Below are 68,886 nucleotides of genomic sequence, written 5' to 3'. Positions count from 1 at the left end.
ATGTGGTGGCTCACGCCTGTAATCTCAGCACTTTGGGAGGCTGGGGCAGGAGGATCACTTGAGCCCAGGAGTTCAAGACCAGCCTGCGCAACATAAAGACCCCTATCCCTACTGAAAATAATTTTAAAAAATTAGCTGGCTGTGGTGGCACACACTTGTCGTCCCAGCTACTGGGGAGGCTGAGGTAGGAGGATCCCTTGAACCCGGGAGGTTGAGGCTGTAGTGAGCTATGGCCTCCCCACTGCACTCCAGCCTGGGTCACAGAGCAAGACCTTGTTTCAAAAAACAAAAAAGTATGCCAGGCATGGTGGCTCACGTCTGTAATCCCAGCACTCTGGGAAGCCGAGGTGGGCAGCTCACCTGAAGTCAGGAGTTTGAGACCAGCCTAGCCAACATGGTGAAACCCTGTCTCTAGGAAAAGTACAAAAAGTAGCCGGGCATGGTGGTGCACACCTGTAATCCCAACTACTTGGGAGGCTGAGGCAGGAAGATCTCTCGAACCCGGGAGGTGGAAGTTGCAGTGAGCTGAGATGGTGCCATTGCACTCTAGCCTGGGTGACAGAGGGAGACTCCATCTCAAAAAATAAAAATAAAAATAAAAATAAAATAAAAAGTGCTGGAGAGAGGCCCTAGCTAGAGATGCCCGCTTGCCTCTCAGGTCTTCACAGCCTCCCCAAGTACCCGCTCCTGGGAGGCAGGGGGACCTGGAAGAAAGACAAGGGCAGCCCTGGGGCAAAGGCACACAGTTTTGCTCATTGCATCCTTTCTCTGGGCCTCAGTCTTCCCATCTGTACAATGGGGGTGGAGATGGGGTCCTTCCAGCTCTGGCAGCTTGGGGAGGCTTTCCCAGCCTAGACTCCCGCTCTCCCTGGGGACCTAGTAGGGCTCACCTTTCCAGCAGCTAAATCCGTATTCATGGGTCCATCCAGCTCTGTCTGCAGATGCCTGGGGGGTCTCTGCTCCAAGCTGGAGGCCCACCCACCGCCAGCGTTACCTGGGGCTGGGCAAGCTCACAGCCCTCTGTGGCTCTGTCACCACTCCCAAAAGATGCTGAAGCGGACACAGGCAGCTCCCAGCCCACCTCCAGGTGCTGATTGGTGGACAGGTTGGAGAGACAGGGCTGAGGGCCAGTGACACTGGGGCAGGCAGGAGCAGGGGAGGGAAGACCGTTATCTGGGTGTTTTGTGGTTTTCCAGCCCTCAGTGAGCAAAGGTCGAAGTCTGGGGTACCTCCACTCTGCCGTGACCTCTGCCCTACTTACGAAGACTTTTTCTTTTTTTCTTTCTTTTTTGAGACAGAGTCTTGCTCTGTGGCCCAAGCTGGAGTGCAGTGGCGCCATCTCATTTCGGCTCACTGCAACCTCTGCCTCTCCGGTTCAAGTGATTCTCCTGCCTCAGCCTCCTGAGTAGCTGGGACTACAGGTCCCCGTCACCATGCCCGGCTAACTTTTGTATTTTTAGTAGAGACGAGGTTTCACCATGTTGTCCAGGCTGGTCTCGAACTCCTGACCCGTGATTGGCCCACCTCAGTCTCCCAAAGTGCAGGGATTAGAGGCGTGAGCCACCGCACCCGGCCAGTTACGGGACCTTTTCTCTTCAGAATTCCCAGATGGGTTCTGGGATAGCCCAGGGCCCTTACATGGGTCCTGTCCACTCCCTGGACAGAAACAAACCAAGAGGACCAGACCAGATCTTCACTGAAGCCAGTTTTCCTGCCAGCAGATAGTGGCTCCCATCCTTCACCCCACCTGCCAACCTCCGGCCCCCAGCCCCCTCCGAAACCAGCTTGGACTCCGCCTCCAAGTCCCCATGGCTGATTCTGTGCAATCAATTCTCTCTAGAATCTTCTATCGTTCATTGAGTCAACAAATATTTATGGAGCCAAACTGGTTCCTGCTTAGAGCCTTTGCACCTGCTCACCTGCTGGCCCCTCTGCCTGGAACTCTCCTCTTGTACCGTCGCTCTTCCCCTCTGGCTCTAGGTCACTGTATTGACATTTTAGTGAATGTTCGATATTTGTGAATCAGCCCAGGTGGCTGAGAGGCTGTCTCTGACCTCCCCTCCACCCCCTACCAAGAGAGAGGAACCCTGTTTTTTTTTTCTTTGGTGGTGATAGTGGGGGACAGGGTCTCACTCTATTGCCCAGGCTGGAGTGCAGTGGCAGGATCATAGCTCACTGCAGCCTCCAACTCCTGGGTTCAAGTGATCCTCCCACCTCAGCCTCCCAAGTAGCTAGGACTGCAGGCGTGCACCACCACACCTGGCTAATTTTGTGTTTCTTTATAGAGATGGGGTCTTAATGTGTTGGCCAGTATGATCTCAAACTCCTGGGCTCAAATGATCCACCTGCCTCAGCCTCCCAAAGTGCTGGGTTTATAGGCATGAGCCACCGTGCCCAGGCAAAGTCCCCCTTTAGCAGATGACATGTTAGACCAAGCGTGGTGGCTCACATCTGTAATGCCAGCACTTTGGGAGGCCGAGGTGGGTGGATCACCTGAGGTCAAGAGTTCGAGACCAACCTGGCCAACATGGTGAAACCCCATCTCTACTAAAAATACAAAAATTAGATGGGCGTGGTAGCATATGCCTGCAATACCGTACTCGGGAGGCCGAAGCAGGAGAATCACTTGAACCCAGGAGATGGAGGTTGCAGTGAGCTGAGATCACACCACTGCACTCCAACCTGGGCGACAGTGAGACTCTGTCTCAAAAAAAAAAAAAAAAAATGACATGTTCAGTGCAGTCCTGAAGGATGAGATGGAACTGGCCCTGGGAAGGTCTGGGGAAAGGTGCCCCAGGCAGAGGCACAGTTTGTGCAAAGGCCCTGAAGCAGGTCCATGCCTAGCGCATTGGAGGAACAGCAATGAGACCCCTGTGGCTGGAGCAGAGTGAGGAGAGGAAGACAGGGAGGAGGGGGAGGCAGGGAGGGACGGGGCAGGTCGTGCAAAGCCCTGTGGGTTATGGCAAGGAATCTGGTTTGTGCTAAACAGCAGGGCACTGCTGGAAGTTTAGCAAATAGGAGACTAAATCAAGCTTTCTGTTTGTTGGACACTGTGCCATGTGCTAGGTTGAGAGGGGTAATTTATGTGCCCTCCTTGCTCTAAAAAAATTCACATCCTGGTTCCCTTTCCCTTCCTTCCTTCCTTCCTTCCCTCTCTCCCTCCCTCCTTCCTTCCTTCTTTCCTCTCTCTCTCTTTCTCTTTCTCTTTCTATCTTTCTCAAGACAGAGTCTCGCTCTGTCGCCCAGGCTGGAGTGCAGTAGCACAATCTTATCTCACTGCAACCTCCACTTCCCAGGTTCAGGCGATTCTCCTGCCTCAACCTCCCGAGTAGCTGGGATTACAGGCTCCCACCACCACACCCAGCTAATTTTTGTATTTTTGGTGGAGATAGGGTTTCGCCATGTTGGCCAGGCTGGTCTCAAACTCCTGACTTCAAGTGATCCACCCTCCTTGGTCTCCCAAAGTGCTGGGATTACAGGCGTGAGCCACCATGCCCGGCCTGGTTTATATTTTTCAATGGATTACTCATATGTATTCATGAAATCAAAATTCAATAAGGGGCTACCATATCCCACACCCGATATGGTTCTTTTATCCAACACTAACTCACATTACTGCACTTGCCTTCCACTAGGGCAGGCTGGAGTGCAGTGGTGTGATCAAAACTCATTGCACCAGGCCGGGCACGGTGGCTCACGCCTGTAATCCCAGCACTTTGGGAGGCCGAGGTGGGTGGATCACGAGGTCAGGAGATCGAGACCACCCTGGCTAACACGGTGAAACCCTGTCTCAATTAAAGATACCAAAAAAAAATTAGCTGGGCGTGGCGGCGGGCGCCTGTAGTCCCAGCTACTCGGGAGGCTGAGGCAGGAGAATGGCGTGAACCTGGGAGGCGGAGCTTGCAGTGAGCAGAGATTGTGCCACTGCACTCCAACCTGGGTGACAGAGCGAGACTCCGTCTCAAAAAAAAAAAAAAAAACTCACTGCCGCCTCAACCTCTCGGCCTGAAGCTCAGGACACTCACTTTGCGATGTCTGGGACATTTGTGGTTGTCACAAGTGCGAGGTGCTCCTGGCATAGAGTGGGTGAAGGCCAGAGATGCCCTTCAGCACCCTACGGTGCCCAGGACGGCCCCACCCCAGAGGGCAATCCCGCCCCACAGCCACGGGGTCCGGGGGAGAAAGACTGCATTAATTATTTGGGAAAAAACTGAGTGGGCTCCCTGCTCACACCAGACACCAGAATAAACTCCCGATGGGGCAGACAGTATAAACCAGGGGGACCCCAGTTCCTGGGATTCACCTCCTCCCTCCCTCCCCACTCAGGGCATGGATTTCAACGTGTGCAGCCTCCTGGGACCTCAGCAGGGCAGAGCATCACGGGATACAGTCTCTTGGGGGTCCATGGAATCCCCTAACCCAGGGGAGCTCACCCAGGGTGATTTTACAGCCCCCGAGGACACTGGGTGATGTCTGAGGATATCTGTGGTTGTTACAACAAAGGGGGGTGGCCCTGGCGTGGGGTGGGTGGAGGCCAGGGACACTGCTCAGCAACCTGCAGTGCCCAAGATGGTCCCACCCCATAGAAGGATCCGGGTCCCCAAGCTCCACGGGGCCCAAGGAGAGACCCCGATAACGGTACCTGTCCCTGTCTGGGTGCTGCTAGAATTCTCTCGCCCTTGACCTCTGCATTTTTCTGATCTCCTTTTAACCGCTCTGTGTTGGATTTTAGAGGGGTTATTTGCCTTGGCTTGGCTTTAGTGATCCCAGTCATAATATTTATTCAGCATTTGCCGTGGAGCCTTTTTTCCAGGGCCGTCACAGTGGGTGGATCAAGTAGGTGAAGTTTGACTTCTGGACTCCTCTCTGCTTCTCCTCACCCCATTTATGACTCTTGGGAGCCCTACTGCCCTCGAGAGAGAGCACTCCCCCTTCTCTTATCAAAACCTGCTGGAGCTGGGCACGGTGGCGCATGCCTGTAATCCAAGCCCTTTGGGAGGCTGAGGCGGGAAGATTGCTCAAGCCCTGGAGTTCCCGATCAGCCTGGGCAACAGAGCAAGACCCCATATCTACAAAAAAGTTTAAAAATTTAGCCAGGCAGCCTGGCCAACATAGTGAAATCGCATCTCTACTAAAAATACAAAAATTAGCCAGATGTGGTGGTGGGCACGTGTAATCCCAGCTACTCAGGAGGCTGAGGCAGGAGGATCACTTGAACCCAGGAGGTGGAGACTGCAGTGAGCCGAGATCATGCCACTGCACCCCAGCCTGGGTGACAGAGCAAGACCCTGTATCAAAAAAAAAAAAAGGGCCGGGCACGGTGGCTCACACCTGTAATCCCAGCACTTTGAGAGGCCAATGCGGGCGGATTGCGAGGTCAGGAGATCGAGACCATCCTGGCTAACACAGTGAAACCCTGTCTCTACTAAAAATACAAAAAATTAGCTGGGCATGGCGGTGGGCACCTGTAGTCCCAGCTACTCGGGAGGCTGAGGCAGGAGAATGGCATGAACCCAGGAGGCAGAGCTTGCAGTGAGCTGAGATTGCGCCACTGCACTCCAGCCTAGGCAACAAAGCAAGACTCCGTCTCAAAAAAAAAAAAATTAGCCAAGCATGGTGGTGCACACCTGTAGTCCCAGCTACACCGGAGCCTGAGGCAGGGGGATCGCTTGAGCCTGGGAGTTTGAGGCTACCATGAGCTGTGATTGCACCACTGCACTCCAGCCTGGGCCACAGGGTGAGACTTTTTCTCAAAAATAACAATACCTATTATTATGAACTTTAGAAGCCTTTTGTACACCTCAATGAAGGGATTTCAGGTATCTGTGAACAGGGAGGATAAGAATAAGCACTTGGCTCGCATGGTAGCTCACGCCTGTCATCCCAGCATTCTGGGAGGCTGAGGTGGGTGGATCGCCTGAGGTCAGGAGTTTGAGACCAGCCTGCCCAACATGGCGAAACCCCGTCACTACTAAAAAATACAAAAATTAGCTGGGCGTGGTGGCGCTCGCCTGTAATGCCAGCTACTCAGGAGGCTGAGGCTGGAGAATCACTTAAACCTGGGAGGCAGAGGTTCCAGTGAGCCAAGATCACGCCACTAAATTCCAGCCTGGGCCACAGATAAAGATTCTGTCAAAAAAAAAAAAAAAAAAAAAAAGAAGAAGAAGAAGCTCTTGTGGGGACAGAAGGACTTTTCACTGCCATTGACCTCATAGCATTTTATCCACTGAACACGACTACATATCTCAAAGTGACAATAACTCGGAATCTAAAGTAAAATTCCTGCAGTCATTTTCAGCAATGTGTTTAAGTACGTGTTCTCTCTGTAGACTATCTGTCACTTTATTGCTAACACATCATTGTTTGTTTGTTTGTTTGTTTTTTGTTTTTTGTTTTTTGTTTTTTGGCGTAAGAATATCACTGTATTTATTTTCCCTCAGGTAACTTTTCTATGTCTTCACCATTTTCTCTTCAAAATTAGAAGAAAAATATCCCAAAGTTTAGAACTGGATCACTTGGCCCTTTCTCTTCTTATCTCCTCCCAGTTCAAAATGCTTGCATCTCTTAATGGCCAGCATCCTCTTGGATCTGCAGTTAGGCTCAACACATTCCAGCCTTAGCACAATCTTCTTTGTGGTCTTAGCCTTCTTCCGGAAAATTGGCTTTGTCTGCCCACCATAGCCACTCTGCTTCCGATCATAGCGCCTCCTTCCCTGGGCATACAAAGAATCCTTGCCCTTCTTATACTGTGTCACTTTGTGAGGCTGATGCTTGCCACACTTCTTACAGAAGGTTCTTCGGGTTTTAGGTACATTGACCATCTTTGCAGCAGGGCTGTTTTGTCTATATGACGAAAACGAGAAACAGCGTCCAACACCCTCGCCTTTCGCAGCTCTCGCCAAACCTGTTTGTTTGTTTTGATACAAGGTTTCACTCTGTCACTCAGGCTGGAGTGCAGTGGCGCCATCTTGGCTCACTACAACTTTTGCCTCCCAGGCTCAAGTGATCCTCCCACCTCAACCTCCCAAGTAGTTGAGGCTACAGGTGCGTGCCACCACGCTTGGCTAATTTTTGTATTTTTTTGTGATGAGGTTTCTTCATGTTGCCCAGGTTGGTCTCAAACTCCTAGGCTCAAGTGATCCTCCCACCTCAGCCTCCCAAAGTGCTGGGATTACAGGCATGAGCCACCACGCCAAACCCTCTTTTTTTTTTTTTTTGAGACTGAGTTTCGCTCTTGTTGACCAGGCTGGAGTACAATGGCCACTATCTCGGCTGACTGCAACCTCTGCCTCCCAGGTTCAAGCAATTCTCCTGCCTCAGCCTCCTGAGTAGCTGGGATTACAGGCGCCCACCACCACACCCGGCTAATTTTGTGTTTTTAGTAGAGACGGGGTTTCACCATGTTGATCAGGTTGGTCTTGAACTCCCAACCTGAGGTGATCTGCCTGCCTCGGCCTCCCAAAGTGATGGGATTACAGGCATGAGCCACCACACCTGGTCCCTCCCATGTTTTGAGCCAAGTGGTAAAGTCAATAAAAGCTTGACAATGGAACACGTCCCTGTATAAAGCCCTGCATTGCCCAATGTGTTTGCACACTGTTGTCAATTCTCATAAACCCACCCAGCAGAACACACAACAGCGTGCTGGCCCGGGAACCACAGGAGTTTCCCATTGCGCAAAAAATACAATGTCATCAAATGAGCAAGAGTTTATCATTATTTAATTTTTTTTTTTAATTTTTTTTTTTGAGACGGAGTCTTGCTCTGTCGCCCAGGCTGGAGTGCAATGGCACGAACTCGGCTCACTACAACCTCTGCCTCCCGGGTTCAAGCAATTCTCCTGTCTCAGCCTCCCGAATAGCTGGGATTACAGGCACGTGCTACCATGCCCGGCTAATTTTTTTGTATTTTTAGTAGAGACGGGGTTTCACCATGTTAGCCAGGAAGGTCTCGATCTCCTGACCTCATGATCCTCCTGCCTCGGCCGCCCAAAATGCTGGCATTACAGGCGTGAGCCACCGCGCCCGGCCACAGATATATTTTTTAAGTGAAATTTAATTTTGCCTTGAACTTTTAAAATATAGCTGCTGGAAAATTTAAGAGGATACCTCAGGAACGTGGAGATAAACAATAAATAAGTGAATAAATAAAAGTCTACGTGGGCCGGGCATGGTGGCTCACGCTTGTAATCTCAGCACTTTGGGAGGCTGAGACGATCCACCTGAGGTGAGGAGATCGAGACCAGCTTGACCAACATGGTGAAAACCCATCTCTACTAAAAATACAAAAATTAGCTGGGCACAGGGGCTCATGCCTGTAATCCCAGCACTTTGGGAGGCAGAGGCAGACGGATGACCTGAGGTCAGGAGTTCGAGACCAGCCTGGCCAACATGGTGAAACCCCGTCTCTACTAAAAATACAAAAATTAGCCAGGCGTGGTGGCAGGTGCCTGTAATCCCAGTAACTCAGGAGGCTAAAGCAGGAGAATCACTTGAACCCTGGAGGTGGAGGTTGCAGTGAGCCAAGATTGCACCACCGCACTCCAGCCTGGGTGACAGAGTGAGACTCCATCTCAAAAAAGAAAAAAAAGTCTACGTGGTCTATTGGACAGAATCCTGGCTCTGCCACTTGCCCCCCTGTGACTGTGGGCAAACGACTGCTTCCCCCTGCCTCAGTTTCCTCATGTGTAAAGCCAGGGACAAAGGACCAACCACACATGAGAGCATTCCCACGGAAAATGCTAAAAAGGGACTTCCAGCTGGGTGAGGTGGCTCATGCCTGTAATCCCAGCACTTTGGGAGGTCAAGGCGGGCGGATCACCTGAGGTCAGGAGTTTCAGACCAGCCTGGCCAACATGGTGAAACCCTGTCTCTAGTAAAAATACAAAATTAGCAGGGCGTGGTGGTATGCGCCTGTAATCCCAGCTACTCAGGAGGCTTGAGCCCGGGAGGTGGAGGTTGCAGTGAGCTGAGATTTTGCCATTGCACTCCAGCCTGGCGACAGAGCAAGACTCCATCTCAAAAAAAAAAAAAAAAATCGATCTGACTGCAGTCTCGTGACGCCCAGCGGATGCCCAGCTGTCCCTTCCCGGTTGCCTTAGCCCTTTGGCCCCTGCACAGCTCTGATCGTAAGGACAGTCCCCATTCTGCACAGGAGGACAGAGGAGCTGATAAGGGGATGTGACTGACTTGGCCATCGCATGAGTCAGGCAGAAGAACTGGCAACACCCAGGTCCCCTGCTACAGATGTGGGGTTGGGGGGACTTGCCCTGGGGTCCTTGAGCACCTCCCTTGTGGGCCTGTTCCCGGTGGAAAAAGTGAGTGGGTCCAAGGGGGCAGCAGCTCCCACTCCTCCTCTCCCTCCTCCCTCTCCACTCTGTTCCTCTTGCCTTCCTCCTCCTCCCTGCTCCCTCCTCCTTGGCCTTTTCCCTCCTCCTCCCTCTCCTCTTCCCCCTCTCTTTCCTCCCTGCTCCCTTCCCTCTTCTCCTTCCCCTCCCCGTCCTCTCTCTCATCCTCCCCTCCTTCCCCACTCCTCTCCCTCCTTCTTTTTCTCTCCCTCCTCTCCCTCCTCCTCAGCCTCCTCTCTTCTCCCTCCTCCTCTCTCTCACCCTCCTCCTCCTTCCCCACCTCCCCCTCCTCCCCCTCTTCCCCCTCCTCCCCACCTCTCCCTTCTCCCCCTTCTCCTCTCCCTCCTCCCTTCCTTCTCCTTCTCCTCTTCCTCCTCCTCCTCCTCTGTGCTTCCTTCCTTCTTCTTCCACTCGCCCCTTTTCCTCCCCTCCTCCCCTTCTTTCCCCATTCCTCTCCCTCCTCCTTTCCCTCCTCCCCCTCCTCCTGTCTTCTCCCTCCTCCTCCTCCTCCCCTCCCCCCCTCCCTCCTTCCTTCCTCCTCCTCCCTGTTGCCCTCCTCCCCTTCCTCTCTCTTCTCCCCCTTCTCCCCTTCCCTCCCTCCTCCCCCTCCTCCTTCTCCTCTCCCTCCTCCCCTTCCCTCCCTCCTCCCCCTCCTCCTTCTCCTCTCCCTCCTCCCCTTCCCTCCCTTGTAATACAGCCAGGCAGTGAGTAAAACCCTTGTGATGTGGGTGTGCCAGGGGCCAGCCAGAGGCTGGGAGGCCACAGGGTGACTCTGGCTGGCCTCATGGGTGATGACACTGATTAGGACCTGACCCTCCAGGCATCCAACTCTCCTCTGATGTCCTGGGTGGATCCCGGGAGTTCCAACCTCTGCTCTCAGAGAGGTGGGTGAAGACAGGACACTGGAGCCAGGGCCTCCAAATCCTGTGAGTTTGGGGGACTCGCTCTGCCCTTCCTAAAGAATGGAGGACACCGTGCTTGAGAATTCATTCATTCATTCATTCATTCCTGTGACTGTTATTTATTGAGCACCTGCTGTGTGCCGGGTGCTGGGATCCAACAGGGAACAAGACTGAGGAGACGTTCCCCACTCCCCACCCACGAGAGGAAGATGCCGAATGAAACCATTCCTGTATAAGAAGTAAATAGGCTGGGTGCGGTAGCTCACACCTGTAATCCCAGCATTTTGGGAGGCCGAGGCAGGCAGATCACCTGAGGTCAGGAGTTCGAGACCAGCCTGGCCAACATAGTGAAACCCCATCTCTACTAAAAATACAAAAAATTAGCTGGGCGTGGTGGTGCACACCTACTACTTGGGAGGCTGAGGCAGGAGAATCGCTTGAACTGGGAGGCAGGGGTTGCAGTGAGCTGAGATCATGCCATTGCACTCCAGCCTGGGCAACAGAGAGAGACTGTCTCAAAAAGAAAAAGAAAAAAAAAAAGAAAGTCAGTCCCCCAGTTTCAGGGGAACAGGTTGTCTGCAGGGCGGTACTGAGAGCCAGCACCTACCCCGTCTCATCTCCTGATCCACACTTCTCAGTCCAGTCCGCACCTCCCAGTCTCGCCACCACCTCCTTCCGGTGATTGCTTTATGGCTGGTGGGTCCAAGGGTCACAGCGGACCCTCTCACCTGGAAAAGGAGGCACAGGAGGCCCCCACTGGCATCCTTCCTGTTGGTGGAGGAGGAAACAGGGCAGGGGCAGGGGGTGTCTCCTCTGCTCCATCCTACTGGGGTTGGCCTGGGGTTGAGGAGGACAGCATTTCCAGGCCCCAGGAACTGAATTATCCCTGGGCTTCCCTATCTAGTCTGTAAGATCAAGGTGTGGGCAGGATTCATTCCTTCTCTTTTTTTATGAGACGGAGTTTCGCTCTTGTTGCCCAGGCTGGAGTGCAGTGGTGCCATCTAAACTCACTGCAACTTCCGCCTCCCGGGTTCAAGCAATTCTCCTGCCTCAGCCTTCCAAGTAGCTGGGATTACAGGCGTTCACCACCACACCCAGCCAAGGGTTCATTCCTTCTGAGGTCTTTCTGCTTGGCCTATACATGCTTCCTTCTCCCTGAGTCTCACTTCACATTATCTACCTTTCTGAGCGTATCTGATTCTGTACCTAAATTTCCCAACATGTAACCCCACTATTTTTTTTTTTTTTTTGAGACAGGGTCTCACTTTGTTGCCTGGGCTGGAGTGCAGTGGCACGATTTTGGCTCACTGCAACCTCTGCCTCCTGGGTTCAAGCGATTTTCCTGCTTCGGCCTCCTGAGTAGCTGGGACTACAGGCATAAGCCACCATGCCTGGATAATTTTTGTATATTTAGAAGAGACGGGGTTTCACCACGTTGGCCAGGCTGGTCTTGAACTCCTGACCTCAGGTGACCCGCCCACCTCGGCCTCCCAAAGTGCTGGGAATACAGACGTGAGCCACCGCGCAAGGCTATTTATTTATTTATTTATTCAGCCAGGGTCTCCCTCTGTCACCCAGGCCTCCCTGTAGCCTCAAACTCCCGGGCTCAAGTGATCCTCCCATCTCAGCCTCCCGAGTAACTGGGACCACAGGCATATGCCACCTAGCTCAGCTAATTAAAAAATCTGGGGTGGGGTGCAGGCATGGTGGCTGATGCCTATAATGCCAGCACTTTGGGGGGCTGAGGTGGGTGGATCACTTGAGCCAAGGAATTCAATACCAGCCTGGGCAACACAGCAAGACCCCGTCTTTACAAAAAATACAAAAATTAGCCAGGTGTGGTGGTGCATGCCTGTGGTCCCAGCTACTCAGGAGGCCAAGGCAGGAGGATCGCTTGAGCCCAGGAGGTTGAGGCTGCAGTGGTATATAATGGCACCATTGCAGTCCAGCCTGGGTGACAGAGCAAGACCCTGTCTCAAAAGAGAGAGAAAGAGAGTCCTACCCCTAGCTCAGCAGCAAACTTGTGATGTCAGAGAGTTGCTTCTCCTCTCCCAGACTGTTTGTTGGTCTATGAAATGTGGGGATAGATGTGAAGGTAATATAAAGTCCCTGCCAGCTCAAACATTGACATCAATGTTTAATCCCTGGTAGACTGGGTGCGGTGGCTCACACCTGTAATCCCAGCATTTTGGGAGGCCGAGGCAGGTGGATCTCCTGAGGTTAGGAGTTCAAGACCAGCCTGGCCTAAATTGCAAAACCCCGTCTCTACTAAAAATACAAAAATTAGCCAGGCATGGTGGTGCATGCCTGTAATCCCATCTACTCAGGAGACTGAGACAGGAGAATTGCTCCAACCTGGGAGGTGGAGGTTGCAGTGAGCTGAGACCACACCACTGCACTCCAGCCTGGGCGACAGAGCCAGACTGTCTCAAAAAAATAAAATAAATAAAAAATAATAATAATCTTAAGAACAATAAACATTGCATTTATTTATTTGTTTGTTTGTTATTGTTATGTTTTTTTTTTTGAGACGGAATCTCACTCTGTAGCCCAGGCTGGAGGGCAGTGGCGCGATCTCGGCTCACTGCAACCTCCACCTCCCAGGTTCAAGTGATTCTCCTGCCTCAGCCTCCCGAGTAGCTGGGACTACAGGCACCTGCCACCATGCCCAGCTAATTTTTCTTATTTTTAGTAGAGATGGGGTTTCACCATGTTGGCCAGGCTGCTCTTGAACTCCTGACCTGTGGTGATCCACCTGCCTCAGCCTCCCAAAGTGCTGGGATTACAGGTGGGAGCCACTGCGCCAGCCAGGCCATTGCATGTATTTTTACAGTTCCCTTCTATTTTGGGTATCCATTATTGGTTTCAATTTATTATCCTGTTACAAAGTTTTCTTTTTAAAATAAATTTATTGAAAAAAATGAAGTTTGGCCGGGCGCGGTGGCAGAGGCGGGTGGATCACGAAGTAAGGAGATCAAGACCATCCCGGCTAACACGGTGAAACCCTGTCTTTACTAAAAAAAAAAAAAAATCAGCCGGGCATGGTGGCAGGTGCCTGTAGTCCCAGCTACTCGGGAGACTGAGGTATGAGAACGGTGCGAACCCGGGAGGTGGAGCTTGCAGTGAGCCAAGATCCTGCCACTGCACTCCTGCCTGGGCAACAGAGCAAGACTTCTTCTCAACAACTTTTGTAAAAGGGAACATTATAATGCTAGAGTAAGTTAAAAAGAAATGTAGTATCTGGTGCCTGAAACAGAAGCAAAAATAAATAAATAAATAAATAAATAAACAACATTGTTAAATTCCAGGCAGGTACTGTTGCCTGTAGGAGGTTCTAGATTAGGCAACTTTTATTTATATGTTCATTTATTTTTTAATTTTGAGATGGAGTCTTGATGAGGCAGAAGAATCGCTTGAAATCGGGAGGCCGAGGTTGCAGTGAGCCGAGATTGCACCATTGCACTCCAGCCTGGGCAACAGAGGGAGACTCCGTCTCAAAACAAAAAAAAAAAAAAGAAAAAGAAAAAAAAAAGAATTATTTCATGGTAGCGGTAGCATTCACAGAAAATTATGTGACATTCTCATTTCAGCCTCTAAAAATAAAATTGTATTAGGACACAGCCATGCCCAGTTGCTTACAGGTTATCTAAGGCCTCTTGCAAACTGCCAGAGCAGATTTCAGGAGTTACAACAGAGACAGTTGAAGCTGGGTGGTTTTTTGTGTGTGTGCGTGTGTGTGTGTTTTTTTGTTTTGTTTTGTTTTGTTTTGTTTTGAGACAGAGTCTCGCTCTGTCGCACAGGCTGGAGTGCAGTGGCACGATCTCAGCTCGCTGCAACCTCCACCTCCTGGGTTCAAGCGATTCTCCTGCCTCAGCCTCGTAAGTAGCTGAGACTACAGGTGCACGCGCCACCATGCCTGGCTAATTTTTGTAGTTTTAGCACAGACTGGGTTTCACCACGTTGTCCAGGCTAGTCTCGAACTCCTGATCTCAAGTGATCCGCTCGCCTCGGCCTCCCAAAGTGCTGGGATTACAGGCATGAGCCACCGCACCCCGCCTAAACTGTGTATATATTTATTTAGTGTGTGTGTGTATTTATTATATGGCTCTTTAGGAAAAAGTTTGCCAGCCCCTGTGCTAATTTGGCATCCCCTCTCCTCCAAGCCCCCAACTCTGGAAGGGTAGACAGGACCTTCAAGTTGCAAAGACAAAGACCACCCCTGCTGACCCCACCACCTTTCCCACCCAGGCCCATCCTGCTGGGGGATGGGGGATACGAGGAGGACTCCGGATACGAGGCTGGACCTGCGTCTTAGCTCCCGGCTCCCTCTAGAGGATCTTATGAGAAACTCACATTCTCTACTGCAGCTGGAACTACCTAACCTCCCCCAGTCTTTCTTCTGCCATGGGGAAAGTTTCTTTTTCTTTTTTTTGAGATGGAGTCTCGATCTGTTGCCCAGGCTGGAGTTCAGTGGTGCCATCTTAGCTCACTGCCACCTCCGCCTCCCAGGTTCAAGCAATTCTCCCACCTCAGCCTCCCGAGTAGCTGGGATTACGGGCGTCCGCCACCACGCCCACCTATTTTTTTTTCTATTTTTAGTAGAGAAGGGGTTTCACCATGTTGGCTAGGCTGGTCTCGAACTCTTGACCTCAGGTGATCTGCCCACCTCAGCCTCCCGAAGTGCTGGGATTACAGGTGTGAGCCATCGCGCCTAGTCTGTCGTTCCCATTTTACCAAACAGAAGCACCATCCTTCCAGAGGGGTCAGGTGCAAATTTCTTATTATCCCTGAGTTTTTGTCTCATACCTGCAAAACTCTACACCAGGAAAGTCTTGTCTGCTCCATGTTCAAAATGCATCCTTCCTCTACCTGGCTCAGCCTCACCTTAGCCGGCCTGGACCAGCCCACTCTCCTCCACCCTGGTTTCTCAGCTCCCACTCTCGCCCTGCAAACTTGGTCTTCCCCGCAGCAGACACCAGAGTGCATCCGTGAGCACCAGAGTCAGAGCCTGTCCCTCTTCTGCCCGAAATCTATGGCTCCCACCTCCTCAGAGGTCAACGCCCAAGTCCTCCCTATGGTCCACAATGTGCTGCATGCCGTGCCCTGTCCTCTACCCCTACCCCCTCCCCATCTTCCCCTCCTCCTTCTCTCCCCCTTGCTCACTCTGCTATAGCTACACAGGCCTCCTTCCTGCTCCTCCAACACCAAGCGTGGTCCTGCCTCAGGGCCTTTGCATGGGCTGTGCCCTCTGCCTCAAAACCCTTCCCTGGTATCTGTGGGGTACACTCCCACCTCTGCCCAAATGTCACCTTTTCAATGAGACTCACCCCAACAGCCTTCTTAAAACTGCAACCTTGGCCAGGCACAGTGGCTCACGCCTCCCATCCCAGCACTTTAGGAAGCTGAGGTGGGCAGACCGCTTGAGCTCATGAGTTCGAGACCAGCCTTGGCAACATGGTGAAACCCTGTCTCTACTAAAAATACAAAAATTAGCTGGGCATGGTGGTGCACACCTGTAGTCCCAGCTACTTGGGAGGCTGAGGCAGGAGAATCACTTGAGCCCAGGAGGTGGAGGTTGCAGTGAGCCGAGATTGAGCCACTGCACTCCAGCCTAGGTGACCGAGTAAGATTGTCTCAAAAAAACAAAACGAAAACAAAAACTCCAACCTTTCCTCAACTCTCTGCTTCCACAGTTATATCCCCTTCCTTCCCTTTTCTTTTTTTTTTTTCTTGAGACAGAGTTTCACTCTTGTCGCCCAGGTAGGAAGGAGTCCAGTGGCGTGATCTCGGCTCACTGCAGCCTCCACCTCCTGGGTTCAAGCAATTTTCCTGCGTCAGCCTCCCGAGTAGCTGAGATTACACGCACCCACCACCACGCCTGGCTAATTTTTGTAACTTTTAGTAGAGACTAGGTTTTGCCATGTTGGGCAGGCTGGTCTCCAACTCCTGACTCAGGTGATCCGCCTGCCTTGGCCTCCCAAAGTGCTGGGATTACAGGCATGAGCCATCACACTCGGCCTTTATTTTTAATTTTTAGACAAGGTTTCCCTATGTTGCCTTGGCTAGTCTGGAACTCCTGGACTCAAGTGATCCTGCCACCTCAGCCTCCCAAAGTGCTGGGATTACAGGCATGAACCACTGCACCCAAGTTCCTTCCCCACTTTATTCATCTATTTGGCTCTTCCTGGCATCTTATCTGTGGCCTATTTCTCCCCCAGACTGTAAACTCTGTGAGGGCAGGGGTTTTGTCTCATCCAATGCATGGCACTCAGTAGGGTTTCAATAAAAATGTGTCAAATCAATGAACCTTAAGAAAAGTGACTCACAGTAGTTTGATAATAAAGAACATGGCTGGCCAGGTGCGGTGGTTCTCGCCTGTAATTCCAGCACTTTGGGAGGCCGAAGTGGGGGGTGGATCACGAGGTCAGGAGATCGAGACCATCCTGGCTAACACGGTGAAACCCCGTCTCTACTAAAAATACAAAAAAAAATTAGCCAGGCGTGGTGGCAGGTGCCTGTAGTCCCAGCTACCTGGGAGGCTGAGGCAGGAGAATGGCGTGAACCCGGGAGGCGGAGCTTGCAGTGAGCCGAGATGGCATCACTGCACTCCAGCCTGGGTGACAGAGCGAGACTCTGTCTCAAAAAACAAAACAAAACAAAACAAAACAAAACAAGAACATGGCCAAAAGCAAAACAAAACAAAACAAAACAAACAAACATGGCCATGTTTCGTGTCTCAAATGCCTCCCAATGTAATCACACCCTGTATTGCGGTGGGCAAATTAGAGACCATAGCTCACTGCCTATTGTTGTACAGCCTGAGTTAAAAACTGATTTTATGGCCGGGGCATGGTGGCTCCCGCCTGTAATCCCAGCATTTTGAGGAGCTGAGGTGAGAGGATTGCTTGAGCACAGGAGTTCAAGATTAGCCTAGGCAACATAGCGAGTCCCTGTCTCTACAAAAAATTTAAAAATTAGCCAGGCATGGTGGAAAGTGCCCATAGTCCAGGCTACTCAGGGGCTTGAGGTCGGAGGATCACCAGAGCCAAGGAGTTTGAAGCTGCGGTGAGCTATGACTGCGCCACTGCACTCCAGCCTGGGTGCCAGGTGAGATCCCGTCTCTAAAATATTTGTTTTAAATTATTTTATTGCCAGCATAATAGGTCACGCCTATAACCTCAGCACTTTAGGAGGCCAAGGTGGAAAGATAGCTTGAGCCCAGGAGTTTGAGATCAGCCTGGGAAACAAAGTGAAACCTGTCTCTACAAAAAATTTAAAAATTAGCAGGGCACGGTGGCACGTGCCTGTGTCTCAGTTACTTGGGAGGCTAAGGTGAGAGGATCGCTTAAGCCCAGGAATTAGAGGCTGTGGTGAGCTATGATCGTGCCACTGCACTCCAATTTGGGTGACAGACAGACACCCTGTCTTTCTAAAAAAAGAAAAGTGGAGGCCGGGCATGGTGGCTCATGCCTATAATCCCAGCACTTTGGGAGGCCGAGGTGGGCGGATCATGAGGTCAGGAGATCGAGACCATCCTGGTTAACACGGTGAAACCTCGTCTCTACTAAAAATACAAAAAATTAGCCGGGCATGGTGGCGGGCGCCTGTAGCCCCAGCTACTCAGGAGGCTGAGGCAGGAGAATGGTGTGAACCCGGGAGGTGGGGCTTGCAGTGAGCCGAGATGGCACCATTGCACTCCAGCCTGGGTGACAGACAGAGTGAGACTCCGTCTCAAAAAAAAAAAAAAAGAAAAGAAGAAAAGAAAAGTGGAAACTGAGGCCCAGAGGGTTGAAATGAGTTTCTCAAGACCCCATGTTTCTGAGACTCCCTGTTTACCAAATTCTCCAAACAGGACCTCAAATTCCTCACAGGAAGTGCAGAGATCACATTGACAAATCAATAATTCCATACATTGCATGTCAGAGAGAGCGCCGCACACACCCATTTGATCTTGCTAAGCCTGGGAAATTTTTAATTGTCCCTGTTTAAAAAAAAAAAAGTCATTGCACTTTCTAGAACCTTGGGTTTGGAACTTTGATCAGAGCGATTTCAACATGTTGTGAAAACCTCATTTTAACTTTATCTTTCTTCCAGGCATTTCACTTCAATCAGAACTTGGTAAGGCCGGGCGCGGTGGCTCGTGCCTGTAATCCTAGCAATTTGGGAGGTGGAGGTGGGTGGATCACCTGAGGTCAGGAGTTCGAGACCAGCCTGGCCAACATGGCGAAACCCCATCTCTACTAAAAATACAAAGATTAGCCGGGTTCGGTGACACATGCCTGTAATCTCAGCTACTCGGGAGGCTGAGGCAGGAGAATCACTTGAACCCAGGAGGCAGAGGTTGCAATGAGCCGAGATCATGCCATTGCACTCCAGCCTGGGCAACAGAGTGAGACTCTATCTCAAAATATAATAATAATAAAAATAAATAAATAAATCATGGGAAAGCGAAAAAATACACTTTATGTGTTCTTATTCCCTCCCGCAATTAAACCCCTTTCATTTTCCCATGTTCTCTCCCATTCATCTACACAAATCCTTGATGGCAGAGCGATAAAATAAATGTCATCATGAGCATCCATCGGCCAGGACGTGGCACAGAGTCATAAAACAACTCTAGGCCGGGCACGGTGGCTCACTCCTGTAATCCCAGCACTTTGGGAGGCCAAGTCAGATGGATCACAAGGTCAAGAGATCAAGACCATCTTGGCCAACACGGTGAAACCCTGTCTCTACTAAAAATACAAAAAATTAGCCAGGCGTGGTGGCACGTGCCTGTAATCCCAGCTACTTGGGAGGCTGAGGCAGGAGAATCACTTGAACCCGGGAGGCGGAGGTTGCAGTGAGCCGAGATTGCACCATCGCACTCCAGCCTGGCGACAGAGTGAGACTCCATCTCAAAAAAAAAAAAAAGAAAGAAACTCTAGAAACCAGCTGGGTGTGGTGGTTCATGCCTGTCATCCCAGCACTTTGGGAGGCCAAGTTGGGCAGATCACCTGAGGTCAGGAGTTCGAGACAAGCCTGGCCAACATGGTGAAACCCCGTCTCTACTAAAAAAACTACAAAAATTAACCGGTTGTGGTGGCAGGTGCCTGTAATCCCAGCTACTTGGGAGGCTGAGGCAGGGAGAATCACTCGAACCTGGGAGGCAGAAGTTGCAGTGAGCCGAGATGGCACCACTGCGCTCCAGCCTGAGCGACAGAGTGAGACTCCATCTCAAATAAATTAAAAAAAAAAAAAAAGAACTTCACTTGGTCATCAAAAATGTGGATGACTTCTGTGATGAATCACATAATCATTTCAGAATACTGGAAAATATTTCCTTATTCTTTTTTTTTTTTTAAGACAGAGTTTCACTCTTGTTGCCCAGGCTGGAGTGCAATGGCGTGATCTCCGCTTACTGTAACCTCCGCCTCCCGGGTTCAAACCATTCTCCCGTCTCAGCCTCCCGAGTAGCTGGGATTGCAGGTGCCCAACACCACTCCCAGCTAATTTTTCTATTTTTAGTAGGGACAAGGTTTCACCATGTTGACCAGGCTGGTCTCAAACTCCTAACCTCAAATGATCCTCCCGCGTCGGCCTCCCAAATTGCTGGGATTACAGGGGCGAGTCACCGCTCCTGGCCTAATTTTTGCTTGTTTGTTTGTTTGAGACAGAGTCTCGGTCTGTCCCAGGCTGGAGTACAATGGTGCAATCTCAGCTCACTGCAACCTCCGCCTCTCGGGTTCAAGGAACTCTCCTGCCTCAGCCTTCCCAGTAGCTGGGATTACAGGCACCTGCCACCACGCCTAGCTAAGTTTTGTATTTTTAGTAGAGACGGGATTTCACCATGTTGCCCAGGCTGGTCTCGAGCTCCTGACCTTGTGATCTGCCTACCTCAGCCTCCCAAAGCGCCGGGATTACAGGCGTGAGCCACTGTGCCTGGCCTAATTTTAAATCATAGCTATTAACCACCAGTTCCCAAATTTCCCAAAACTTGAACAAATTGGCTCTTGCCCACCAGAAGGAGCTGGCTTTGGCACAGCACTGCTAAGCTTCTCTCAGAGCATCCTGTTTTCCTCCTTGAACACTGCACCCCAGGATGTTAAGTTAATCAGCTGCAGCTCTGGAAGAAAGCTCAGATTGGTTTCTTCCAAAGTTTCAGATTAGAACTACCCTGGGAGCTCGGCCATAGGCTGAGAGCAAGAGAGGTTCCATCAGGAACTCACTGGAATAGGATAAGAACATCCAGTGATCCAAGGCACCAACCAGGCTTTGAGCCAGGTATGTTTGCCCCAAACCCCTGCAGGTTGCACACTGCCACCATGCCACAAGGTCCCCAAAGCAGCCACGTTCACTTGCTCACATCTGTGCTCACCAAACACCTCCCGTGTGTCAGGCTTGGTGCTGGCAGCTAGGGACGCCAAGATGGATGAGTTCCCGGCATTCCAGGAACTCACAGACTTCACGCAATTCAGTTAATCATGTGTTCATATCCCTAAACATTATAAGGTGCACTTTTCCTTTTCTTTAATTTATGTATAATCTTTCTTTTCTTTTTTCTTTCTTTTTTTTTTTTTTTTTTTTTTTTTTTTAGACGGAATCTCTCTCTATTGCCCAGGCTGGAGTACCAGTGGCGCAATCTTGGCTGACTGCAACCTCCGCCTCCTGAGTTCAAGCGATTCTCCTGCCTCAGCCTCTCAAGTGTCTGGAACTACAGGCATGAGCCACCATGCCTGGCTGGTTTTTGTATTTTTAGTAGGGATGGGGTTTCACCATATTGGCCAGGCTGGTCTTGAACTCCTGACCTCGTGATTCCCCCATCTCGGCCTCCCAAAGTGCTGGGATTACAGGCGTGAGCCATGGCGCCCAGCCCTAATCTTTTTAAAATTGTGGTAAATACATGTATATCAAAAAATTTACCATCTTAATCTTTTCGTTCCTTTTTTTTTTTTTCTTTTTGAGATAGGGTTTTGCTCTCCTGCTCAGGCTAGAGTACAGTGGTGTCATTATAGCTCTCTGCAGCCTTGACCTCACAGGCTTAAGTGATCCTCCTGCCTCAGCCTCCCGAGTAGCTGAGACAACAGGCGTGCACCACCACACCCAGATAATTGTTTTTTCTAGAGACGGGTTTTTGTTGTTATCGTTGCTGTTTTTTGAGACGGAGTCTCACTCTGTCTCCCAGGCTGGAGTGCAGTGGCGTGATCTCGGCTCACTGCAACCTCCACCTCCTAGGTTCATGCCATTCTCCTGCCTCAGCCTCCCAAGTAGCTGGGACTACAGGCGCCCGCCACCAAGCCTGGCTAATTTTTTGTATTTTTAGTAGGACGGGGTTTCACTGTGTTAGCCAGAATGGTCTTGATTTCCTGACCTCGTGATCCGCCCGCTTTGGCCTCCCGAAGTGCTAGGACTACAGGCGTGAACTACCACACCCAGCTGAGACGGGGTTTTGCCATATTGCCCAGGCTGATCTCCAACTCCTGAGCTCAAGTGATCTGCCCACTTGTGCTCCCAAAATGTTGGGATTACAGGTGTGAGCCACTGTGCCCAGCCAAATTTTGTTTTTGTTTTTGAGATGGAGTTTTGTTCTTGTTGCCCAGGATGGGGTGCAGTGGCACAATCTCAGCTCACTGCAACTTCTGCCTACTGGGTTCGAGAGATTTTCCTGTCTCAGCCTCCCTCCCAAGTAGCTCTGATTACAGGCGTTTGCCACCACACCCGGCTGATTTTTGTATTTTTTGGTAGAGAGGGGTTTCACCATGTTGGCCAGGCTGGTCTCGAACTCCTGACCTCAGATGATCCGCCACCTCGGCCTCCCAAAGTGCTGGGATTACAGGCGTGAGCCACCACGCCCAGCCTCTTTTGCCTTTTGAGACAGAGTCTTGCTCTGTCACCCAGGCTGGAGTGCAGTGGCACTATCATAGCTCATTGCAGCCTTGAATTCCTGGGCCTGAGTGATCCTCCCACCTCAGCCTTCCAAGTAGCTGGGACTACAGGTGTGCACCCAGCTAAGGTTTTTTATTTTTTTTTTTGGTAGAGACAAGGATCTCACTATGTTGCCAAGGCTGCTCTGGAACTCCTGGCCTCAAGCCATCCTCCCCCCTCAGCCTCCCATAGTGTTGGGATTATAGGCAAGAGCTACTATGCCTGGTCAGTATTTTTATTTTAGCCATTCTACTAGGTGTATGGAAGTATCTCATTGTGGTTTTAATTTGCATTTCTCTAATGGCTAATAACACTGAGCCATTTTCATTTTATAAAAACGGTGTCATAAGGCCAGGCGCGGTGGCTCACACCTGTAATCCCAGCCCTTTTGGAGGCCAAGGCGGGCAGATCACTTGAGGCCAGGAGTTCAAGACCAGTCTGGCCAACATGGTGAAACCCCATCTCTACTAAAAATACAAAAACATTAGCTGGGTGTGGTGGCACATGCCTGTAATCCCAGCTACTCAGGAGGCTGAGGCAGGAGAATCACTTGAACCCAGGAGGCGGAGGTTGCAGTGAGCCGAGATTGCACCACTGCACTCCAGCCTGGACAAAAGAGCAAGACTCCATCTCAAAAAAAAAACAAAAAAGTTGTCATAAGGCCAGGTGAGGTGGCTCATGCCTGTAATCCCAGCACTCTGGAAGGTCCAGGTGGGAGGATGGCTTGAGGCCAGGAGTTCAAGCCTATACTGGCCAACACAGCAAGACTCTGTCTCTTTAAAAAATTAATTAAAAAATAAAAATGGCGCTATAGTCTTTTATAACCTTTCTTTTTCTTTTTTTTTTAATTGAGTCTCACTCTGTCTCCCAGGCTGGAGTGGTGCTATCTTGGCTCACTGCAACCTCCGCCTCCCCAGTTTAAGCAATTATCCTGCCTCAGCCTTCTGAGTAGCTGGAACTACAAACGTGCACCACCACACCTGGCTAATTTTTGTATTTTTAGTAGAGACAGGGTTTTACCATGTTGCCCAGGCTGGTCACGAATTCTTGACCTTAGGCGATCTGCCTGCCTCGCTCTCCCAAAGTGCTAGAATTAGAGGCGTGAGCCACTACATCCAGCCTTTTTCTTTCTTTTCTTTTTTCTTTTTTTTTTTTTGAGATGGAGTCTCGCTCTGTCGCCCAGGCTGGAGTGCAGTGGCGTGATCTCGGCTCACTGCAAGCTCCGCCTCCCGGGTTCACGCCATTCTCCTGCCTCAGCCTCCTGAGTAGCTGGGACTACAGGCGCCCGCCACCCCACGCGACTAATTTTTTTTTTTTTTTTTTTTTTTTTTAGTAGAGACGGGGTTTCACTATGTTAGCCAGAATGGTCTCAATCTCCTGACCTCGTGATCCGCCCATCTCAGCCTCCCAAAGTCTTGGGATTACAGGCGTGAGCCACCGCACCCAGCCCGCCTTTTTCTTTTGTTTTCTTTAGAGAAAGGGGGTCTCACTATGTTGCCCAGGTCTTCCTGGAACCCCTGGACTCAAATAATCCTCAAGCCTCAGCCTTCCAAGTAGCTGAGACTAACTAAGTTTCTTTTATGCTGTTGTCACTTAGGAATTTTCTGCTGTATCATATTTCTCTGTGGGACTGCACTAGGACGTATTTTTCCATTCTCCCATCAATGGACTCTGTGTACTTTCCAAATTTTTGCCATTGAGAACATTATTGTGTGAGTCTCCTGTTTGCACACAGGCAAGAGTTTCTCTAAGTCATATGCCCACGATCCGAACTGCTGAGTCACAGCGTGCTCACGATAGGGTTAAATTGCTTTCCAAAGGGGTCGGTTCGCTGTTCTGTCAGTTAATCCATTGCACAGGTGAGAGAGATAAAGTTCACAGGACATTGCTAGTTGGAAACAATGTACACATGTGATATGAACACCAGCAAGTGCCTCTACAAGATAAATGTCACCTTGGATTGAATCTATCAAGAAAGCTATTAGAAATTTATTTCCTGGGAGGAGCAATTTAGGAGACACCCACGTCTCTGGGACCAAGAGACAGATGTACTCAGAAAAAGTGTTATTGGAAGCAATGATAAGTAGAAAATATATCACAGAGAGAGGTCACAGGGCAAACTATGCTTGGTAGTAAAGATACAGAATGGGTGGAGGGGGTGTGGCTGCACTGTAACCTCAGCAATTAAAGCTCCTGTTTTATCATAAGTGCTGTGAATGGTTGCCTTATAATAAGGCAACCTGTCTCCTTGAGAACAAGAACACCCAGGTCATTCCCTCAAGTAGCACATATGTATCCAGCATCCATTATGTCCGCGGAGGTAAAGTGAGAGAGAAGGAGATACATCCAACATCTTCTTTCGCCTCAAAAATTTCATAACAGACCCGGCACAGTGGCTCACGCCTGTAATCCTAGCACTTTGGGAGGCTGAGGCAGGCAGATCACGAGGTCAGGGGTTCGAGATCAGCCTGACCAAAATAGTGAAACCCCGTCTCTACAAAAAATACAAAAATTAGCCGGGGGTGGTGGCGGACATCTGTAATCCCAGCTACTCAAGAGACTGAGGCAGGAGAATCGCTTGAACCCAGGGAAGCAGAGGTTGCAGTGAGCCGAGATCGCACCACTGCACTCCAGCCCAGGTGACGGAGCAAGACTCCATCTCAAAAAAAAAAAAAAAAGTTCATAACAGGCTGGGCTTGGTGGCTCACACTTGTAATCCCAGCACTTTGGGAGACTGAGGCAGGAGGATCGCTTGAGCCCATGGGTTTGAGACCAGCCTGGGTAAGATGGTGAGACTCCCCTCGCCCATTTCTACAAAAAATAAAAAATTAGCTGGGCATGGTGGTGTGCACCTGTCATCCCGGCTACTTAGGAGGCTGAGGCAGGAGGATCACCTGATCCCGGGAGGTAGAGGCTGCAGTGAGCAGTGATTACACCACTGCACTCCAGCCTGGGTAACAGAGTGAGACCGTCTCCAAAAAAAGAAGGAGAATTTATTTATTTATTTATTTATTTACTTATTGAGACGGACCGTCTTGCCCAATCACCCAGGCTGGAGTGCAGTGGCACGATCTCGGCTCACTGCAAGCTCCACCTCCTGGGTTCACGCCATTCTCCTGCCTCAGCCTCCTGAGTAGCTGGGACTATAGGCGCACGCCCCCACGCCCGGCTAAGTTTTTTTGTACGTTTAGTAGAGACGGGGTTTCACCATGTTAGCCAGGATGGTCTTGATCGCCTGACCTCGTGATCCACCCGCCTCAGCCTCCCAAAGTGCTGGGATTAGAGGTGTGAGCCACCACGCCTAGCCAGAAGGATGATTCATTTACTGTTCTATGTCAAGGGCAATGCCCACAGTACATACAATGGGATATCATCTAGCAAGGAAACCAAACAAATTATTGTTAAGTGAAATAATATAAATGAATCTCAAAAATATTGTCTCAGGACCTGGTACAGTGACTGACACCTGTAATGCCAGCACATTGGGAGGCCAAGGCACTAGGGTCATTTGAGCCTAGGAGTTTGAGACCAGCATGGACAACATGATGAGACCCTCCCATCTCTACAAAAAATACAAAAGTTAGTTGGGCATGGTGGTGTGAGCCTGTAGTCCCAGCTACTCCGGAGGCTGAGGTGGGAGGATGGCTTGAGCCCAGAAAGCCGAGGCTATAGTGAGCTGAGATCACACCACTGCACTCCAGCCTGTGCAATAAAGCAAAATCCTGTCTAAAACAAAACCAAAACCAAAAACAAAACATTGTGCTAAAGCACAAAGAGCTGACACCAGGCCGGGCGTGATGGCTCACGCCTGTAATCCCAGCACTTTGGGAGGCCGAGGCGGGTGGATCACGAGATCAAGAGTTCAAGACCAGCCTGGCCAATATGGTGAAACCCCGTCTCTACTAAAAATACAAAAATTAGCTGGGCGTGGTAGCACACGCCTATAATCCCAGCTACTCGGGAGGCTGAGGCACGAGAATCGCTTGAACCTCGGACGTGGAAGTTGCAGTGAGCCGAGATCGTGCCACTGCACTCCAGCCCGGGCGACAGAGTGAGACTCTGTCTCAAAAAAAAAAAAAAAAAAAAAAAAAAAAAGCTGACACCATGAGTGCAATTCTAGCTACATGAAACTCTTGAACAGGCAAAAACTAATCTATGGGGATAGAACGCAGAATCTGGGGGTTTTTGGGGGTAGTAGTGGACTGCAGCTGGCTTACAGCCACTCATAAGCATCTTTGATACCATTGTCAACTTTTTTTTTTTTTTTTTTTTTTTTTGAGACTGAGTTTCACTCTTGTTGCCCAGGCTGGAGTGCAGTGGCGCCATCTCGGCTCACCACAACCTCCACCTCCCAGGTTCAAGTGATTCTCCTGCCTCAGCCTCCCTAGTAGCTGGGATTATAGGCATGTGCCACCACACCTGGCTAGTTTTGTATTTTTATTTTTATTTATTTATTTTTTTTAGACAGAGTCTCGCTCTCTTGCCCAGGCTGGAGTGCAGTGGCGAAACCTCGGCTCACTGCAAGTTCCACCTCCCGGGTTCACGTGATTCTCCTGCCTCAGCCTCCTGAGTAGCTGGGACTACAGGCTCCCGCCACCATGCCCGGCTAATTTTTTTATATTTTTCGTAAAGACAGGGTTTCACTGTGTTAGCCAGGATGGTCTCGATCTCCTGACCTCGTGATCCGTCTGCCTCAGCCTCCTAAAGTGCTGGGATTACAGGTGTGAGCCACCGCGCCCGGCCTTGTATTTTTAGTAGAGACAGGGTTTGTCCATGTTGGTCAGGCTGGTATCGAACTCCCGACCTCAGGTGATCCACCCACCTTGGCCTCCCAAAGTGCAGGGATTACAGGCATGAGCCACCACACCCAGTCTTCTTTTTTTTTTTTTTTGAGACAGAGTCTCCCTCTGTCACCGAGGCTGGAGTGCAGTGGCATGATCTTGGCTCACTGCAACCTCCACCTCTCAGGTTCAAGTGATTCTCGTGCCTCAGCCTCCTAAGTAGCTGAGACTACAGGCACCTGCCACCATGCCCAGCTAATTTTTTATTTTTTTTTGAGACGGAGCCTTACTCTGTTGCCCAGGCTGGAGTGCAGTGGCACAATCTTGGCTCACTGCAACCTCCATCTCTGGGGTTCAAGCAGTTCTCCTGCCTCAGCCTCCCGAGTAGCTGGGATTACAGGCGCCCGCCACCACGCCCGGCTAATTTTTGTGTGTTTTTAGTAGAGACGGGGTTTCACCATCTTGGTCAGACTGGTCTCGAACTCTTGACCTTAGGTGATCTGCCCACCTCGGCTTCCCAAAGTGCTGGGATTACACCCATGATCAGCCTAATTTTTGTATTTTTAGTAGAGATGGGGTTTCACCATGTTGGCCAGGCTGGACTCGAACTCCTGACCTCAAGCGATCACCCGCTTCAGCCTCCCAAAGTGCTGGGATTGCAGGTGTGAGCCACCACGCCCGGCCTCTCCTTATTTTAATGGATCATTGTTAAACATTTACTGGCTCATTGTTAAACATTTACCAGCTCACTACTGCTGGGTGCAGAGGAAGAGAATGAACTGAAAAGGCAGTGAACAGACTTTCTGGAGTAAGGGGAAGTGTTACATGGATGTATAGAGTTGTAATAGTTCAAGAAATTGAACTTCAGAGAATTGTGCATTAATAGCTGAGCGCAGTGGCTCACGGCTCTAGTCCCAGCACTGCTGAGGCCGAGGCAGGAGGATCGCTTGCACCTAGGAGTGTGAGACCAGCCTGAGCAACATGGAGAAACCCTGTCTGGACAAAAAAATACAAAAATTAGCCTAGTGTAGTGGCGCATGTTTGTAGCCAGGGCTACTAGTGAGGCTGAGGTGGGAGAATCGCTTGAGCCAGGGAGGTGGAGGCTGCAGTGAGCTATGATCATGCCACTGTACTCCAACCGGAGGCCTGGGTGACAGAGTGAGAACTTGTATTAAAAAAAAAAAAAAAAAAAAAAAAGCCTAAAATAGGATAAAATGGGAGAAAGATTGCTAGGCAGAACAGAAGGAACATGGAAATACCTGTCTCTGAAAGGGCCTGTCCTTATTTGAGGCCAGATGAGCATCCAGCTGAATTTTGGACAAGCGAGTAGGAGCGATGAGAAGTAAAACTGAAAGGCCCAGATTGTAAAAACCCAGGAGCAGTCTTCCCTAGGAGCAGTGTTTTGTTTGTTGTTTTGTTTTGTTTTTTTCGAGATGGAGTCTCGGTCGGTCGCCCAGGCTGGAGTGCAATGGCGTGATCTCGGCTCACTGCAACCTTCACCTCCCAGGTTTAAGCGATTCTCCTGCCTCAGCCTCCCGAGTAGCTGGGACTACAGGCGCCCATCACCACGCCCAGCTAATTTTTGTATTTTTAGTAGAGACGGGGTTTCACCATGTTGGCCAGGATAGTCTCAATCTCTTGACCTCGTGATCTGCCTGCCTTGGCTTCCCAAAGTGCTGGGATTACAGGCGTGAGCCACCGCACCCAGCCAGTTGGTTGGTTTTGTTTTTTGAGCATGAGTCTGGCTCTGTCGCCCAGGCTGGAAAGCAATGGCACAATCTCGGCTCACTGCAACCTCCGCCTCCGGGTTTCAGTTATCCCACCTCAGCCTCCCTAGTAGCTGGAATTACAGGCGCCCGCCACCACACCTGGGTAATTTTTGTATTTTTAGTAGAGACGAGGTTTCACCATGTTGGCCAGGTTGGTCTCGAACTCCTGACCTCAAGTGATCAGCCCACCTCAGCTTCCCAGGGTCCTGGGATTACAGGTGTGAGTCACAGCACCCAGCAAAAAATTAAATTTTTTTTTGTTTTTTTTGTCTGTTTTGTTTTATTGGAAACGGAGTCTTACTTTGTTGCCCAGGCTGGAGGGCAGTGGTGCAATCTTGGCTCACTGCAACCTCTGCTCCCCGGGTTCAAGCGATTCTCCTGCCTCAGCCTCCTGAGTAGCTGAGACTACAGGCACATGCCGCCAGGCCTGGCCAATATTTGTATTTTATTTATTTATTTATTTATTTGTTTTATTTATTTTTTTGAGATGAAGTCTCGCGCTTGTACCCCAGGCTGGAGTGCAATGGTGTGATCTCGACTCGCTGCAACCTCTGCCTCCCGGGTTCAAGCAATTCTCCTGCCTCAACCTCCCGAGTAGCTGGGATTACAGGCACACGCCACCATGCCCGGCTAATTTTTGTATTTTTTTCTTTTAGTAGAGACGGGGTTTCACCATGTTGGCCAGGCTCGTCTTGAACTCCTGACCTCAGGTGATCCACCCACCTCGGCCTCCCAAAGTGCTGGGATTACAGGCGTGAGCCACCGCGCCCAGCCTACAACCTTTCTTATAAAGTGGTACGGCTATTGTATTAAATAGTAAGGTGGTGCTTCAAAAAGTTCAACATAGAATTACCATATAATCCAGCAATTCCTCTTCAGAACATATACCCAAAAGAACTCAAGGCAAGGACTCAAACAGATATTTGTACATCTGTGTTCATAGCGGCACGATTCACCGAAGCATCTAGTGGCAGATAAATGGATAAGCAAAATATAGTCCATGCACACAAAAGAATATTATTCAGCCTTAAAAAGGAGGAAAATTCTGGCCGGGAGCGGTGGCTCACGCCTGTCATCCCAGCACTTTGGGAGGCCTAGGCGGGTGGATCACGAGGTCAGGAGATCGAGACCATCCTGGCTAACACGGTGAAACCCCGTCTCTACTAAAAATACAAAAAATTAGCCGGGCGTAGTGACAGGCGCCTGTAGTCCCAGCTACTCGGGAGGCTGAGGCAGGAGAATGGCGTGAACCCGGGAGGCGGAGTTTGCAGTGACTCGAGATCGCACCACTGCACTCCAGCCTGGGTGACAGAGCGAGACTCCGTCTCAAAAAAAAAAAAAAAAGGAAATTTTTCTTTTTTCTTTTTTTTCTGCTCCTTTTTGGAGCAGGGCTACCCGATTGGAAGTATGCCCAGAATAGTCAATGGGTAAATTCTAACACAGGCTACAACGTGGATGCACCTTGAGGACGTGGCCCTCAGTGAAATATGCCAGACACAAAGGGACAAAACCTGTATGATCCTACTCATATGAGGTCCCTAGAATCATCAGATTCACAGAAAGTAGGATGCTGGGTTCCAGGGGCTGGGGAGAGGGATAGGGAGTGAGGTTTCATAGGGTACAGTGTTTCAGTTTCGGAAGATGAGAAATTTCTGGAGATGGTGGTGGTGGTGGTTGCTTAATGCCGCTGAGCTGTGCATTTAAAAATGGTTAAAATGGCAAGTTTTATGTTATGTGTATTTTATAATAAAAATGTTTTAACATGCACATAGTAATATATGCAATTTTATTTGTCAATTAAAATAAATTTAAAAAATGTTTTAGAGTGGCCTTGCTCTGATGAAAGAAGGGGAGTAACTGACACTCTAAGGCGGTGGGGGCTGGGGCGTGTGTCCATGCTTGCCAAAAAGATTAAATGGACTCTGGGTGGGTCTCGTCCACTGTTCTGGGGTCTTACGGGTTCTCTCGGCCCCAGCCTGGGGCACCACAGGCTCTCAGGAGTCTGGCTCCCCTACCCACCTATGCACGACCATCACCCCAGCCTTCATCCCTCCGTCTTCTCCCCTGCTCCCGCCCCTCATGCCCCAAGCGCTTGCGCACACGCGCCGCGTTAAGGCAAGCGAGGGCGCACGGTCCTGGCACCGCCTCGCGTCGGTCTCCGCCCCTTTCCCCTCCGAAAGGCGGGCTCGGGCTGCTGCGCAGGCGCGGCGGCTGGGGGTGGGGTCCATCGCGGCTCCTGATCCCGTTATCGCGAGAGGCCGGTCCGCGATCTTGTGGCCGCCCCGCCCCTCCCCTTGCCTCTTGGACTCCGGCTGCGGCGTCAGCCTCCCTCGGGCCTCGGCAGCGGTGGCGGCTCGCTCGCCTCAGCCCCAGCGCCTCTCGGCTACCCTCGGCCCAGGCCCGCAGCGCCGCCCGCCCTTGGCCGCCCCGACGCCGGCCTGGGCCGCGGCCGCAGCCCAGGGCTCGCGTAGGCGCCGACCGCTCCCGGCCCGCCCCCTATGGGCCCCGGCTAGAGGCGCCGCCGCCGCCGGCCCGCGGAGCCCCGATGCTGGCCCGGAGGAAGCCGGTGCTGCCGGCGCTCACCATCAACCCTACCATCGCCGAGGGCCCGTCCCCTACCAGCGAGGGCGCCTCCGAGTGAGTGGGCAGGGGTCAGCCGGAGGCTCAGGGTGCACGGGGCAGGGAGCCCTCGGGGAAGGACGGGGCGAGCGGGCAGGAGGTTCGCGAGGAGTGCACGGGCCAGGGGGGTCATGGGGGAGGATGGGGTGAGGGGTGCACGGGGCAGGGGGTTCTCGAGGGGAGGGCAGGGCGAGGGGTGCAGGGGGCCTTCGAAGGAGGATGGGGCGAGAGGTTCTTCCGGGGACCCTCGGGGGAGGACGGTGCAGGGGGTCCTCGGAGGACGGGGCGAAGGGTGCACGGGGCAGGGGGGGTCTGGGCCGGTGATGGGACGATGGTCTTTGAGCAGTGAGATTGGGCGAGGGGAGGTCCTTGTGGTGGAAAAGATGGGGTATGGGGTTCCTGAAGAGTGAAATTGGGATAAGGGGAGTCTCTGAGTAGTGAAGTTGGGGTGAAGAATGTCTCTAAGAGGAGAGGATGGGGGCAGGGGTCCCTGAGCAGTGAGATTGAGTGAGGGGAGGTCCCTGCAGTGCAGAAGATGGGGTGTGGGGCTTCTGAAAAGTGAAGCTGGGCTGAGGGGAGTCCCTCAGTAGGAAAATCGGAGTGAGGGGTGTCCCTAAGGAGAGAACAGGATGAGGCTCCCCGAGCAGTGAGATCGAGGTGAGGGACATCTCTAAGAGGAGAGAACAGAGTGTGGGATCCTTGAGTAGGGAAAAGAGGGTGAAGGGTTCCTAAGAGGAAAGGACAGAGTAAAGGTTGCCGTAATCATGAGATGAGAGTGAGGGGAGCTCCTGAGTAGGGACATCGGGGTGCAGGGCGTTCCTGAGAGGAGAGGATGGGGCGAGGGGGGGTCAGGCAGCCCCTGAGGAGGGAATTTGGGCAGGGGGGCTCCAGAGGGGAGAGGATGGGGTGAGGGGTCCCTGAGTGATGAGACTGAGATGGGGTAGGGTCCCTGGTAGGAAAAGACGGGGTGAGGGTCCCTCAATAATGAGATAGGGCCAAGGGAGGTCCCTGTGGGAAAAGACAGGGCATGGAGTCTCTGAGTAGCAGAACGGTGGTGGGTCTCTGAGTAGTGAAATGGGGTGAACAGTCCCTGAATAGTGAAATCGGGGAGATGGCGGGGTCCCTGAGTAATGAGATTGGAGTGAGGGGAGATCCCTTTGGGGAATAGATGGGGTTTGGAGTCCCTAAGTCATGAGATCAGGCCAAGGAGATGTCCTTGCAGAGAGAAGATGGGGTGCAGGGCCCCTGAATTGTGAGATGGGGTTGAGGGGGTCCCTGGGAGGAGAGGATGTGTCGGTGGGTGCCTGTAGGGGGAAGGATAGGCGAGGGGTGTCCTGCGTATTGAAATGATAGTGAAGTGAGTCCCTTGGGGGAGAGATGGGGTGAGGGGGTCCCTGTGGGAGAAAGATGGGGTGGGAGGGTCCCTGAGCCGCGAGTTGAGAGTGCAGCACCGGGGTGGGGAGGACAGGCTGAGAGGTCTTGGGGGGCGGGGAGCAGTCCTTTTGGGGAATGAGTCCCTGAGTAATGAGGTTGGCATGGGATGAAGAGGGTACCTAGGGGGCCAAGGTGGGGCAGGGGGGTCCCTTAGGGGAGAGGATGGGGTGAGGAGGTCCATAGACCACCAGGGAAAAGGGAAGAGAGGGGAGGACAGGGGGCTCCCAGAGGGGTCAGGTTGTGGGAGGGGGATGTCCTAGATGGGGTGGGAGACCCTAGAAAGGTCAGGATGGGGGGACTCTAGGGGGGGTCAGGGTGGGAGTTCTGGGGTATCTGAGGACAAGGGGGTGTCTTAGGGGTGTCAGGACGTGGGGGGCTTTAGCGGGGTCAGGATGGGAGTTCTAGGGGGTTCCGGATGGAGGGGTTTCTGCAGGAGGGGTCTAGTGGGATCAGGACGGGGGTTCCAGGGGGTTCATGTTGTGGGGGGGTCAGGTTGGGTCCTGGGGGGTCATGTTGGGAGATTCTGGGGGGGTCAGGTTAGGGGGTCCTGAGAGTTCATGTTGGGGGTTCTACGGGGTCAGGTTAGGGGGTCCTGGGGGGCTCACGTTGTGGGGGTTCTACGGGGTCAGGTTAGGGGGTCCTGGGGGGCTCACGTTGTGGGGGTTCTGTGGGGTCAGGTTAGGGGGTCCTGGGGGGTCATGTTGGGGGATTCTTGGGGGGTCAGGTTAGGGGATCCTGGGGGGTCATGTGGGGGTTCTGTGGGGTCAGGTTAGGGTGTCCTGGGGGGAGTCATGTTGTGGAGGTTCTGGGAGGTCAGAGCGGGGGGTCCTAGGGGGTCTCATGTTGGGGTTCTGAGGGGGTCAGGATGGGGTCCCGGGGGGTCAAGATGGGCATCTCTGAGAGGGCATCTCCTGCTTATGGCGGTGCCCAGTGTGTGGAGTCCCTGAAGCTGGAAGTGTGGTAAGGAGACAGGGAAGCCGGAGTGTGAGGAATGAGGAGGCGTGGGGATCAGGGGACCCTCCTGGCCCCTGAAAGCAGAGGTGCGGATTCTGAAGCGAGTGGACCGGAAAACCTTCGTGAGGGGCTGACCCAGTGCAGAAGCTTTGAGGAGGTGGAGGGTGACCAGAGGCCTGGGTGAAGGGGTCTGAGAAAGGGGCATCCTGGGGTCAGGGTGGCCTGCTGGCAGAATCGCACTGCTCCAGAACGAGGGAGGGGACTGGGTGTTGGGGGCACACACTGGTGGGGTCATGCCAGGGTGATCTCTGCACTCCCGTTCTGCAGGCCGAGGCAGGGCAGGACGGTCCCCGGGGCCCTTGGCTGGGGTCCGGGAGCCGTGCCTGTGGTGTGACCCCTCGAGAACCAGGTGTCAGGGACTGTGGCATGTCTGGTGGCCTCTCCCGCTCAGGGGCTGGCCTTCTGTGACCCGGATGAAGACTCTTGATGCCAACGTGTGCAAGTCAACACGGGCACAGCCAGACACGGGGCCCTGTTCCTCATTCTCTGCACGGAACTCGCCCTTCACATTCTCTTCCGTGTGGGGTTTGATTCCCATCCCTTGAAGGATTCCCCCAGGAGAGGAAGCTGGCTGTAGGGACGCCAAGGTTTTGTTTTGTTTTGTTTAATAACCACAGTTGGGTTGCCAGTACATTTAAGATGGATTAGTCAGCTGACTCCAGAATGCATTTTCAATGTTTTGAGCAGTACTTGAGACCTTCCAAGTCTGCCATCAGAAGTGTTCATTCATGGCCGGGCGCAGTGGCTCACGCCTGTAATCCCAGCCCTTTGGGAGGCCAAGGTGGGTGGATTACTTGAGGCCCAGAGTTCAAGACCAACCTGGCCAACATGGCGAAACCCCGTCTCTATTAAAAATGCCAAAAAATTTAGCTGAGCGTGGTGGTGCACACCTGTAATCCCAGCTACTCAGGAGGCTGAGGCAGGAGAATCGCTTGGACCCAGGAGGCAGAGGTTGCAGTGAGCTGAGATCGTGCCACTGCACTCCAGCCTGGGCGACAGAGCAAGACTGTTTCAAAAAAATAAATATTCATTTATTCATTCATGTTATTCATTCATTCTTGTTCCCCCCGGTTACCTTCTGTCCCACACCCAGGGTCTCACCATTCCTGCTTCTTCTGGGTCCTTGTTCAGCAGCTACTCAGTGAGCACCCACTAGGGCCCTGTTTCCCCTCATAGGGGACACTAAGATGAGCAGGGGTTGTCCTGACCTCGGACAGGTGTTGTTACCTCGGGCAGGTTCCCCCACCCCTGTGAGTCTGCTCCCTCCTGCCTGGGCCTCCGGGGACAATGGTGAGAATGGAATGAGATGGTGTTTGTCCAGCCCAGGAAGTGGTGCCCAGGCCCCTGCCTTCGGCGAGCTCTTTGCAGCACCAGCCCCAGCGCCATCACCTCGGTTCTGGCCTGTGTGCCCCGTGGCTTACGCCACTTCCAGCTGTAGGTGAACAGTGGTCGAACTTTGGGATTGGAAGGTTCCAGATGGAAGGAGCAGTCCACGCCTTCATTCCCTGCTTCAGTCCCCTCTGTGGGTGTCCACCTTGGCTTTAGCTCCTTCCAGAATTGGGACCTCTGGAGGTGGCGTGTTCTTCCAGAGAGCCGTTTAAAGCTGCACTGCCTGGTTGAGTAGCCCCTGGCTACAGGCAACACATAAAACGAGAATTGCTGGAACCCACAAGAGCATAGGCGCAATAATGCCATTGTAGATTTCAAAGGCTTAAGACAGAAACAGTGTGAAACATTCATTCATTTTTCATACTGGTTGTACGTTGAAAATGGTAACATTTTTGATGGGTTAAATCAAATGTGTTATTAAAATTAATTTCAGCCAGGTGCAGTAGCTCATGTCTGTAATCCCAGCACTTTGGGAGGCCGAGGTGGGCAGGTGGCTTGAGCCCAAGAATTCAAGAGCAGCCTGACCGACATGGCGAAACCTTGTCTCTACTAAAAATACAAAAATTAGCCGGGCGTGGTGGTGGGCGCTTGTAATTCCAGCTACTTGGGAGGCTGAGGCAGGAGAATTGCTTGAACCCGTGAGGTGGAGGTAACAGTGAGCCAAGATCTCTCCACTGTACTCCAGCCTGGGTGACAGAGTGAGACTTTGTCTCAAAAAATAATAATAATAATAATTAATTAATTAAAAATAGCCAGACATGATGGCTCACACCTGTAGGAAGGCTGAGGTGGGAGGATCACTTGAGGACAGGAGTTGGAGGCTGCAGTGAGCTATAATCGTGCCACTGCACCCCAGCCTGGGAGACAGAGCAAGACCCTGTTTCTAAATAAATGAAATTAGTTCACCTGTTCTTTTTAAACATGGGTACTAGAAGATTTTAATTTGTACGCATGGTTTACATTCCATTTCTTTTGCATAGCACTGGGTTCTTGTGTGCATTGCGCTTAGTTGTCTGTTACAGAGAAGTTGTCTGTTACTCCAGGATCTGGTTCTGAGTCAAGGCATTTGTGAAAATAGCTTACTGTCGAATTTCCTCTGAAGATTCCTTGAATCACCCAATAAAGTGCAATGTACATGCTTGTTTAAATTGTTAGGAATTTTTTATTGTGTAGAAACAAGGTCTTGCTCTGTTGCCCAGGCTGGAGTGCATTGTCATGATCATGACTCACTGCGGCCTCGACCACCTGGGCTCACATGATCCTCCCACCTCAGCCTCCTGAGTAACTAGAACTACAGGCATGAGCCACCATGCTCGGCTATAGGTCTCACTTTGTTGCCCAGGCTGGTCATGCTTATTTTTTGTTTTTTTGGTTTTTTGGTTTGTTTTGTTTTGAGACAGAGCCTCCGTCTGCTGCCCAGGCTGGAGTGCAGTGGCAAGATCTCAGTTCACTGCAACCTCCACCTCCCGGGTTCAAGCAGTTCTCGTGCCTCAGCCTCCCAAGTAGCTGGGACTGCAAATGTGCACCACCGTGCCTACCTGATACAGCTTTTGTGCTGAGCCTTCTGCCCTCTACTCTTGGTTCTCATTCTGTGCCCTGAGGCTGCTCAGAACACTTGTTCCTCTATCTCCTGCAAAGACAGACATCTTGGCCCGGGCTCCATTCACCCGAACCCAGCTTCCTCGTCTCCTCCCGACATGGTCCGGAGCTCATGCATTAGGAAGGAGGCCTCCTGACCGGGTGCAATGGCTCACGCCTATAATCCCAGCACTTTGAGAGGCTGACGCAGGCGGATCACTTAATGTCAGGAATTGGAGACCAGCCTGACCAACATGGTGAAACCCCGTCTCTACTGAAAATACAAAAATTAGCCGGGCATGGTGGTGGGAGCCTGTAATCTCAGCTACTTGGGAGGCTGAGGCAGGAGAATCTCTTGAACCCGGGAGGCCGAGGTTGCAGGGAGCCGAGATCGTGCCACTGCACTCCAGCCTGAGCAACAGAGGGGGACCCCGTCTCAAAAAAAAAAAGAAAAAGAAAAAAAAGACGGAGACCTCCTGGGTCTTATCCTCGAGGTCCTGAGGTCTGCTAGACTTGTTGAGACGGGATCAAGGCAGCGTCCTCAGTTCCTGGGGAGCCGCCCTGGATTCTGGTCATTGGTGTGTCTACTGGGGTACACAGCACGGATCCTTCTTTCCTTCTACACCATGAACCCCTCAAGTGCAGGAATCCAGTCTGTGTCCTCCTAGGGGCCGGTGCACCATGGCCACACGGCAAACGGCCAGATGGAATCTCCCTAGGTAGCTAACCCCTGCCCTGGGGGGTCTCTGCAGGGCAAACCTGGTGGACCTGCAGAAGAAGCTGGAGGAGCTAGAACTTGACGAGCAGCAGAAGAAGCGACTGGAAGCCTTTCTCACCCAGAAAGCCAAGGTCGGCGAACTCAAAGACGATGACTTCGAAAGGATCTCAGAGCTGGGCGCGGGCAACGGCGGGGTGGTCACCAAAGTCCAGCACAGACCCTCAGGCCTCATCATGGCCAGGAAGGTGAGCACTGTGGGGTCAGGGAGGTCGGGGAGTTGTGGGGAGGGTCCCCCTGGAAACAGGAGGGAGGTTGGGAAGGCAGCCGAGTCTCTGCATTCTGATTAGCTGCAGGCTCCGTCCCTCATCCCCCAGGGACTCTAGGTCCTGAGAAAGGGCCCAGCTTCTGGGCAGATGGGAGCAGTGCCAGCCACACCAGCCACACGCAGCTGTGCCCTCCGGTGACTACTTTCTGCCCTGGAGGGCACTTGAAATCCACATTCCCAGAAAGCTAGCACGTGGGGGTTTCAGAAATATGAGTGCGTTATGGTTCTCCAGAGAAACAAGCGATGAAGATGAAGCGTGTGTGCACGTTTGCGCCTATGTGTACAGCCACGCACCTCGTGGCAATGGCTCAGCCAGTGACGGACCGCCTGCGCAGTGGTGGTGACGTAAGATGATCGGGCCGTGTTTTTGCTGTGCCTTCTGTATGTTTATTTTTATTTTTACTTTTTGAGACGGAGTCTCACTCTGTCGTCCAGGCTGGAGTGCAGTGGCGCGATCTTGGCTCACTGCAACCTCTGCCTCCTGGGTTCAAGGATTCTCTTGCCTCAGCCTCCCGAGTGTTGGGATTACAGGCACACACCACCAGGCCCAGCTAATTTTTTTGTATTTTTAGTAGAGGCAGGGTTTCGCCATGTTGGCCAGGCTGGTCTGGAACTCTTGACCCCAGGTGATCCGCCTGCCTCGGTTCTCTATATTTAGATAAACAGATACTTACCAGCTCAGCACCGCGCTGTACAGAGCACGGGAGCCTGGGTGTGAAATGGGCTTTCCGGTGTTCGCACAGTGACGACATCGCCCAGAGAGGGATTTCTCAGTGTATCCCCGTCCTTAACGATACTTGAGTGTATGTGTAGAGAGAGATTTATTCTAAGGAACTGGCTCACACGGTCCCTAGGCTGGCAGGGAGTCTGAAATCTGCAGGACGGGCCAGAGCCCCATGGAACAGCTGACGCCTCAGCTGAGATCCAGGCCCTCTGGAGGTACAGTTCCCTCCTCGGGGGCCTCGGGCTTTTTCCCCCCTCCCCAAGGCAGGGTCTCCCTCCGTCAACCCAGGCTGGAGTACAGTGGTGTGATCATAGCTCACTGCAACCTCCGCCTCCAAGGCTCAAGCGATCTTCCCACCTCAGCATCCTGAGAGTAGCTGGGACTACAGGTGCATGCCCGGCTAATTTTTTGTATGTTTTGTGGAAACAGGGTCTCACTATGTTGCCCAAGCTGGTCTCAGACCCCTGGGCTCAAGTGATCCTCCTGCCTCAGCCTCCCCAGTAGCCAGGACTAAAGGGAACACCAGGCCTGGCTAATTTTTTTATTTTTTGTAGAGATGGGGTCTTGGTTTGTTGCCCAGGCTGGTCTTGAACTCCTGAGCTCAGGTGATCCACCCGCCTCGACCTCCCAAAGTGCTGGGATTACAGGCATGAGCCACCGCACCTGGCCTATATTCTTTATTATTATTATTATTTTTTGAGATGGAGTCTCCCTCTGTCGTCCAGGCTGGAGTGCAGTGGTGTGATCTCGGCTCACTGCAACCTCTACCTCCTGGGTTCAAGGGATTCTCCTGCCTCAGGCTCCTGAGTAGCTGGGATTACAGGCACCTGCCACCACACCCAGTTAATTTTTGTTTTCTTAGTAGAAATGGGGTTCACCATGTTGGCCAGGCTGGTCTCGAACTCCTGACCTCAAGTGATCCTCTTGCCTCGGCCTCCCAAAGTGCTAGGATTACAGGCATGAGCCACCGCACCTGGGCAGGCTTTTCCCTGAAGGCCTTCAGCTGATTGGCTGAGACTCACCCACCCTGGGGTGGAGTAATCTGCTTTGCTCAGAGTCTACTGATTTAAAGGTTAATCACATCTTAAAAACATACCTTCCCAGCAACCTCTAGACTGGCGTTTGACAACTGGGCACTGTGGTCTCACTGAGGAGACACATAAAGCTGACTGTCACCCCACCCTTTGAGAATCTGCAAGCCCTGGTGCTGACGGCCTCCCAGCTTAGTCATCCCGGGCTCCTGGGCCATGATGCAGCCTCTCTTCTCTGTGTTTGAGAACAGTGCCCAGGGGATACAGGGAGGATGTGACCACTTGGGGACAGTGGCTCTTAAACACATAAGCAGAGGACTTAGTGTTGACAGGGTGTTCAGCTCCTTAACCGTGTTCTTTCAGACCTAGAACGCTGCCTCTTCCTGGAAGCCCACCATCCTGTAGTTCCCCAAGCTGGGGTAACCTGACTGCACCTAGTCCCGTGGGTCTGCGTGGGTGGCAGCATTGCTTGAGGGCCCTGCCTTCCTCAGGAGCAGCGGCTCAGCTCCTGCGGGGATTTAGCTCTGCAGCTCTGTCTTCTGGCCTCTAGAGTGCTGCCCTCCCTCCCTCCTGAAGTGTGCAGCCGCGGACTTGCTATTTCTGTCCCCGTACTGCAGGCAGCCTCTTCCAAACCAGAGCAGCCTTGGAAAGCTCAGGTCTGCCTCCGCCCGAAGCACCGGGAGGAAAAAGGCAAGCGTGTGGTTCACAGCCACAGCAGGGCCTTGAGACAGTGCCAGTCCCCGTGTGTGCCAGGGAGCCTCCAGTGGTCCTTGATGGGCTAGGCAGTGGACATGAACCCAGTGCTTGCTGTATCAGCAGCTCCTGCTCCTGCTGACAGGCGCAGGTGAAGCCGGGCCCACCTGCAGCTTTACTGTAGCAGGGAAAGGGAGATCGAGGCCTTTAAACCTGAGGGCAGGTGTGGCTGGGCAGGTTCTGTGGTCTGGTGGGTGGGGATGTCCCAGCGTCGGCTCCAGGTTTCGGTACTGTCCTTCCGTCACGTAAGATGTCAGTCACCTTGGGGGAGGCGGGGAAAGGGCTCACGGGACTCTCGGTACTATTTTTGCAACTTCCTGTGCTTCTATAATTCTTTCAAAATTAGGTTTTCTTTAAAGTGCCCGAAAACTCGGGTGGGAGAGGATGCATTGAGCTCGTGGCTCAGTGGCTCTGGCTGCTATGCAGGTGGGGCTGCAAGGGCTCTTTTCATTTCATCTTATTTATTTACTTATTTTTATTTATTTATTTTTTGAGACAGAGTCTTGCTCTGTCACCCAGACTGGAGTGCAGTGGCACAATCTTGGCTCACTGCAACCTCCACCTCACAGGTTCAAGCGATTCTCCTCCCTTCGCCTCCTGACTGGCTGGGATTACAGGCACGCACCACCATGCCTGGCTAATTTTTGTATTTTTAGTAGAGACAGGGTTTCAGCATGTTGGCCAGGCTGGTCTCAAACTCCTGACCTCAAGGAATCCACCCATCTTGGCCTCCCAGATTGCTGGGATTACAGGTGTGAGCCACCGCGCCCGGCCCAGTCTCGGTATTTAAGGTCATGCTGGTTTGTAAATGTCTTTTTGGCTTGACTGTGGCCTCTGACCCCTCTGCCATTGGAGCAGCGTCCCTGCGTTACCTGGGCCGGGGGGACAGGTGAAGAACTTGCTGCTTGTTACGCATGTGGGGCTTCTTTGAATTGCCCATGCTCATAGCAGAGATGAGGTTGTTTGTTCTTGCCTCTGAGTTCCTCCACTCCGCCATAGCTTACTTCCAGGGTGGCGGTCACACGGCCTGCCCAAGGCCGCCTCACAGTACCAGCTGCTGTCTCACAAGTGACGACCTGAGTCGAAGCCGCTGCCAACACCTTTGACGCGTGTTCTCATTAAAATTGAGCAGCAGCCCCGTTTTACAGTTGAAAAAACCGAGGCTGAGTAGGGTCAGTGCCTGAATTGGATTTGAACCCTCTTGGATCTGCTCGGACTCGGGAGCAGCTGCCAGGGCTGAGCCTCCACAATCCATTGTGCTACAGTCCCCTAGCTGGCCACCGCTCCCATCCTGTGTGTTAATTTTTAAAATCTCTTGTAGAGATGAAGGCTTGCTATGTTGCCCAGTGTTGAACTCCTGGCCTGAAGCAATCCTCGCGCCTCAGCCTCCCAAAGCACTGGAATTACAGATGTGAGCCACTGCCCCCGGCTCTCTTCCAATTTTTGACAGCAGCTAATTCAGGATGTTTGGAAGCGCAGTGTGGGCCGCACGTGACTGTTGGCCACATCCAGCTCGGGAGCTGTCAGTTTCTGATCAGTGATTTACGACGTTGCTGAGATCATTCCAGGCCTGCGGGGTGGCGGCCGGGGGGCGGCCTGGTCCTCTTCTTCCCCTCCTGCTCTCGCCGACACTCAATGAAACTCTTTCCTCTCTTTTCCTATTCCAAATCCCCCAACCCCACCCCTGGCTCAAATTCCTCATTCTTCTGTAGCAACCGTCTGCACCTGCGAGTCAGATCTGGCATTCAGTTTTAACACCCTGACACCATCCACATTTAATCAGCTATTAGAGCTGGCACGGTCTGGGCTGTGGTGTCCTGGAAAGAATACGGGCTCCAGTGTTCCCCGAGGCAGCTCCAATCCCGACTTAGCAGCTAATGCCACTGGGAACATGGCTCCAAGCCTCCGAACCTGAGCTTGCTCAGTCAGCACCAGCGGGGCAGTACACCCATCTCCCAGGGTTGTCAGGGTGAACTTTAGAGGGTGCAGGTGCTCAGGAACGCCCCCTCCCCTCCTGTCTGTCTGTCTGTCTGCCTGCCTTCCTTTCCCCCCGCACACCCTCAGTGGTGGCTGCCCGTTCATCTGGAATGCTTGCTCGACAGGCCCCAGGTATTACAGAACCATTAAAATTGAGATCACGCCGCAGCCGCCCTGTGCAGACCGGTCTCCCGCGCATCTGCTATTTACTATAGCCTTCCAGAAGGCCTCTCGCTTCCGACGGCCTCATTTCACGTTACGGGCTCCTGGGTTCCAAGGCCTCTGGGATTCCTCCCAGTAGCCCGTCCGCCACTTCCTCTCCTAAATCACGACTCACGACAGCCAGCCGAACGCGCGCTCTTTTCCTGCTTCTGGTCACCCATCTGTGGCTCCTTTGAATTTTTTGTCGGGAGCTGAGCCGTCCAAGACAGCAGCCCCCGTTCAGATGTGGCTACCGGGCTCTTAAAATGCGGTCAGTCTGGATGTGCTGAACGTGGAAAACATGCACCAAACTTCAAGGGCTTGGTGTGAAAACAAATGTGGCCTTTTCGAGTAAATCTCCCAACCTCCACGTGAACATCCGAGCTTCAGTACCAGGCCCTTGTGCGACGGGAGTGAGCACCAGCACCTCTCAGTTATAGCCTGGCTGGAGGGGAGAGCATCCTGGGGTGCTGGGGTGGCCCTGGGGCCTGTGGGGTCAGCATGAGGGAGTGGAGTAGCCCAGGGGCCACTGTCTGGAGCTGGATTCTGCAGGCTGGCCTGAGGGGAGAAGCCAGAGCTACAGGGGCAGGCAGGGGCAGGCAGCACCAGGGCTGCAGTCAAGGTGGGAGACGCTTAGCCTGAGGAGCGGCCGGGCGGGGGGAGCTGGGCACCGTGCCCTGGGCCCTGCCATGCTTCTCAAGGTCACAGGCCTAGAGCAGGGGGCGCTCCCCACACACGCCCTGTGCTGTGGCCATGGTCAGCCTCCTGCTGCCCCAAATGCAGCGAGGGCTCCTTCATGCCTCCGTGCCTGCTGACAGGCAGCTCTTTGTCCCTCTGCCTGGAACACCCTCCCCCATCTCCTCCTCATGGTGACTCTGTCCTTCCTCAAGGCCCGGCCCCAGTGTCACCTCCTTGTTGCTGCTCCCCGGGCACCCGGGTTGATTCTCCTTGGCGGCATTTTTGCCGCGTCGAGGTGGTCTTACCCATTCCTGTTCCCGTCCTGACCCCAGGTCTCCTCCGGGAAGGAGCCGTCTCTGTGCTTGGCCGCCCCGACTGCACCTGGGACTGGCTTTGCCTCCATGGCGGATGAGTGGAAACCATGTCTTTTTCTTGTCTTATTGCAGTGGCTGGAGCGGGACACTGTGATTCTCCAGGGTGCCGGCCCAAAGCCTCAGGCTGCTCCTTGCCGTGCTGGGGGTCCTGGCTCTCCTGGGGCTTGTCCATGGGGTTAGGGGTTGCCCGTGGTGTTTTATCTGATGTCCTTTCTGCATCTTTTTTTCTTTTTTTTTTTTTTTTTTTTTTTCCTGAGATGGAGTCTCACTCTGTCGCCCAGGCTGGAGTGCAGTGGCGCAACCTTAGCTCACTGCAACCTCTGCCTCCTGGGTTCAAGTGATTCTCCTGCCTCAGCCTCCTGAGTAGCTGGGATTACTGGTGCCTGCCACCACACCTGGCTAATTTTTTGTATTTTTAGTAGAGATGGGGATTCACCATGTTGGCCAGGCTGATCTCGAACTCCTAACCTCGTGATTCGCCTGCCTTGGCCTCCCAAAGTGCTGGGATTACAGGCGTGAGCCACGGCGCCTGGCCAATTTTTTTGTATTTTTAGTAGAGACGGGCTTTCACCATGTTAGTCAGGCTGGTCTCGAACTCCTGACCTCAAGCAGTCCACCCACCTCAGCCTCCCAGAGTGCGGGATTACAGGCGTGAGCCACCACACCAGGCCTCCTTTCTGCATCTCTTGAGCAGATCTTTGGCTTCTTGCCTTTTTAAAGTGGCACCGGGGTCAACTTGATGAAGATTTCCCCTGCCGTCTTGAACTTCGGTTGAAGGCGAGGGAGAATTCTCAGGGGTGCCCGCAGCTCTGCGTGGCTAACGTCTTCACGGGGTGTGTCCAGCTTGAGGGTGGGAAGGGGCTCGGGATAGACCTACCACAAGTAGAGAGAGGCCTGGAGGGGAGCCATTGCCCTGCCTCCCTCCTGGGAAAGGCGAGTACTTTGTCAAAGTCTGATTTGATGGGGAAAAACGCTTTCACACAGCTCCCACTACAACTGAGTGGGAATTAAGTGTTTGCTTAATTGGTCTTTTTTGAAAACAGGTTTATTGAGGTGTAATTCACATACCTTACGGTGTCCCCTTTGAAAGTATGTGACTCAGTGGATTGTAGGATATTCACGACATTGTCCTCATCACCACGGTCAATTTTACAGTATTCCATCACCCCAAAAAGAACCCTGTCCACGTCAGCAGTCACCCCCATCCCCTCCTCCAACGCCCGGCACCCATGCATCCCCTTCCTGTCTCTGGATCAGCCTGTCCTGGACATTTCACAGAAATGGGATCACATACTATGTGGCCTTTTGTGTCTGGCATCTCGCACTAAGCGTGACATCCTCAGGGTTCACCCACGCTGTGGCTGGGGTCTTGGCCTGGTTCCTCTTTACGGCTGAGTCCTGTTTCTGTGAGGGGTGGGCTGCGCTGGGTTGGCCTGTTCTGCCCTGGGTGGATGCCTGGGTTCTTTCCACCCTTGCCTGCTGTGAATCGTGCTGCTGCGAGCACTTGTGGACACGTTTCTGTGTGGACGTAGGTGTCCACTTCTCCTAGGTGGACACCTAGGGGTGGAATTGCGGAGGGGGTACTGAGTTGGTCTTGACTGCTGTTGTGAATGCCTGCAGATCAGAGGCCCCAGATGCCTTCATCCCATTTTCGGGCGCCCCCTAAGCCAGTCTCGCCCCTCTCCTCTGGCAGCTGATCCACCTTGAGATCAAGCCGGCCATCCGGAACCAGATCATCCGCGAGCTGCAGGTCCTGCACGAGTGCAACTCGCCGTACATCGTGGGCTTCTACGGGGCCTTCTACAGCGATGGGGAGATCAGCATCTGCATGGAGCACATGGTGAGTGCGTCCGGGGCCGAGGCAGGGGCAGGGGCAGGGGCAGGGGTAGGGCTAGGGCCTCCACGGAACAGAGCATGTTGGGGAGAAGGAAGACCCCCTCATGACCCCTTTCTTTGGAGGCAACAGTGCGCTGGCTTCCAGGGGATCCTTCTCAAGGCAGTCAATGCCATACAAGTATGTGTATATAGATGCCTTTGGTTTTGTTTTGTTTTCTTTTTGTTTTTTTGAGAGGCAGTCTCACTCTGTCACTCAGGCTAGAACCTAGTAGTGGCGCAATCTCGGCTCACTGCAACCTCCACCTCCCAGATTCAGGTGATACTTCTGACTCAGCCTCCTGAGTAGCTGGGATTACAGGTGCCCGCCACCACGCCTGGCTAATTTTTGTATTTTTAGTAGAGACGGGGTTTCACCATGTTGGCCAGGCTGGTCTCAAACTCCTGACCTCAGGTGATCCACCTGCCTCGACCTCCCAAAGTGCTGGGATTACAGGCGTGAGCCACTGCGCCCAGCCAATGATTTTGTTTTTTAAGCACTCATGCCTTCCTCCCAGCTTTGCTTTTTCTCTTGCTGTATCCCAGGTGTCCTTATGACAGCAGAGAGGGAAAACACTCCCATTTTGGGGGGTACGTAGGTTGTTTCCAGTCTCTGCCCCATCTCAAATAACATGGCACTGACTCGCAGGCAAACCTGTGAGGTAAGCCGTGTGAGGGAATTGCTGGGTTCCAGGGTAGATGCAATTAAAAATTGATCACTATTAGGCCGGGCACGGTGGCTCATGCCTGTAATCCTAGAGCACTTTGGGAAGCTGAGGTGGGAGGATCATTTAAGCCCAGGGGTTCGATACCAGCCTGGGCAACATAGTGAGAAACCATCTCTATAATTTAAAATATTAGGTGAGTGTGGTGGCACGTGCCTGTTTTAAAATTGTTAACATTTAAAAATGGGGATAAAAGTAGCGCCAACTACATGAGAGGCTGAGGTGGGAAGATCACTTGAGCCCGGGAGGTTGAAGCTACAGTGAGCTTTGGTCACGCCACTGCACTCCAGCCTGGGCAGCAGAGCGAGATGCTGTCTCAAAACAAAACAAAGCTGATGACTGTTTTTAAATGGCCTTCTCAGGAAGGTGTGGCAGTCTCAGCTTGTCAAGGCAGGCCTGTGCCTCCCCCAGCTCAGACCTGTGGGATCACAGTCCCTAGGGTGGGGCACAGGCACCCCCTCCATTGACTCCGACGTGCCCCGTTGTTAAGACACTCTGGCCTTGAAGCCCAGAAGTGGGTGAGATTGAGTGGAACAAAAGGAGAAGTGGCCAGAGTTCAAAACCCTGGAGGAAATGCTGCCGACCCTGCCACACCGAGCTCATCAGGTATCAGACCGCCCGCCACACAGCGTCCTTTGCAAAACCAGAATGCTTGGGTGACACCCTGCAAACGTGCGATCCCCTTTGACAGTTTTGTAATGAAGACAGGAAGTGAATTTGAGCAAGGCCCCCACATAGCCATGTGACCCAAGCAAGGCAGCACCCGCCTTGGAGCCCCTCTCCCGCCTGCTAGGGAGACCTGGCGTGTGCCCCGCTGCTCGCAGAGTCACGGTGCCGGCGGCATCAAAGGGCAAGGAAAGGATGAGGAAGCGCTTTGTGGTCTGAGGCGGCCCCTCTGTCATGTGGTGCTCCCTATTCCTCCTCGTCTTCCTCGTCTTCCCCCTCCTCCTCGCGCCCAGCAGGCATCCTCGCTACTCAGGAGTTCTGTCCGTCCTCCTTTTGTGTGGCTGACTCAGTTCTCGAGCCCCCTTCTTCCATGCAGAAAGGGGAGAGTGTGGCAACCTGCCCCCAACCTCTATTCTTGGTGAATTTAAAATGGGGGTTCCCAGAGTGGGTGCTGGCACCCCAGGGGACACCACACAGACCACCAGGCTGCGGGAGGGAGACACAGGCCATGCTGTCTGTGTTTATGGAGTGCATCCTTTAAAAGTTCCAAGGTTGTCTAGCCAGGGGCAGTGGCTCACACTTGTAATCCCAGCACTTTGGGAGGCTGAGGCGGGCGGATCACGAGTTCAGGAGATCGAGACCATTCTGGCTTGGCTAACGCGGTGAAACCCCATCTCTACTAAAAAAAATACGAAAAAATTAGCCAGGCATGGTGGCGGGCGCCTGTAGTCCCAGCTACTTCGGAGGCTGAGGCAGGGTAATGGCGTGAACCCTGGAGGCAGAGCTTGCAGTGAGCTGAGATCGTGCCACTGCACTCCAGCCTGGGCGACAGAGCGAGACTCCATCTCAAAACAAACAAAAACAACATGGAGCACATTGATTTTAAAGCATCAGGTGAGCCCTGACAGGGCAGCATCCTTGGAAGTAAAGTCATCCAAGGGGGCCATCCCTGCCATCCTCACCGGCCCTGTGAATTCTCTCCATGCTGAACGATGCTCTCGGAATTCACCCGAGTGCCCATAGGTTTCCATGGCAGGGCCTGCCCAGCACCTGATTCATTCCCTCCCAGGCCACCCCAGTGAGGCAAAGGGGCAGCTTAGCACCGGGGCTGAGGATGGGCGTCCGGGTCAGGTCTCGGCCCCACCGCTCACCCTTACCACGGGTTCCGGACAGGACTCTTGCCGCTTCTGCTGTGAAGCTGAGGGAGGTCGTAGTCCCTGCTGGGGTGAGGACTGTGTGAGCTCCTCCCAGGGTGGCACCCGGCACGCACGGGGTGTTGCATCCGTGTCCTGGCTGCTGCAGCCATTTCCCTGTATTTCTACACTGTTTCCCCATGTTTCTATGTCATCTTTATTTTGCATTTTTTTCTTTCTTTTTTGGGGGGGTTAGGGGGTACAAGGTCTCTCTTTGTCACCCAGGTTGGAGTGCAGTGGCATGATCCTAGCTCACTGCAGCCTCCACCTCTTGGGCTCAAATGATCCTCCTGCCTCAGCCTTCCAAGTAGCTGGGACTACAGGTGCACCAGCATGCTCGAGTAGCTTTTTAAGTTTTGTTTTGTTTTGTTTTGTTTTGTTTTGTTTTGAGATGGAGTCTCGCTCTGTCGCCCAGGCTGGAGTGCAGTGGCACAGTCTTGGCTCACTGCAAGCTCCACCTCCCGGGTTCACACCATTCTCCTGCCTCAGCCTCCCAAGTAGCTGGGACTACAGGCACCTGCCACCACGCCTGGCTAATTTTTTGTATTATTAGTAGAGATGGGGTTTTGCTGTGTTAGCCAGGATGGTCTCGATCTCCTGACCTCGTGATCCGCCCTGCCTCTGCCTCCCAAGGTGCTGGGATTACAGGCGTGAGCCACCGCGCCCGGCAAGTTTTTTTGTAGATATGGGTTGGCACTATGTTTCCCAGGCTGATCTTGAACTCCTGGGCTCAAACGATTCTCCCGCCTCGGCCTCCCAAAGTGCTGGGATTACAGGGGTGAGCCACCGTGCCCAGTCATGTATTTATATAAAATGGCAAGCGCTTGTTGGTGACTGGAGCTTAGGAACAGTGGGGCTGGCTGCTTCCCTGGGGTCTAAACCTATTACTGGATAACTCGGGGCAAGAACCCAGTGGACAGTGGGGCCTCATGGGATGGGGAAAGGAGAGCCAGTGGCTTACGGACCTCATAGAGGTGCCCCTTGGCCTTTCTAGGGGTCTCGTCCTATCTGCTGAAGAATGCCCGTCTTGTTCTGCTGTAATGGAAACTGGACATGTCCATCAGTAAGGGAGCGATTAAAGAATGATATTTGGCCGCTTTGCAGTGGCAAAGTGAAATCCACAAGGGTGTACTGAATGGGAGTATCCCCAAAATACAACACTATTCATGTAGTGGAGGGGTGGTTGTAGAAAATAAACATAGCATGGGCTAGGCGCAGTGGCTCACGTTTGTAATCCCAGCACTTTGGGAGGCCAAGGCAGGCGGATCACGAGGTCAAGAGTTCAAGACCATCCTGGCCAACATGGTGAAACCCCCATCTATACTAAAAATACAAAATTAGCCGGGCATGGTGGCGCACGCCTGTAGTCCCAGCTACTCAGGAGGCTGAGGCAGGAGAATCACACAAACCCGGGAGGCAGAGGTTGCAGTGAGCCGAGATCATGCCACTGCACTCCAGCCTGGCGACAGCAAGACTCCATTTCAAAATAAAAGAAAAAGAAAATAAACAGCATTGGCCCATTCATTTGTTTATTGTATTTTCAAGTCAGAGTCTTGCTGAGTTGCCCAGCCTGGAGTGCACTGGTGCTATCCTCCCACGTCAGCCTCCCGAGTAGTTGAGACCACAGGCGTAAGCCACCATGCACAGCTAATTTATTTGCTTATTTTTGTAGAGATAGGGTCTCTCCATATTGCCCAGACTGGTCTTGAACTCCTGGCCACAAGTGACCCTCCTGCCTCGGCCTCCCAAAGTGCTGGGATTACAGACATGAGCCCATTTTGATGTTATTTTAAACTCTGGCTGGGCAAGCATGCCTTTAATCCCAGTGCTTTGGGAGAATCACATGAGCCCAGTAGGTCGAGGCTGCAGTGAGCTATGATTGAGCCACTGCTCTACAGCCTGGGCAAGAGAGTGAGTCCTGAGTCTGTGTTTCCAAATATACAGCAAGATCTGGGGGCCAGGTGCTCACTCCTGTGATCCCAGCACTTTGGGAGGCTGAAGTGGGAGGACCTCTTCCACCAGAACTTTGAGAGCAGCCTGGGCAACATGAGGAACCCCCGTCTCTACAAAAAATTAGCAGGACATGGTGGCGCGCCTGTACTCCCAGCTACTTGGGAAGCTGAAGTGGGAGGACTGCCTGAACCCAGGAGGTCGAGGCTGCAGTGAGCCAAGATCACAGCACTATGCTTTAGTCTGGGCAATCCCTGTCTGAAAGAAAGAAAGAGGGAGAAGAGGAAAGATCTGGAACAATATAAGTCACACTTGAGGGGAGAATGGTGGAAGGGATGGGGCGTCCGGGTTATTTATCCTCATTTGAAATTTTTATAAGAAAAATGTATTCACCTACTACCTACGTAACAAAATTACAGTTACAAGACCATTTTAAACGACACACACACACACACACACACACACACACACACACACACGGTAGACGTGTATGGTCACGCAGAGTGAGATTTGGGGTCAGCAGTACACAGCTGCAGTACCCCCTGCACCACACACACACACACACACACACACACACACACACACACACGGTAGACGTGTATGGTCACGCAGAGTGAGATTTGGGGTCAGCAGTACACAGCTGCAGTACCCCCTGCACCACACACACACACACACACACACACACACACACACACGGTAGACGTGTATGGTCACGCAGAGTGAGATTTGGGGTCAGCAGTACACAGCTGCAGTACCCCCTGCACCACATCCTGTCTCAGTGACTGAGACAAATTGCTCACCCTGCCAGACTTTGGTCTCTACAGCTGGAGACCAGCCCTTCCCAACCAGGGGCAGTTCTCCCTCCCAGGAGACACCTGGCACTGTCTGGGGATGTGTGTGGTTGTCACGATGGGGGATGCTCCTGGCGTGGAGTGGGTGGAGGGAGGCCAGGGACACTACTCAGCACCCTGCAGTGCCCAGGTCGGCCCCACCCCAGAGAGTGACCTGGCCCCGATGTCACAGTGGAGAAAGGCGGCTGCAGAGAGAGCGATGCGCCTGTGAGGCGTCTTCTGCCAGCTCCTGAGGCTGCGGCACAGCACTCCGCCCGCCTTCATCTCCGGGGAGAGGCTCTTTGAATTTTCTCACTAAACAAACATTGATTGCAACCCCAGAAGAAACGAAGACTGAAAGAGCTGTGCTGGGGAGCAGGGGTTTTGGGGTTTCAGAGTTTTAGGGTTGCGTTTGTTGCGTCTGTTTGTTTTTCACCACCCTGCCTCTTTCGAGTTGTTGGTCTCTTTCTGGTTTTTGTTTTTCTGAGACGGGGTCTTGCTCTGTCACCCAGGCTGGAGTGCAGTGGTGCGATCTCGGCTCACTGCAACCTTGACCTCCCAGGTTCAAGGGATCCTCCCACCTCAGCCTTCTGAGTAGCTGGGACTATAGTCGTCCGCCACCACGCCCGGCTAATTTTGGCATCTTTTGTAGATATGGGGTCTCACTATGTGGCTCGGGATGGTCTCAAACTCCTCAGCTCAAGCATTCCTTTTGCCTTACCACTTTGTAGGATTATAGGTGTGCGCCACCACGTGCGGCTTTTTTTTTTTTTTTTTTAATTGAGGAGTCTTGCTCTGTCGCCCAGGCTGGAGAGAAGTGGCACAATCTCGACTCACAGCAACCTCTGCCTCCCGCGTTCAGGTGATCCTCCTGCCTCAGCCTCCCGAGTAGCTGAGATTACAGGCGCCCACCACCACACCCAGCTAATTTTTTTATTTTTATTAGAGATGGGGTTTTACCATATTGGCCAGGCTGGTCTCAAACTCCTGACCTCAAGTGATCTGCCTGCCTTAGCCTCCCAAAGTCCTGGCATTACAGGCGTGAGCCACAGCTCCCAGCCCATGTCCGGCCTCATTTTAAATAATTCTTTTAAGGTAGATTGATAAAAACTGAGAATAGAAGCAGCTTCCACCTGGCCCTGTCTCACCGGAGCTCCTGTCCCGGCACCTCCTCCTGGGCTGTCTGAGCCCTGGCCATACCTGCCCTCTCACCCTGTGTGTCCGTGTCTTCAGCCTGGAGCTGGCGGATGGAGTCACGTGTTTGCTCTAGAGGCCTCAAATCGTGTTGGGTTTTCTAGAACTGCCTTCGGCCTTTCTCTCCAAGCCTAGCTGGGCAGAAGTGGCCAGAGAGCGGCAACCCGGGCACCCCTGAGTCTCAGGATTTCTCCCCCGGCTCCTCCCACCCAGTGAATGAACGCCATCCCAGGGAAGGCTGGGCTTTTGCAGGAGTCCTGGAGCAGCATGGTGGGGAAATCCAGGCTCCCCAGCCAGCCTCTCCAGGCTCCCCCAGCCCAGCCTCTCCAGGCTCCCCCAGCCAGCCTCTCCAGGCTCCCCAGCCACCCTCTCCAGGCTCCCCCAGCCAGCCTCTCCAGGCTCCCCCAGCCCACCCTCTCCAGGCTCCCCCAGCCCACCCTCTCCAGGCTCCCCAGCCCACCCTCTCCAGGCTCCCCCAGCCAGCCTCTCCAGGCTCCCCAGCCACCCTCTCCAGGCTCCCCCAGCCAGCCTCTCCAGGCTCCCCCAGCCCACCCTTTCCAGGCTCCCCAGCCAGCCTCTCCAGGCTCCCCCAGCCCACCCTCTCCAGGCTCCCCCAGCCCACCCTCTCCAGGCTCCCCCAGCCCACCCTCTCCACGGTCCCCAGCCACCCTCTCCAGGCTCCCCAGCCCACCCTCTCCAGGTTCCCCCAGCCAGCCTCGCCAGGCTCCTCCAGCCCACCCTCTCCAGGCTCCCCCAGCCCACCCTCTCCAGGCTCCCCCAGCCACCCTCTCCAGGCTCCCCCAGCCACCCTCTCCAGGCTCCCCCAGCCCACTCTCTCCAGCCTCAGTTCCACTTTGCTCTCTGCTGAGCGCAGAAGAGACGCACGCCAGACGGTGGCAGTGGGAACTCGGCCCGTCACCCCTACTGTCCTGGGGGTGGCCTGGCAGGTGTGTCCAGAGCCTCTGCCTCTGCCTCTGAAGAGGCACCTTGGGTGGCTCCCAGTGCCTGGGGTTTTGGCGTTTGGGGGTTTTGGTCCCCAGGTTTGTTGCCAGGCAGCCTTGGGCAAGACATGGAATTTCTGTTTCATCATGTGTGACATGGATGTGGGGCCACACCCAGGGACCAGCCTACCCATGATGACTCGTTTCCAGGCCCTCCGCAGGATGCCCGGCACAGCGGCGAGGAGACCGCAGGCTGTGGGGAGGGGCTGAGGTTACTGTCACCTGGGCCGGCCTCACTGGGGTCCCTCCTGCAGTCCACGCACCCCCTGGCACCCGGTCCTACTCGGCCTGGCCTTTCTGCCCGAGGCGGCAGGGACAGGCGCAGGGCAGATGCCCAGAAGTGGAGCCGCAGGGCTTGGCTAGGGAGCCCCCGTGGGGGTCTGGACAGGCACACGGCAACCCGCCGTCTCCTCCACGCCCTCACCCTCCCCTTCCCTTCGTGTGCTGGGAAGAGGACCCAGGCCCAAGAAGCTGGTCTCCAGCCTGGCCACCTCCCATGGCACACAGACAAGCCCAACACGCAGGCTGCAGGGAGTGCGGGCCCCACAGCTGGCTGAGCCCCCGGCCACGGCTTGGGCTGGCCCAGAGCAGAGCCTCTGCTGTGGCGACCTCAGGAGGGCCGAGTCACGCAACTGATTCCAGGATGGGACGGGAGGCGGGGGCACCCTGGGCCCTGTTCCTTCCCCACCTTGTGGGTGGGTGTTCAGACCAAAAGGCAGAACTGTCGGAAGACCCCCTGCCTTTGGCCAGTGGGTGGAGCTGGGCTCTGGACCCTGCTTCCCATCAGAAGGCAGACCACCCCCTCGCCGGGAGTGGGGGGACGCATCCATGGCTTCCCGGCCACCTGCACAGAGCCTGCACTCACTCCTTGTGTGCCCTCTAGGATGGCGGCTCCCTGGACCAGGTGCTGAAAGAGGCCAAGAGGATTCCCGAGGAGATCCTGGGGAAAGTCAGCATCGCGGTGAGTCCACTGCAGACCCACATTGCGCCCCCACCACGCTCTGCACGGACCTCTTCCACATGGCCAGGGTTCCAGGAGCCACTCACAGTGTGGTGGGGGTTAGGGTGGCCCCTGCAGAAAGAGAGTGGCCAAGGCTGTGCCCACCCCCTGTGGAGCTTGAACAAGTGACGTCCCTTTTGGGGCCTGAGGTCACCATCTGCCGAGTGAAGACATTATAGGTCCCTCTTCACTCTTAGTATCCTGTTTGCCACGCTGGTCCCCTCTGCCCCTCGTGGCAGGGGGATGTTGGCAGCTGGCACGTTGCAGGGGACAGGAGCTTGTTGAAGGGGAGACTGGGGTGGGATGTGGGATGCCAGGACCTCCAAACACACTCCCCCTTGCTGTTAGAAATGTGACCAGGGCCGAGGGCGTCTCTGCTGCCCGGTCTCTGGCACAGCTGCTCCGTAGAGCCATGTGGTTTCAGCAGACCGTGCGTGTTGCTTCTAGGAGCTTGCACCTTGTCCATAGCAGAGGCCAAGTCCCGCTTGCCGCTACCGGTGTTGGGATTAAGACACAGGCCGCGTGCTGCCAGACACGCGTTTCAGAGTCGAAAGCTGCTGTCACACTGCCTATGCTGCTTGCTTCACTTCTCGGGATGCTCCTTCCAGGGCGGGCCTAGGGGAAACGGCGTCCTTCTCGGGCACCCTTAGAACATCCTGTCTGGAGGCCCTTAGCACAGTCCCTGGGACCCCAGATGCTGCCCTTCAGGCTGATGTGGGCAAACTCAGCAGCCCAGCCTACTCCCGGGCCGTGGGCCACCGTCTCAGCTTCCCTGGGGCTCAGCTGTGTGCTCTGAATCAAAGGCAGTAATGGCATCGGCTGCACTGCGGCCATGTGGGAACCGGGGTTTACTTGCACACACCAGCACAGGGCTGTCAGCACACCCCAGCGAGCTCCTCGCAGCCTGAAACAGGGTTCCTGCTGCAGGTCCCTCGCTCCAGCTCTGGCTGCTCAGGTCCGACCCCTGGGCTCGGTCAGGAGCTAAGCCCTGGCGGCCTTGTCCCATGACTCCCTCCGCGCTCCCCTGCAGGTTCTCCGGGGCTTGGCGTACCTCCGAGAGAAGCACCAGATCATGCACCGAGGTAAGGCCTGGCCCGCCCTCCCCAGAGCCCCGTGGGCCAGCAGGCAACTGTTGGGCGCCCCTCACCCGCAGCCTGCCGCCCCCAGATGTGAAGCCCTCCAACATCCTCGTGAACTCTAGAGGGGAGATCAAGCTGTGTGACTTTGGGGTGAGCGGCCAGCTCATCGACTCCATGGCCAACTCCTTCGTGGGCACGCGCTCCTACATGGCTGTGAGTCCCCCCTAGCTCTCCCCTCCAGCTCTCCGCCCCAGCTCTCCCCACCAGCGCTCCTCCCCGCTGCTCTCCCCCAAGCTCTCCCCACCCAGCTCTCCCCGCCAGCTCTCCCCCCCAGCTCTCCCCCCCCAGCTCTCCCCCCCAGCTCTCCCCCCCAGCTCTCCCCGCCAGCTCTCCCCCTCAGCTCTCCCCCCCAGCTCTCCCCCTCAGCTCTCCCCCCCAGCTCTCCCCCTCAGCTCTCCCCCCCCAGCTCTCCCCCCCAGCTCTCCCCCCCAGCTCTCCCCCCCAGCTCTCCCCGCCAGCTCTCCCCCTCAGCTCTCCCCCCCCAGCTCTCTCCCCCAGCTCTCTCCCCCAGCTCTCCCCCCCAGCTCTCCCCCCCAGCTCTCCCCCCAGCTCTCCCCGCCAGCTCTCCCCCCCAGCTCTCCCCCCCAGCTCTCCCCCTCAGCTCTCCCCCCCAAGCTCTCCCCCCCAGCTCTCCCCCCCAGCTCTCCCCCCCAGCTCTCCCCGCCAGCTCTCCCCCTCAGCTCTCCCCCCCAGCTCTCCCCCCCAGCTCTCCCCCTCAGCTCTCCCCCCCAGCTCTCCCCCCAGCTCTCCCCGCCAGCTCTCCCCCTCAGCCCTCCCCCCCAGCTCTCCCCCTCAGCTCTCCCCCCCAGCTCTCCCCCCCAGCTCTCCCCACCCAGCTCTCCCCACCCAGCTCTCCCCCCAGCTCTCCCCCCAAGCTCTCCCCGCCAGCTCTCCCCCTCAGCTCTCCCCGCCCCAGCTCTCCCCGTCAGCTCTCCCCCTCAGCTCTCCCCCCCAGTTCTCCTGCGCAGCTGTCCTTGCCTCCCACAAGGCTTTCCCAACTATTTCGTGGGCACGCGCTCCTACATGGCTGTTAGCACCCCCGGGACAGTCCCACCCCAGCTGCACCCTCCCCTCCGTCAGCTCTCCCCATTTGCCACAAGGCACGTCTAAAGCTGATGCCTCCTGGGAGCCTGCTTTTCGGATTGCCCTTGCTTTTTATTTTTTATTTGTTTATTTATTAATCTTTTGTAGACACGGGATCTCGCTGTATTGCCCAGGCTGCTCATGAACTCCTGGGCTCAAGTCACCCTCTTGCCTCAGCCTCGCAAAGTGCTGGGATTCCACTAGCAGTGAGCCTGAGCCACCGCACCCGGCCAGATCTCCCCTTCCTGTTGAAATTCTCTTGTAGGTTTTTGTCTCTAGCAATGCCTACCAGGTTTCTTTCTTTCTTTTTTTTTTTTTTTTTTTTTTTTGAGACAGAGTCTTGCTCTATCACCCAGGCTGGAGTGCAATGGCGCAATCTCAGCTCATTGCAACATCCGCCTCCCCGGTTCAAGCAGTTCTCCTGCCTCAGCCTCCCAAGCAGCTGGGGCTACAGGCATGTGCCACCACAGCTGGGTAATTTGGGTTTTTTTTTTTTTTTTTTTTTTTTTTGAGACAGAGTCTCACACTCTCACCCAGGCTGGAGTGCAGTGGTGCCATCTCAGCTCACTGCAAGCTCCACCTCCTGGGTTCACGCCATTCTCCTGCCTCAGCCTCCCGAGTAGCTGGGACTACAGGCGCCCGCCACCACGCCCGGCTAATTTTTTGTGTTTTTAGTAGAGACAGGGTTTCACCGTGTTAGCCAGGATGGTCTCAATCTGACCTTGTGATCCACCCGCCTCGGCCTCCCAAAGTACTGGGATTACAGGCATGAGCCACCGCGCCCGGCAGCCTTGGCTAACTTTTAAAAAAATGTTTTTAGTAGAGACAGGGCCTCGCCATATTGGCTAGCCTAGTCTTAACTCCTGGGCTCCCGCCTCAACCTCCCAAAGTGCTGGGATTACAGGCATGGGCCACCGCACCCGGCCCTTAGTTAATTTCTGAACCAGGAAATTGGACTCTGGGGTCTGTAGGAAACGACTGGGGATTCAGCAACCTGCCAAATTGAGCCTTGGAGCAGCTCTGAGATGTTAGCTGTGGAGAAGGAGGCCCCTGCTTCCTGGGGCCCATTGTCCGTTCCCAAAAGTGCTGAGTGTTGTGGGCTCTTCAAGAGCTGCGGTCAACACCAGCTCCAGGCCTCGGGCTGGAGGCCTCTTCAGCAAGTGCCGCAGGGAGGCCCTGGGTGGGTGAGCCGGGAGGTTGAATTGCTTAGCAGCTCTCTATCCATTGCTGCGGTCATTAGCCATGGCGAGGGTCACGGGGGCTGTAACGGGGCAAGCCTCCCGGGTTCCAGTTGCCATCCTCACCCCTCTGGGCTCTTTCCTCCCTGGCTCTGCTGCAGCCGGAGCGGTTGCAGGGCACACATTACTCGGTGCAGTCGGACATCTGGAGCATGGGCCTGTCCCTGGTGGAGCTGGCCATCGGAAGGTACCCCATCCCCCCGCCCGACGCCAAGGAGCTGGAGGCCATCTTTGGCCGGCCCGTGGTCGACGGGGAAGAAGGAGAGCCTCACAGCATCTCGCCTCGGCCGAGGCCCCCCGGGCGCCCCATCAGCGGTACGGCCTGAGTCTGCAACTTCCGGTCTGGACGCGCAGTGCCCTGCGCGGGGCCTGCTGTGCGAGGGCCAGCAGCCGCCTCCCCTCTGCCCGCACTACCTGTCCCCCTGGGTGGTGCCGACTGTGGTCAGCAGTCCTCAGATGGTCCTGGGGTTTCCGGGGACAGAGCTGGAAGCAGTGAGCACCCCAAACCTGTTCTGTCCAGGGCAGCTGCACCTGTTGTTGCCAGCTGGAGGGATCTGGGAGCGCAGCTTTGCTGCCAAGCCCCTGGGCAGTTGGATTTTCCAACATTTTATCCTGAAAGCATTCAAACGTACAGAAAAGTGGAAGGAACTGGCCACCGCAGAGCCTGGATTCTGCGGGTGACACGCTCCTGTGCTGCGGGCCAAGCCTTCCAGGGAGCCCTGAAGTGGAGATGTGACTTGGCATGGCCCTCAGTGGCCTGTTGGCTCCGGCCCCAGCACACACAGGAGGGGATGCAGCCCGGGAGGGGGCGGGAGGGCTCGGGCCCCAGGGACAGCTGGGCTCGCAGAGGACAATCCGGCGCTTAGGGCGGGCACCTCAGGAGCGGGAGCTCCCTGACGCCAGTCAGAGATGGCCGAGCGGACACTTCCACCGCCTGAGGGAAGAGCCCGGGGCGGACCGTGCTTGGTGCAGAATCACGGGAGGATCCTGTGATTTTTTTAAAGTCAGACATCAGGGAGAGTTGGTGGCGTTAGACCCCAAAGGACCCTGTAGCGGACTATGGTTGGTTTTAAAACCATGTTTCCGAACTACAAAGCACACACCCCACAACTCACTCATTTCAGGTGAGCAGTTCAGTGGTTTTCAGTCACAGTGCTGCGCCCCATCACCTCTAATTCCAGAACCTTCTCAGCTCCCCAAGAGGAAACCCTGTCCCCATCAGCTGTCACTCTCCATCCCCTTCCTGCCTCTGTGGACTGGCCTGTCGTGGGCATTTCACAGAAATGGGGTCACACACTTGTGTGGCCTTCTGTGTTTTGTGTGTGGCTTCTCTCCCAGAGCACAGTGTCCTCAAGGGTCATCCACGCCATGGTGCATGTCAGAGCCTGGCTCCTTTTGAAAGGCTGAGTAGTATTTTATGACACGAACAGGCCATGTTTTGTGGTCCTTCTACCCTGGATGGATTGGGGCTGTGAGAAGGCGGATTTTCACAGCGCTGGCAAGCCCACCTCCTCCCCTCCAGCCAGACTGCTGGGATGTCTTGATCTCATCCCAGGGAGAGTCCCCCAAGTCCTTATCCTCAGGCCTAGCCTCAGCCTCTCCCGGTCCTAACTCCCAGGTGGTATACCATCCCCAGCCCTGCCCCAGCCCAGGGCCCCAGCCCGCCTGCCCATTTCAGGACGCGCAGAAGGCGAAAGTCCAGCTGCCAAGCCCAGGCCTGGCCAGCTGGTTCTCAGACAGGGGTCAGCCACCCCTAGCCGGTCTCCCGTCCTGAGTGGCACTCGGGGCCTGCCACCATCACCGCCAGCAGCTCCTGCAAGGTCACACTGCTGTCCTTGCCTGCGGTCAGCACCGTCCCTCCCCCTGCCCTCCAGAGAGGAAGGGTGATGACTTTGGCACGTCCAGCAAGCCTCACTGAGCCAAATGTGTGACTTCTCAAAAAATGTTCTTGTTCCTTTTGCCTTTTTTTTAATTCACTAGAGGCTCAGGCAAGGAGTAGCTGTCCCAGGGAATGGAACCCAGAGTCAGGGGAGCTTCGTCCAGTGCCTCTGCACACCCGCCTCCAATTTAGGCTGGCATGGGGAGGAGGGCGCCCGGTGGTGATCAGCCCCCTGGGAGCCCAACCCCCAGGAGAAGTGAGGTGGCCATCGGCCCATCTCACCTCCATCTCTCTCCCTGTGCAGGTCACGGGATGGACAGCCGGCCCGCCATGGCCATCTTTGAACTGCTGGACTATATTGTGAACGAGGTTTGTGCTTTGATGCCTTTTGGCTTTTCTTTTCTTTTTCTTTCTTTTTTTTTTTTTTTGAGGCAGAGTCTCTCTCTGACCAGAGCAAGAGTCACCGAGGCTGGAGTACAGTGGTGCCATCTTGGCTCACTGAAACCTCCACTTTCCAAGCTCATGTGGTTCTCGTGCCTCAGCCTCCCGAGTAGCTGGGATTACAGGTGTGCACCACCACACCCAGCTAATTTTTTTTTTTTTTTTTGAGACAGTGACTAGCTTTGTAGTGCAGTGGCTTAATCTTGGCTCACTGCAACCTCCGCCTCCCAGATTCAAGCGATTCTTGAACCAATTCCACGTGCATCGCGTCTCCCATCTTCCACTGTGCTGCACAAGCCCAGCTCCTTCCCAAGGGCATTTTTTTTTTTTATGAAGACAAACCCAGAATTCCCACTGCAGCCTCTCACCCTGAGTCCAGAGGGAGGCGTGTGCCAGCAGCCCTGGGCTCAGGCCGAGGAGCCAGCCTGCCCCTTGAGCGGTGGCCCAGTGTCTCTGCATCAGAGCGTCCTGGAGCCCGTGGGCGTGGACTCATAAATCACCCCGCTTCCACGGAGAAAGGTACAGGCATGGCCCTTGCCTCTTGGAAGGAGGCCCAGAGAGCCTGGAAGGACCTGTAGGTCCCGTGGTGGCTCCTGCTCCGTCAGTCCCCATAACAACCCAGTAAGTCGCAGTATGAGGGTTTCCACCGCCCAGATGAGTAAACCAAGGCACAAGGAGGGACGTGGCCTCCTTCCAGGCCTGCAGCTGTCAGGCACAGGACTGCACCCCAAGGTCCTGTTGGCCACGTGACCAGGCCGGGCCACCTCCCTGGGCCTTCTGTGGGTGTCTGTGTCTTTGGTGGCCCTTTGGAGCTGGGGCAGAGAAACGGGCATTTGAGCTGCCTGCAGACTGGGCTAGGCCTGGGGTTGGGTGGCAAGATGATGACGGAGCCAGATGGGGTGGCCCTGGTGACCCAGCTCTCCCTGCACCTAGCAGCCACACCCACGCCCGGTGAGCACATCCCCCCACTGCTCCCCCGCCTCTTCCCGCCCCTGCCCCTGTGCGGGAAAGGCCTGACCCTGCCCTGCTGGCACCACTTACACGGCCGCTCCCACTCCGGGGACGTGTGTGTCGGGCCAGGCTCCCCAGTGCTTGGGCTTAAAACTGTGGACCCAGTTTGGCCTGGCACGGTGGCTCAGGTGTGTAACTCTAGCACTTTGGGAGGCCACAGTGGGTGGATCACCTGAGGTCAGGAGTTCGAGACCAGCCTGGCCAACCTGGTGAAATACCGTCTCTACTAAAAATAGAAAAATTAGCCAGGCGCAGTGGTGGGCACCTGTCGTCCCAGCTACTCAGGAGGCTGAGGCTGGAGAATCCCTTGAACCCTGAGGTGGAGGCTGCAGTGAGCCAAGATCACGCCATTGCACTCCAGCCTGGGCAACAGAGCAAGACTGTCTCAAAACAGAATAACTTGGGACCCAACTGTCCCTCTGTGGGGCCCAGTCCCAAAGCTCATCCTTCAGCCAGTGACACTGGGGAAGGAAGCAAGTGACGAGACTCGAGAGGTTGTCCTGTTTATGAAAGGGGGGCGCACCCCGCTCTCTCTCCCTCTAACCAGCCATGACTCTCAAACGAGAGCTTTCGGGAGGAGGCCAGCTCCGATGGTGCAGCCCAGTTGGCATGTGGTGTCGGCCAGGCCTGCAGGGTGGGCGACCGGACAGGACAGTGGGGTAGGGAGGGCTGCAGCCGAGGGTCCCTGAGGACGCCCAGGGCTGACCCCCACCTCTGTTCTCCTCCACAGCCACCTCCTAAGCTGCCCAACGGGGTGTTCACCCCCGACTTCCAGGAGTTTGTCAATAAATGGTAGGTGCGGCCGGGCCACCCACACCCCTGGCCAGGACCCAGATGTACCACTCCTTCCAGGTCCTGGGTGGGGCCCGTGGCCCAGCCTGCCCATCCAGAATCCCAGTGCAGCGTCGGGCAGGACTCAGTCCAACGGGAAGCCACATTCCCTTTGCCAGGGCTGTGGGGCTGCAGCTCCCGGCTGCCATGCCATCCTGTCCCTGAGCCCAGGGGTGAAGCAGGATTGCAGGCCCTGTGGACATGACGGTGTCCCCGCCTCACTGTCTGTAGCAGGAGAAGCCTCTGCCTAGTCCCCGGACCCCTGGTGTGCTGACTGTGGGCTCCCCGGGATCCGCCCGCAGGTTCCAGGAGGGTCGCCAACCCCTCTCCATTCTCCTGCCCCCAAGCACCCAGCAGCACTTGTGGCGTGGGCCTCACAGGCATGTGCCACAGACCACGGGGAAGGAGCTGGGGACACCCCGCTTGCCCATAGGGCGGGTCCGTGTGTCTGAGCTCGGGACGCTGTGGAACGGCACCGCACTCCTGGTGCCGAAGTTGCCCTGGGCCCTTGGCATGCGCTCCGGCGAAGTTGCCCCGGGCCCTTGGCGTGCACTTCGGCGAAGTTGCCCCGGGCCTGGGGTTTTATTAGACAGTTAGCTGGGGTTGCATCCAGGCTTCTGACCCACCAGGCGGGGTTTCCCACCCTCTTTCCCTCTCACCCTCCCCCCAGGGGGTGTCCTGCCCCTGCCACCAAAGTGTGGAAGTGGATCCCTCGTCCTCTGCCAGGAGGCAGAGCAGAGCAGCGCAGCCAGCTCTGTGCCACAGATCCAGGCCCCCTCCGACCACGGCCCAAACGCAGGTGCCCCGGGGCCACCAACTAACTGCGCTATCTTGTCTCCCCCACCGCCTCCCGGTCCTGCCTCTTGGAACCCCCAGCCTCATCAAGAACCCAGCGGAGCGGGCGGACCTGAAGATGCTCACAGTGAGTAATGCCAGCGGGTTCTGGGACCGGGAGGGTGCAGGCTGCCACCTAGGCCCCAGGAAATAAGGCTGCTGGGCCTGGGCCTGGCCCTGCCCGGGGAGCTAGCACCTGCGACCAGGATGTGGGCAGGCTGGGTGTGCCAGGCCACGCCAAGGACCCTCTGTGGGTCTCCCTCATCCGTGAGAGAAGCCATCCTGGGCTGTCTGTGGGGAGCAGAGGGTGTGTGCGTGGGAACAGCTGTGAGCTCTGAGCTCCGCCGCTCCTGCCTGGTGCTGGTCCCACACCCACAGGACAGGACCCCGGGCTTGTTTGCCCTCATGAGAGGCTGGAGGCAGCTTTCAGCCCCCCAAGCTCCTTTCCCTGCAGACTAGAGGGTGACCATCCCTGTTCTGCACACTGGCAAGCAGGTCCCCCGAGGCCGTGTGTACTTCAGTGTCCCCTTAAACCCCCATCCTCTGATATCCTCGGAAGCCTAGCTGTTCACCAAAACTCGCCTCCCCAGCGGGGACTACACCCTCAGAGGAGGGCCCTGGGCATCATCCTTCTGCCCTCAGCCCAGCCTGCATCCCGGGTGCTTTCCCATACCACAGCCACCGTCAGCGACCTTCAAACCCCTCCATAGCCGATTGGCGGATTGGAAACGCCACCCTCCTAGACAGCCCGTTACTTTCTGTGCCTGTAAGAAAAGAAGAGATGCCAGCTACAGGCGCCCAACCGGGTGCCTTATAATCCTGGAATGTGGGTTTCAGTTTTGTTTTTTTCTTGAGAGTCGGACAGAGTCTCACTCTGTCGCCCAGACTGGAGTGCAATGAAGCAATCTGAGCTCACTGCAGTCTCAGCCTCCCAGGCTCAAGCAATTCTCCAGTCAGCCTCCCAAGTAGCTAGGATTACAGGCACCCGCCACCACACCCGGCTAATATTTGTATTTTTAGTAGAAACAGGGTTTCACCATGTTGTCCAGGCTGGCCTCAAACTCCTGACCTCAGGTGATCCACCTGCCTCAGCCTCCCAAAGTGCAGAGATTACAGATGTGAGCCACCGCACCTGGTCAAAAAAATTTTTGAGATACAGCCTTGCTCTGTCCCCCAGGCTGGAATGCAGTGGTGTGATTGTAGCTCACTGTAGCCCCAACTCCGATGCTCCAGTGATCCTCCCACTCAGCCTCCTGAGCAGCTGGGGCTACTGATGTGTGCCACCAAGCCCAGCTAGTTCTTGTGTGTGGGTTTGGGTTTTTTTTTTTTCCCCCAAGATGAAGTCTCACTCTTGTCACCCAGGTTGGAGTGCAGTGGTACGATCTCGGCTCACTGCAACCTCCACCTCCCAGGTTCAGGGAATTCTCCTGCCTTAGCCTCCTCAGCCTCCCAAGTAGCTGGTATTACAGGTGCCCGCCACCACGCCCAGCTAATTTTTGTATTTTTAGTAGAGATGGGGTTTCCCCGTGTTGGCCAGGCTGGTCTCGAACTCCTGACCTCAGGCGATCTGCCTGCCTCAGCCTCCCAAAGTGCTGGGATTACAGGCGTGAGCCACTGCGCCCGACCTGCCCAGCTAGTTTTCTTCGTAGAGACAGGGTCTTGCTAATTGTCCAGGCTGGTCTCAAACTTCTGGGCTCAAATGATTCTCCCACTTTGGCCCCCCAGAGGGCTGGGATTACAGATGTGAGCCACTGCCCCTGGCATGTGTGACATTTTTTCTTTTTTAATGAGGCAGGCTGGGCACTGTGGTGGGCACTTGGAATCCTAGTGCCGTGGGGGGATGGCTCTCTGAGGCCAGGAGTTCAAGGCCAGCCTGGGCAACATGGTGAGACTGTGCGTCTCCAAAATAAATAAATAACTAAAAAGAGAAGGGTACTAATGTTGAAATAACTTTTTTTTTCCCCCAGACGGAGTCCTGCTCTGTTGCCCAGGCTGGAGTGCAGTGGCGCAATCTCGGCTCACTGCAACCTCCGTCTCCCAGGTTCAAGCGGTTCTCCTGCCTCAGCCTTTCGAGTAGCTGGGATTACAGGCTCGTGCCACCACACCCGGCTAATCTTTGTGTTTTTAGTAGAGATGGGGTTTCACCATGTTGACCAGGCCGGTCTCGAACTTGTGATCCACTCACCTAGGTCTCCCAGAGTGCTGAGATTATAAGCATGAGCCACTGCGCCTGGCTGAAATAGCCATTTTTGAACCAGCTTCTTAAAAATGCTCCCCTATGGGGTATCCTGGACCTAGCCGAGATGCGTCCTATCAAGTTGGTTGGTTTTTCACCCATACCTACACCGACTTTGAGGAAGATAGGCACCCTGGCCTGCCTCCACTGCAAAAGAGGCAGCATTCAGGGGCCCAAGGTCCTGGACACCACCCTCCTGGGAACCCCAAAGGCCTCTACTCACCCGCCGTGGGGTGGCCCAGCACAGCCTCTTCCCCAAGGGCACCCGCCCTCCTCCCCAGCCCTTCCAACCAAGAGGCTTCCCATGTTCTGCTGTCCTGTACAGGAACCGCTAGTCGCGCATGGCTGTTTAAATGTGTTAAGTGGGGCCAGGCACAGTGGCTCATGCCTGTAATCCCAGTACTTTGGGAGGCCGAGGCGAATGGATCATTTGAGGACAGGATTTCGAGACCAGCCTGGGCAACATGGAAAAACCCCGTCTCTACTAAAAATACAAAAATTAGCTGGGCATGGTAGCACGCACCTCTAATCCCAGCTACTTGGGAGGCTGATGCAGGAGAATTGCTTGAACCTGGGAGGCAGAAGTTACAGTGAGCTGAGATCATGCCACTGCACTCCAGCCTGTGCGACAGAGCAAGACTGTCTCAAGAAATAAAAATTAAGGCCGGTTGCAGTGGCTCACACCTATAATCCCATCACTTTGGGAAGCCGAGGCAGGAGGATCATTTGAGTTCAGGAGTTCGAGACCAACCTGGCCAACATGGTGAATCCCCGTCTCTACTAAAAATACAAAAATTAGCTGGGTGTGGTGGCACATGCCTGTAATCCCAGCTACTAGGGAGGGTGAGGCAGGATAATTGCTTGAACCCAGGAGTCGGAGGTTGCAGTGAGCTAAGATCACACCACTGCACTCCAGCCTGGGCAACAAGAGCGAAACTCCGTCTAAAAAAAAAAATTAAAGTAAAAAGTATTTAATTAATTTGTTAAACTGAAATAAAATTGAGGCTTTTGTTCTCAAGCCACGGGAGCCACAGTCCAGGGGCTCTGGAGCCTCATGTGCTGGCGAGTGGGATGGTGCCTGTACAATGCTTTTCACGGAGTTCTGTGGAACAGCCTGTTCTTGCCTGGGCTGTCCTGCTCCAGGGGACCCTGGCAATGGCTGAGGACGTTGTGGTGTCATGACTTGGGGAAGCCCCTGGCATGGAGTGGGTGGAGGCCAGAGACGCTGCTCAGTACCCTGCAGTGCCCAGGATGGCCCCACCCCAGAGAATGATCCGGCCCCAGCGTCCACAGCGGCCGGAGGACCCTGGGCTTGCGCGAGCATAGACCCTCCCCTGGGAGCGCAGGCTGCCGGGCTGGTGGTGTCCCCGCCCCGGGTGGAGCGCAGAATCCTGAGACCCCTCCCAGGCCTGGCACACGCTGCTGCCCCTTTCTGGGTGTCTTTCCCTCTCCTACCCCGAGTGCATCTTCCTGCGGGGAAGGGAGGGTCTCCTCTGTTTTTTGCTTTCTGTCCTGTACCATCTGCCAGGGCTGGGCAGACGCTGGCCGTCCCCGTCCTACTGTGACTCCAGGCCCGGGTGCCCACGGCTCCCCTTTCCTTGCAGAACCTCAAGGCTCCCCTTTCCTTGCAGAACCTCACGGCTCCCCTTTCCTTGCAGAACCACACCTTCATCAAGCGGTCCGAGGTGGAAGAAGTGGATTTTGCCGGCTGGTTGTGTAAAACCCTGCGGCTGAACCAGCCCGGCACACCCACGCGCACCGCTGTGTGACAGTGGCCACGCTCCCCGCGTCCCACTGGTGACCTGCCCACCGTCCCTGTCCATGCCCCGCCCTTCCAGCTGAGGACAGGCTGGCGCCTCCACCCACCCTCCTGCCTCACCCCTGCGGAGAGCACTGTGGCGGGGCGACTGCGCACACAGGAACGGGGGTCTCCTCTCCTGCCCATCCTGGCTGGGGTGCCTCCGGGGACGGGCGACGCTGCTGTGTGTGGTCTCAGAGCCTCTGCTTCCTTAGGTTACAAAACAAAACAGGGAGAGAAAAAGCAAACCGCGCCATCGTGCTTCTTTCTTCCGTTCGGCTGTTGGGTGCTGGGCTTTGCTTCAGCCCAGCACGGAGAGGGCATCCCTGAGCTGACCCGCATCGCCGGGCACCGAGGCTGGAGGGCGCAGGGCCCTCCCTTAGGGAGAGCCCGCCGCTCCCTTTGGGTCAAGGGATGAAGACCTGCAGTGAGCCCCCAGGCGATGGCGGCTCTCACCAAATGGAAGGAGAGTGAGGCCGGGGGCGGCGGCTCATGCCTGTCATTCCAGTGCTTTGGGAGGCTAAGGTGGGAGGATCGCTTGAACCCAGGGGATTGAGGCTGCAGTGAACCTCGATGGTGCCAGCGTGCTCCGGCATGGGTGACAGAGCAAGGCTACTGGAAAAAAGAAGGGAAATGCCACCTGGCTTCCCTCTGTGTCCTCCCCGCCACCACCTCTGCCCCTGTGGAAGGCAGAGCTTCGGCCTTCTGTGATGGAAACCACTTCCTCCACACTGCTCCTGTCACGTAGCCTCCGAGGGAAGGCTGCCCCTGCCTCTTCCCCAGCGTGGCACCATCCTCTCCCTGTCCCCGCGCTTCAGGGAGTGGCGGCTCCCAGCAGTGGCAGCTGAGCTGAGACTCAGCCCCACAGAAAGACACGCCCTGCACTCCCCCTGCGTCTGCAGCAGGCCCAGCCCAGGGCGGGTGGTTCTGTCACCTCTCCTCGCCCAACAAATCAGAAGTGACCACCAGGGCATGTGACCCTTTCGGGCATGTGACCCTTTGCAGCCCTTTTTGGGCTGCAGATGAAACGGTGAGGGCTTGTCCTGGGGTCTTCGGGGTTCCCGGAGGCCCATCACCTGCTTCTCCGGTTGTCCGAGATCCAAAGCCCAGCCTTTCTACCTTCGGGGCTGTGTGCTCGGATAGAGGAGGCCGCCTCTGGGCTCGATGTGGGCAGCTGGGCTGTTCTAGGGGCCCGCTGAGCTCTCTAAAGCTCTTGGGGCTGTGAGCCTCCCCCTTCAGTACTTCCTGGAGACTACTCGCAAGCTGATGCTTATCTGCGGGCGAATTGTAGGGGAAGGGTGGCTGGCACTGTGTTTCTGGAGGAAACAAAGCAGAAGGTGGGGGCTTGTGGTTCTGTGGGAACTGCTGGATTGTCCTTTTCTTCTTAGGGTGACCCTTCTAGTCTTGTGTGTCTTTTTTTTTTTTTTTCTGCAGACACCAAAGAAGAGATGAGTTGACACCTCCTGCAAACAGCTCCCCAGGCTTTTCTGCTCCTTCATGTTTTGCCCCTAAAGTCTCACATGACTTAAAAAAAAAAAAAAAAAAAAAAAAAGCCAGGCTTGGTGGCTCACACCTGTAATCTAAACACTTTGGGAGTCCGAGGCAAGAAGATCACTTGAGCCCAGGAGTTAAAGACCAGCCTGAGCAACATAGTAAAACCCTATCTCTACCAAAAAAAAAAAAAAAAAAAAAAAATTGGCCGGGCGTGGTAGTGCACAACTGTAGTCCCAGCTACTCAGGAGGCTGAGGCAGGAGAATCACCTGAGCCTGGGGAGGTGGAGGTTGTAGTGAGCCGAGATCTCACCATCACACTCCAGCCCGGGCGACAGAGTGTGGCCCCAAAAAATAAGAAATAGGAGAAAAAAAAAAGTGTTGAAGGTGCCGCCCTGTGGGTAACCAGGACCCTCAGTATTGCCGGGAGGGCGCGGGGGGGATGTGTTGCCTGCCTGTGCTCCAAGCCGGCGGGTCCTCTGTGCCGGTCCTGGAAACCCCAGGGTCCCGGCCACCCCCTGCCATTGGCAAGGGGGTCCCAGGGGAGCAGGGGCAGTCTGGGCTGGGTGGGGACGGACTCCGCGCCAGGATCCCTGCGGTGTGCACGGCCATCCTGCAGCTTCATTGGAGCCCCACAGCACCCCAGAGGGAAGGACGGAAGAGAAGCTGTGGTCTTGCCTGTCTTCCCTGCCTCGCTTCAGGGTCAGACTTCTAGAAACTACTTTGTAGATGTGGCAAGAGTGCGTCCACCCCGGCAGTTTCTAGATCTCTCAACTCCTGCTCCCCACAAGAAACCACCCAGACCCAGCCGCCGCCTCATCCGAGACCACCCTCCTGCCTGCTGTCCTTTGGACTTGTTGCCTCATTTTCTCCACTGTGGAGGCCTGGGAAGGGATCCCGGGTGCTCCCAAAAGTGGCTACACACCTGGGGATGCCCCGTTTTGCCCTGGCCACGGA

The 68,886-nt window shown here is 54.4% G+C and overlaps 3 protein-coding genes across 5 annotated transcripts in view; 1 reads left to right on the top strand and 2 right to left on the bottom strand.

The window, feature by feature from the left end:
- CREB3L3 (cAMP responsive element binding protein 3 like 3) overlaps positions 1-1,060 on the bottom strand; it is a 19,195-nt gene extending 18,135 nt beyond the window's left edge. The window contains exon 1 of one of the 3 annotated variants that reach the window (XM_054464481.2): positions 891-1,060. In XM_054464481.2, coding sequence (XP_054320456.1) covers positions 891-917 — 27 coding nt within the window. In that variant the 5' untranslated portion in view covers positions 918-1,060. The remainder of the gene's footprint in view (positions 1-890) is intronic. The other 2 variants (XM_054464482.2, XM_054464483.2) reach the window with 2 other exon arrangements.
- Positions 1,061-6,362: 5,302 nt separating this feature from the next.
- On the bottom strand, positions 6,363-6,895 carry LOC129020266 (ribosomal protein eL42-like). The gene has a single exon (XM_054464394.2). It carries the CDS (start codon positions 6,819-6,821, stop codon positions 6,501-6,503), a length of 321 nt encoding a protein of 106 aa, XP_054320369.1. The 5' UTR covers positions 6,822-6,895; the 3' UTR covers positions 6,363-6,500.
- Positions 6,896-30,970: 24,075 nt separating this feature from the next.
- Positions 30,971-66,686, top strand: MAP2K2 (mitogen-activated protein kinase kinase 2). Its single transcript, XM_054464740.2, has 11 exons — positions 30,971-31,339; positions 37,489-37,699; positions 45,211-45,357; positions 53,832-53,909; positions 54,979-55,030; positions 55,116-55,240; positions 57,510-57,723; positions 59,592-59,656; positions 61,470-61,531; positions 62,447-62,492; positions 66,299-66,686. The coding sequence occupies exons 1-11, from the start codon at positions 31,248-31,250 to the stop codon at positions 66,407-66,409; spliced, it is 1,203 nt and encodes a 400-aa protein (XP_054320715.1). The 5' UTR covers positions 30,971-31,247; the 3' UTR covers positions 66,410-66,686.
- Positions 66,687-68,886: the final 2,200 nt, after the last annotated feature.

This window comes from Pongo pygmaeus, chromosome 20 (assembly GCF_028885625.2).
Source record: "Pongo pygmaeus isolate AG05252 chromosome 20, NHGRI_mPonPyg2-v2.0_pri, whole genome shotgun sequence".
Classification (NCBI taxonomy): domain Eukaryota; kingdom Metazoa; phylum Chordata; class Mammalia; order Primates; family Hominidae; genus Pongo; species Pongo pygmaeus.
This window is presented reverse-complemented; position numbering and strand designations above follow the sequence as displayed.

What these genes read in the sequence shown, in the direction of transcription:
- LOC129020266 (XM_054464394.2), bottom strand. Translation starts at nt 6,821, where the DNA reads ATGGTCAATGTACCTAAAACCCGAAGAACCTTCTGTAAGAAGTGTGGC.
- MAP2K2 (XM_054464740.2), top strand. Translation starts at nt 31,248, where the DNA reads ATGCTGGCCCGGAGGAAGCCGGTGCTGCCGGCGCTCACCATCAACCCT. An exon ending in TGGGGAAAGTCAGCATCGCG is followed by an intron (nt 53,910 to 54,978) that starts GTGAGTCCACTG and finishes GCTCCCCTGCAG; the next exon opens with GTTCTCCGGGGCTTGGCGTA. An exon ending in GCACGCGCTCCTACATGGCT is followed by an intron (nt 55,241 to 57,509) that starts GTGAGTCCCCCC and finishes GCTCTGCTGCAG; the next exon opens with CCGGAGCGGTTGCAGGGCAC.